A 72,089-nucleotide genomic window follows, 5' to 3' on the forward strand; every position below is an offset into this window, starting at 1 on the left:
CAATAGACTCTAGTTCAATAAATGGCAGGGGTTATCTTTTAATTACGTTGTTTTCATTCTGTCATCTAAAATATTGCTGCACAAGTTATAGGTGTCTTACAAATGCTTATTGATCTAATTAAAAGTTAATAGATGTGTTTTCTAGCAGAATGTTAGCTTAGGTTTCTTAATTTTTAGCAATCATTTCTTACTGCCAAATGGATCTTTGAACGATTAATTGCTGAAATAGGAGAAGCTAACTCCTATTGACAACATATTTCAAAATGTAATGTGTTTACCCTTTTCTTCTCAAAATATTCATATTAGTTATCTATTGCTGCAAACCAAATTACCCCCAAGACTTAACACTTAAAACAACAAACTTTTACTAATCATAGTTTCTGCAGGTTCAGAATCCAGAATGACTCAGCTAGTCCTTTGGCTCAGGCTTTCATAAAGCTGTGGTCATCTTGAAACTTAACTTGGAAGATCTTTGAAGTTCACTCATCAGCCATTGCCAGGCTTTAGTTCTTCCCTGGCTATTGGCTAGAGGCATCAGTTCCTTGCCATTGGGCTGTTCCATAGGACAGCTCACAGCATGGTGGCTGGCTTTTCCCAAACGGAGGGCAGAGAGAAAAAAGAAAGAAAGAGAATGAGAGAGAAAAACAAGAGATGGTGAGTCAAAAGCCAGAGTCTTTGTGTTATTTAATCTGAGAAGCAACTTTCCATCATTTTTGCCTGAATCCTTCATTAGAAGTGAGTCACTAGGGGCAGCCCACACTCATGGAAGGTGAGATTACACAAAGGTGTGAATGTTAGAAGGTAGGGATCTTTGGGGCTATCTCAGGGGTTGCCTAGCACGGTATTTCCCTTATTACTTAATACCTAAAATCTTGTCATACTTTCTTATGGGAAATTGTAAGCATAGCACCTAACTTTATCAATTGTTAATATTTTGCCTTATTTGCTTCCTTAATTTTCTTATTTCTATTTAAGTATTTTTATGTTAGTGATGGGCATCACAACATTTCACCTATAAAAACTTCAACTGACATCTATAAAAAAGATTCATGTTCCTACATAATCATAAAACCATTATTGCATCTGAAAAAATTAACAATAACTCCCTAAAATCATGTAATAGCCTAAAATTTTTAATTTTCCAAATTACCCCTCAAATGTCTTTTACAACAGGTTTATCCAAACTGAGTTTTTGGGACTCTCAGGTGTCTTAACTGAAGACCCTTATTCTGTAGCTCTGTATTAAATTGTCTTTCTGTGCAAAATTATTGTCACTTGTCTGTGGCTCAGAAGAAATATAGTTTGAAAGAATTCAAATAGAAAGTAATTCAGTAATTCTTAAGTATATCACTCAAATTCTAAATTTTGATAAAATTCTTTCTACTTTTACATATGATAAGATTTAAATATTTCTAATACCAAACATTTTCAGATTAGCAGGGGACAGCTTTGACTCCAGGTGATGTAGACATTTAAGAATGTTCTACAAGAGAAATATGTAGAATAAATGGTGTCCATATACAGAAGTGGCATTATTGTGGGAAGCAGGGAGGTGTAGGTCAAAAGATATTTTAGTAGTTACAGAAAATCAGAGTAATTTCTTCTAACTGGGGCAAGTGGGGAAAGTGCATTTTTAAGAAAGCAGGTTTCCTAAGAATACAATCTCTAAAGTTTCATTGTTTAACAAATATCTAACTTGTAAGTTTAATACCTTAGCTCCTTTTCTGAAAGATAAAAAGGACCTTAGAACACTTTACAGTTATTCCTCAAATTACATGCTGTTGTTTTGGTTCTTTCTATGTTTAGTCACATGAATTAGAATTATTATAATCATTATTACTTTACAAACTTTAAAATATTAGACATTTAAAAACTATTATGAGAATTCACATTAATATATTAAAGTAGAAAATAGGTGATAATCTCAATGAAAGGAGAAAAAACTATGACACTAACAAAATTCAATAATTTTTTATTATTAAAATTTAATATTATCAAAATTCAAGAACCTTATTATTAAAAACCCAAACAACCAGGGAAGAAATCTATGAAGAAAACCTATCTCAAATTTTAGCTGACATCATTCTTTATTGGAAAACTTTAAAAGAGGTCCCTTTATATTAGGAAAAGACAAGGATGCCCATTATCATTCTTTCTATTTTAACTTATTTTGGAAATCTTAGTTGGTGGAAGAAGATAAGGAAAAAAATTTAAAGTCATAAAGATTTAGAAAAGAAGACATAAACTAATCACAATTTGTAAACAATAAGATTATTTCCAGAAAACCCAAAATAATCTACAAATGATTGGAAATAGTGAGAAACTCTATCAAAATAGTTGTATTTAAGGTCAATATGCAAAAATAATAAATGACATTTACAGTAAGAAAATGCAAATAAAGAAAAAAAGCCTTTTATTTGTAATAGCAAATTATAAAGAACATAAGAATAAATCTAACAAAATGTACACAAACCGGTATAGAGAAATTATAAAAGCTTTGTTAAAAAGCACTAATGAAAGCTAATAAATGATAAAGTATCATGTTCATAGGTAGGATAAAACCCATATTGTAAAGATGTTAATTCTTTCCAAATAAATTCAGTGAATTTCCATTTATACTCTTAAGAGTATTTTTCATGAAACCTGAGAAGTTGATTCTAAAATTTACATGTAAAACCATAGAGTCAAGAAGAATGAAAGTATTACAGAGGAAGAGATGGAAGGAAAAACTTGCTATACTTGGTTTCAAGGCTAATTATAAAGCTAAGTAATTAAGACAGCATAGTATTGATGGGAGAATAGAGAAGCTGATCAATGGGACAGAGAGCAAGCCCAGAAATAAACCTACATATACATGGAATTTTTATATATAACAGAGAAGTGCTTTAGCTTGTTGGGGGAAAGGAGAGATAATTCAATAAATGGGAAGAGAAACAACTGGTTCTCTGTATGGAAAACAATGAAACTTAATCCTTTCTCATACCACACACAAAACCTAATTAGTGGACTTATATATGAAAGACATAGCAGTAAAAGCTTTAGTAGAAAATATCTAACATAATCTTTTTGACTTTAGAAAGGGAAAATCTTTTTGACTTTTTTAGATGAAGCACAAAAATAGGGTCAGTATTAAAATTTTAAATTATTCATAAACATTGTAAAGAAAGTAAAAAGACAAGTCACAAATTCAGAGGTATGTAATACATTGAATTAACAGAATAATGTTATATGTGTATGTATTTCAATAAGCCATTGAGAAAAATTAAACAAAAGACGTTAAAAAACATTTTTTTCTATTTTTATTTTTGACGATGAATTTAGAAAATTATAGCTAAAATTCCTGTTGCCTGTAATCTTATACTCTGACATACCTTATTTCTTAATTTATTAGACTTTACATTAAAATGTATAACACAAGTTTAAACTCTAGATGGTTTGGAAATAACTTTTTTATTGTGGTAAAATAAACATAACATATACCATTTTAACCATTTTTAAGTGCATAATTCAGTACCATTGATTATTATAGTTATTACCACTATTTTCTAGACCTTTTTCATCATCCCTAACAGAAACTCTGTGCCCATTAAACAACAATTCCCCATTCCTCCTCTCTCTAGCCCCTCATAACCTCTATTCTACTTTCTCATCTTGATGAATTTGCCTGTTCTATATACCTTATATATGTGGAATCATGCAATATATATCCTTTTGTGCTTAGTTTATTTTACCAAGCATGTTTTCAAGGTTCATCCATCTTGTAGCATATATCAGAATTTCATTCCTTTTTATGGCTGAGTAATATGCCATTATATGTACATACCACATTGCATTTATTCATTCATCTGTTGATGGACATGTGGGTTGGTCCCACCTTTCAGCTATTTTCAATAATGTTGCTATGAGCTTTGGTATACAAGTATCTGTTTGAGTCCCTTTTTACAATTCTTTTGGGTATATACCTAGGAATGGAATTGGTGTATTATATGGAGATTTTATGCTTAATTTTTTGAGGAATTGTCAAACAATTTTCCATAGAGCTTCAGTCATATTACATTCCTACCAGCAATACACAAGGGTTCCAATTGGGGATATCTTTATGTATCACTCTATCTGACTTTGTAACAAAAAACATGTAAAGATTAGTTTTTGCCTAGAGATGTAAAGCAATAGTTAAATAGAAAGCAAAACTATAAGACATTAAAACCTAAGATTTGTGGATTTCTTCTTGTTTGGCGGACTTTTCAGTAATCTGCCTGTTGTTGGCACTAACTCCTTTGTCAGTAGGCAATGTGGAAATTGAATTTGTTGTTGGTATAAAGTTCATGTCTGCTTTCTTTGGGGGGACATTGATTTGGGAATATAGTTTACTGTAACCTGGTAATTTCAGTAATGCAAATGCAACAAAATGTTACTTAAAAACAAAACATAAATTCAATCCAGGGTGGCAAGGCAATTAAGGGGAGCTCTCTCCATTTGGTTGTCCTTCTGGGGCATTATGGCAGCTGCAGCCAATATTGAACAGGGAGCTGCAGCTGTTTACAGATGCATTAGGAAGGAGAGGCTTTGGAACTCAGTTGCAGAATTTCTCCTGTGCAAAAGAAAGGCCAAAATTGTCCAAGAGGGAGGATACCTAAGGAATATAAGTAAATTTAATTTTCAGCAAGAGCTCAAGGTGCTAATGCTGATCATTACAGTTATAATAAATCAGAATCTAGGTTTTGCCTGGTCTTGAGAAAGGTGACTTAGGTTTGGAATAGTCAAGTCACTCCTTTATCCCCCAGCATATCAGGTATACTTACACAGCCCCATCAAAGCAATGTGCACCTATCATTAATTCAGAAATGTACATAGTTCACTCATGCAAAAGAACTGTTAGTGTTTGAATCATCTGTGGGATGCAAGCCTGTCCATTTCTAGAAGTTTGTGCTATGTCAAATTCAGTGATTATCTGTAGGTACTACAATGACAAGTCTTGTGGTATTTGTCCTTCACCTAGACCTCTGGGAATAAGATTTTTGTTGAAAACAACACAGTATAACTTCAAATTGGAGTCATGAGACTGAAAAGGGAACATTTATAAACTCAGGGATCTTCTTTTTGACTTGGGACCGGTTGCTTAACAGGTGGTCTGCCACTTGCCTTATGATTCTGGTGACATCATCTCTTTGCCGAGATGTTGAAGCTGAGCACACACCCAGCAGAACAGGAGCTACCTCTGTAATTCAACAAATTGTATTTATCATCTCATCTGGTAATACCCAGTTGCCCAGGAGTATGACTTTTGGTCATTACTCTTCACCATATATGTGGTTGTCATGTAAAAGAGCCAAACAAAACAGTCACAAAATCAGTTTATTACCATGGAAGAAAGGGGGCTTTAAGGCATGGAGGAGGTCCCCAATGCTCTTGGGAAAAAAGCAGAAAGGTCAATTTGGTTTATTAAAGAGCTGATCTTTTTAGGTCAGGATATAACATACTTCCTTTAATACCATCTAATAGGAAATCAGAAACAGTCCAAAAGCTCACTATTCCCTTAGGAGGAGTCAACACAAAATTAGTACTACCAGGCCAACGCTAGCGCTTTCTGCTGCCTTAAGCACAGAATCCTGTAATGCAAATGTCATTTTAACTTCTTGGAATCAAATTTAAGGCTTGGTGTATGGGGGTGTTCTGGTAGCCACATATGTATAAAGTAAGGGCAAATAAAATGTACTTTAGAACAATCTAGTTGATTTGGGTCATAGCCTGAAAAGCACAGAGAAAGAAATATATTTTCCCAGAAACAACACATCTGAACACACACCAGTTGGGCATCTATTGCTCAGAACTCATGAAGGCAGATGACCTAAGCAGATTCCTCAAAGAACAAAGAGTGGGGGTCCCAAAGTAGGGGTCCTGGGGCCAAGGTGAGCCAGAAAGGGACTTACCTAAGGTAGGGCACCCAGTCAGGAGTATGGTCAAAGAGGGCAGGCATGTGTCAGAAAAGGTGGTGGTAAGGGTCAAATCTCAAGGGCACAGGAAGCAGGAGCAATGATCTGAACTGGGGTGATGATGTGCTCATGAGGAGTGAGGATGCTGGAGGCCTCTTGGCCTGGCACCTGCTCTGCATAAGAAATCAGATACAGTCTTTAAGGCACCATGCGGTGTGTGCTACTGGGGAAGGGCACAGACATGTGCAACCTGCAATTCTTCATCTCAAAGGATTCCCAGTGTAGCTGGGCAGACCAGATTATCACATGTGAAGCAACCAGAGAACAGGTCAAACTAGCAAGTGATGATAGACTAAATCATGGGCTCCTGACTGTGTGAGGTTCAGAAAGAGGGCTCAGAGCAATTTTCACAAAGAAGGGAGTTGGAGCAGGCCAACTGGTTAGGGGAAGGAGAGGGATTGGGGCATCCCAGGCAAAGTTATGACATGTGGGAAGACCCTGAGGTTGCTGGAACATGGCAACTACATGGATCTTGGGAGACTGACCCACAGCAAATGTGGTGCTGCACGGACCTTGGGAGAGTGGCCCAAATGGAGCAAAGGGTGCACTGTGAGAGCCAGTGGGATCTGGGTCTGGCTGGCGGAGCTTGAGGGCTGGCAAAGGACTGGATGAAGTAGGTAAGAGGGAGCCCTTAAAACAATGTGAAGGGAAGGCTGATTGTAAGGGGAACAGGGAATGTGGGGGATGTGAGAGGCAGAGTGTGAGGAAGCTGTTAACACAAGAGGCTGAAGTTGTCCAGCCACAGTGTCCACTTCTGAACCCAGGAATGGGACAGGGGAGGCAGTGATAAATGTTTGGGCATTTAAGAAGAAAAATCAACAGGTTTGGTATTTTGACTGTATGTGAAGTATATAGAAGAGAGGAGTTGAGGAAAACTCCAGAATTTCAAGTCTGCCTAAAAGGAGGTCAGAGAAAGGACACTTTCCATGTGAACCTGGTTTTGGAAAAAAATGACTATACATGAACTACTGGGCATACTGATATTAAAGTGACAGCTACACATCCAAGTGGAAATGTCCAGTGAGCAGTTAGAAAAATGGAAGTAAAGCTACCAATATAGGGCTAGAAAAATGGATTTGAGCATAGGCAAGGTAATTCTCAGTGAGTTGCATGTTCTTATATTATGACCCTGAGAGGAATTATTTTCTGTATTCCACATGGTTTGTGAATTTGTGTCCTTGAATTAGCTAAGGAGTTTTCCCTTCATCAGAAGAAGCAGTAAAATAAAGCCTAGAATCAGGAGAGAAATCAGTTCACATACAATCTAGAAATACAATAGTTGACTTGGATCAGCATTTTCTTTGAGTGTTGACACTCCTTAACCATTATTTGAAGGTTATAAGGAAATGTTCCAATTAAGATTCTACTGGAAAACTCAGCATTATATGAACCAGAAGTAATTCTTTCCCACTGAAGACCATCCTCTTGGTCTAAGTATCATTTCTGTGACTGAACACAACTTTTTAAATCGAAACAGGTTGCTTTGTTTCTGTAGTGTGGTGTTCTCATCAGATAAATCTGTTGTTTAGTATATACAGGTTGATTTGGTGGAATGATATTTGTGTGTGGTGTTATGTAAATAGTTACAGCCCATCTTTCTGATAGTAATATAGGCTGTAATTAGGATGTATGTCTGTGTAACAGTAGGGTTGTGTGTTTGCGTGCACACGTGCGTGCTGAGAGCAGGGGGTAGAGAGGTGTATAAGCAAGCCCGTGTTAAAGTTCTTGATGTAAAGGAAGTCGCCAATTCACAAAGGAATTTGATTACCTCCATCCGTTATACACACACAGTGAGTGAGCGCGCTACTCGCCATCTGTCATCTATTTCATTTGCATCACCAGCACCTGGCCTGTTTATCTGCTAACATTCGTTTCTTCACTGAATTCTTACGCTGCTTTAATAAAACACAGAAATGTTATTGTTAAAAACCAATTAATTTACAATCCTCTACAGAGATAGTATTACTTATAATTCAATTTGGCTTCTAATGATCAGCTTTCTTGCAAAATGACTTAATTCTTGTGTCAAAGATTAGTTATTAGATATTACCCTGCCATACCAGTCATGTACTGCTGAGGTAGGCAAAGCAGCTTGGAATGTCCCTGGCCATTAATCAGAAGTCTGAAACATTTTCTAGTTTAACTCCTTCAAGAACCTGGCTGTAGGCATAATGCCCTTAACTCTGTCCCTGACCAAATGCTCAGCGTGCTCCCTTTCCTTGATTAGATCTGGTAGGGGGAGATCTGGAATTTTCGGACGAAGCTTTTGGTTTCTTTCCAAGAATAAATTAATTAAATTAATCTAAGAATGTGAATAAAGATATTGAGATTCTTTCTAGTTCCACATATCCACATAAACTTGTATTTGACCATTTCATACAGAGTTTGCTTTCCTATCCAGCCATTTTGTGAATGAGGTATGAAAAGATCGCTCCCATTGCCTAAATCTAGCCTTTAGAAGTGAATGTGGTTGGATTCCCCACACAATGGCAGAGCTGGGTGTCATTTTTCTTATTATTACAGTATTACCCACACCCATCACGCAGGCCAACCTGCTCACTCACTGGCAGTCTGGCAGCCCTCAGCCACCTTGTCCACACATTTCGTGAATGGAATCACTAAACATATGGCTATAGCCAGCACATTCTAGAAACATCAGCTTGGGGCAGAAGTATCTGAGAGAAAATTTATTATTACAGATGAAAAATCCTTAAATGCCTTCAAAGTTTTTTTCAGTAGAACATTTTCAGGCCGAATATTAACCTTCTGATTTAACCCAGAATTTAATGTGGAAACTATTACTTCCCTTCTCAATTTAATTTTGATTAAAACACATGGCAAATGACACATATCCTAAAAGTGGGATATATATATCATATATATATATAGATATCATATGTATATCATATTTTAAAATATAATAAAAAAAATAAAATAAAATGAAAGTATATTTTAAAATAAAAGTATGTTTACTTTTAAAATTATGGCCATAAAGACAAGGATCTGTCCTGAGAAACCTAATTAATTGCTGTGAAAATATGAAGCCATGGAAATAACCACTGAAGATTAGTAATAACTGAACGAAGTTATTTCTCAAACCTTGAAGTGACTCAATTAGCTGACCTTAAGGAGCCAGAGAATTAACTAATCTGGACAGAAAACAGAGCACCATTTTGATGTAAAAGGGGAAAATATACTTTTTGTGGTCTCAGTGAAGAAGCTAGCATTTGACATTTATAAAATCTACTTTTTAAATGAGGTGTTCATTCTGCTTACACTTCTGAGTTTTGTAAAATGCAGTTGCTGCCAGCTCTGAAATGTGTGCCCGTGTGGAACCTAAGGGGGGTCTGCAGAGGTGGCCACAATTCAGTTTGACTTCCTTTCTGGCTTATGCCACATTCAAAGTATGAGGTGCTCATTATTTTACAAATGCAGAGAAACCAGCTTTGTGATTGGGGCAGACAAAACTTGAACAGCTGTTTTGTAAGAAGCACTTTCTTTTTTGTATATTATAATATCCAGGGGATTGTGCCTGGCTCTACATACTCTGTCTTATATAACAGGCTTTGTACAAATGATCAAACATTGGTAAACTCTAAAAGACAGTCTTATTTCAGCTCTATGGTTCATCCTGAATGCTACTCTCCAGTTACTCCATAAATTATAGGTATTATTCTAAACAGTTTGTCCTGTCTGTTCATACACATTTTATTTCACTCTTTTGCCAGGAAAACTAAACACAAAAGATCATATTCAATATGAGGTTGTCCCAAAACTTAGGAGATTAAAAAATTTAGTCTGAAGGGGCCAAAGGGAGAAAACTATAGAGATAAAGCTGGACAAATGGTCTCCAAACCCATTTTCTGGTGACTTTGGCTCAGATTGATATGATTTAAAAACTTCACTTGGAATAACAAATAATTCACACCCCTGAATCACTCACTTCTCTATATGTAAAGTAGGGAAGGGAACCAAATGCCAAACTCTGTCCCCAAAAAGAATAATCCCCAAATAACCCTATTTTCCAAAGTTTATTCTTCAGATTCAGACAATGCATCATCAACCGCAGAAACAGGAGCGGAGCCAAGCAAGCTGCAATCTAATATGGAAATTTGTCCTGGCCATGGTACTGTGTCATTCTTCAGAATGGGATCACCTGCACCCATCTCTCCTAGGAGAAAATTTCAAACAGAGTTAGCTCCTTAAACCTTCTAATTAAAATGAGAAATCCCCAGGCTTCCATGACTCAGCCTCAGAAAAAGATTATTAGGACTTTAATAGGGAGAATATAACAGCTCAGACCATCTGTGACCCAGTGCTCTGTGAGAATTTAAAGAAAACTGGAGGGAGGCAGTGCACACTCCAATGCACGCTCGAGGAGTACTTTGTCAGAGCTGCAATAAATCAACATAGTTAGAGTACAGCCTTTTTCAGATTTAATTACTGTTACATAATTATTAGCAAAGCATTCTCCTCTGAAACTGTAAAACTCATTACATCTGAAATCCCCAAGCTCCTGATGGAATTTATGAACTAGTTACTTTCTTTCTAGCTCTGGGAAAATAGTGGAATAGAGTCCAGATTTGTCTCCGGCTTTTTAGAAGCAGAGGGGGATTTTTTTTGCCCCTGTTTCGTATCATTTTAATTGGATTCTGAATTGGTTTTCTGTGGATCGTTCTCTTAGACATCTATGTTCTTGCCTAAATACCTGTTTAAAGACTCAGTTCCATTCCAGTGGTAAAGGGCACTAAGCAAGTAGATTTCAAAGGATGCCAACAAGAAACTGGCTGATTTGCAAAAGAGTCAAAGAGAAGTAAGTTTTAAGTGTCTGTGATTGTTTTAAAGGCTCATGTAGGGTCAGAAAATCACAGCAAGGCATGGGGATTGTGTTGGAAGGCTCAGTGTCAACGTGGGAGTGAGCTGCGTGCTTTAGTGTGCTGGACCGGGCTGGGCATCTCTTCCCAACACCACATGCAGCGCCTTTACACCAGTAGCTTTAAACTGGCCATGGTGGGAGTATTATAATAAAAATATTTTATTATTATAAAAATTGGCAAATGCTACAATCAAGGCTTTTCCCCACAGAGCCAGTTTGTTAAACACTTACCAGCACAGCACTGTTACTGTGTTCACTAATGACACAAGCGTAAATGTCACCTCTATCATCTACAGGGTAGCAGGCATCCTGGCATAAATTTGCCTCACTGACACACCGCAACACTATCGACTGAACTTTAACAAAAATGGGCTTATGTAAAGTCTGCTTTGGGTACAGTGCTTGCTCCTGGAAGCAGGAATACGGTGGGGTGGGATTCCTTTGGAAAACAGCTGAGTGCCTGTGCCTGCGGCCAGTGAGATTCCTATTCTAAAGCTTTTACTGAGTCCATAATGGGGACATTCCTTCCACTGTGGGTCAGGCAGCCTCTCTGGATCCTTAGCCTCTTACCTGCAGAGAACTGCAGCTGCTAGAAAACAGTTTGCTCTTGCTCCTACGCTCAGAATATACAGCCAGATGTTTTCTGTTGTATTTGTAAGCTCTCCCGGGATTAGCTCTCATCAGAGTTAGAGGAAGATAAAGGCAGCTGAGACTTAACCAGTCAGCTGCCTCGGACCTGCTCTCTCTGGTGCTGCATTTCCCGGGTACGGCTCTTCACTAGCCCTGGGACCACCTTAGCTCCTCCCTGGCAACCCCTAGTCCACACTCCCTGCAGGACCTCCCACTATCCCTGCTCCTGACTGCCATGGAGCCAAACTAAATGACACCTTGCCCTGAACATGTCCCATGCTCTTCCCTGCTAATTTTTTTTTCTAGTAAAGGAGAAGGTGACTAACACTGCTTGAACATTATTCTAGAGTTCTGTTTTGATGTTCACTGCCATACATTTTGCACTTCAAATAATCTATTGTGTTTTTTTTTTTTTTTTTAGCAATCTGTCTTTAAGGATAAGAGCTCTCAGTGCTTACTTTTTTATAGTAGCCTGTGACTTTTTAAGTTTATGAATGTGATAGCTTTATAAATCTCTTGAAGAATTATGTACTTACTTTAAGGCTTTTTTTGTTTTCAGTGTTCATTCTGTGTTCTTTGGATATAATTCTTCTGTTTGCTAAGTAGTGTATCTCCTCCTTGCTGGAGTTTTCCTTGGCTGTTTGGCAATCCTTTATGGTCTGTTCATATTAGAGCTGAAGATATAATTTAAGCAATATTGTTAGGAAGAATTATTTCCTCAGCTCAGCTGAAACTTCTTGTCTGCCCATGAATTCACATTCTGATTTAGAAAGCCCTGCCTATGAGGGAGGAAGAGGACAAGCGGCAGGGCAGGCAAGGAGTTCTTTTCACGTGACAGGTGGTTTTCCTTCTGGGTATGGAGACCGACTTCTTAGAGACCATCCATTTGTGGGAGTACTGCTTGCATCTGCTGCCCCACACCAATTGTCATTAAGTCTCTGCTGTCAGAATTCTGAAACCAGAGAGCACTCCAGTGGCCTGTGCAGTGGATTGTGCAGTGGCCTGCAAACACATGTTTAGTGAAATAATATTAATCACATAAAATACTAGAAGTCTGTACTTTAAGTAGGATAAGTAACAGTGGATCTGCCCATCCATATCACATTTCCCCACTCAACAGTGAGGAAAATATACCTCTTTTCAACTAAGCTTATTATGGAGATAAGGCACATTAAGAAAAAACTATCCAATTTTTATATCTTCTTTATTTTTGAATATGGTTCTAATTACTTCTATTAATTTCTTTTGTATTTTAATAGGAAATTGTTATTAAAAAGTCCATGAAAGCTTATGGTGCTAATAGTTTTTTAAAGAAATCTTTGTGCAATAAACATCACACATTATTCTCTAGACAGTCATCGAGTCTATGGCTGAAAAAATACTAAGCCTTTTGCTTAATGCCAGCATTTATTGTTTCTTTTTCTAAAACATCATTATCATAGGCCCAAAGCTAATTTTTCAAATGAAGGAATGTATTATAAAGGTAAAGAGGAGAAATACTAATATTTTCTTAATACAACTTTCTAATTTACAATTGAATTGCATTAGAGCAGAAAATTCTTAAATATGTATTTGTATCAGGTATAGTATTTGGAATCTTCTACTATGATCATATGACAAATCAACTGCAGTTTTATTGCCATGACAGTTAACCACTCAAAGATTTATTCTGTTTTTTTCATTCTTTTCCATATTTTGTCAGAAGAATGGAAGTTGCTCAGTGTAAATCTAGATTTCAAACATCTGACTGAGAGAATAAGTATGGTGCTCTAAGTTGCTCAGCATGGCAATGCAGAGAAATCCTAGAGGGTTACAGATGATATCAATCACTTGCTACACTCTTCACTAATTAAATCTCCTTCTTGCCATGTTCTCCCATCAGCCTAACACTCCATGACCTGTCAGAGTCTCTGCCACAGTGTGACTGGGCTAGGGATGAAATAGTTTGTTCAGCCAAACCTTATTTGGCTACCACCTGATTTAGGTTTTGTAATAATTCAGCCTGGCTTGGTGGAAGTCCATTTATTCATGTTCTATCAGGGAAGTGTCTGATCAGCAAGTTAGAGGTAACGTGAATTCAGCACTTCTCCTGGTCAGGTATTGTTTTCAGTATTTGACATGTATTATCTCACCTAATCCCCAAATCAACACCACGTGGGTAGGTGGTGCTGTTGGGCGAAATATACAATGGAGAAAACAGAGGGCCAGAGAGACTAAGTCACCTGTCCAAGGTCACACAGATGGCGAGCAAGGAGTCAGGATGTTCATCAATGTAGGACTGACTCTGGAGTCCATGCTTGTGTCCCACTTTGCTTTAAAAAACCCCCACAATTTTTGTTTAGAAATGTCAGACTATCTATTAACTATTTGCATGTAAATATAATAAATGACCCTAAAGAACAAATGAATTACACTTCATTCGATAATGAAGAATATGCATACCCAAATATTTTGCTGAATTAATTCAGCTCATTTATGGACTTGAAAGAAAATAAAGAACATTTCTATGAAAAGTATCTGTATGTCAAATATTTTCTATTGACCTTTCCAATTTTCTATTGACATTTTCCTTCTATTAGTCTGAATATATTGGCTTTTACTCCATGTTCATGTCTTCTAATCTGATCTAAATAATTCCTTCCCTGTCCTTTGAAACTCTCTGGTGTTGCTCTGCCTTTCTGAACCTTAATCCCACCTGCAAGGTCTGGGACTGCCCACCCTTGCTTAGCTATTCCAGCCCTGGACCCAGAGGCAGGCCTAGGTGTGTGGAGCCTGGAGCTTATATGATCAGGGTGAGGGGTAAGGATGGGACAGAAGATCTTGAACAAAAATAATGCAAAGTGAAAAATACAAAATTAGGTCCAAAATGAATATTTATTTGATGTAAGAAAAGAAATCAGAACACATTATAGATTTTTTAAAGGCTGGAAAATACAAACATTAAGAAATCTAAACACATGCACACGTACTTTTAATAGTTAACTGGTTGACAACTTAAAAATACCTTTTCCCCCTACATTTTTTGGCTACATAATCATTGATCATCTCTTCATATAATAACAAGTGGGTAATACAATTTTCAATAGTGTAGAAAGCTAAGCCAGTCTTTCCTTCACTATAGCTGATAACACTTTTGTTTAATGGCCCATCATTTTTATTCACATTTTCTGTGTGTTTGTTTACAAATGCATTTAATGATTAGCAAAGAAGCTATATTTCACATATATTCAAATCAAGATTTTGTAATTCCACACTTGCTATTGAAATTGTCTTTATAAACAGCAGTTGAAGTGGTATTTTTTTAGTTTTATTAAATGTGTCATTACATAAAAAAAAGGGGGGGATGTATGGCGCTTTTACTTTTGGAGATGCTGCCTTATCAGGTACATGCCTAACGGGGGGGGGTACTTCCATGTGGCTGGACCTGGATGAGACTGGAAGTTCCACTTACAAATATATATATCTTATAAGTGGAAGAATTTCCCCCTGACTAGCTTCTGGCTTGTTTTACCCCCCTTGCCATGGTGTCGAGTACTAGAAGGCACACTCTGTGGTAACACGGCCTCTCATGCTGCACCTTCACTTACCGGTTAGGGTTAGGTCAGCACGGTTGGGGAGTAGGACTATCCCAGGAAACTGCTCCTGCACCTAGAGAGCCAGAATAGTATGAAACGGCTGAGAACCACATGAATATATCCCAGTAAGCGCAAACTTAATGTATCCCCAAGTCAGCTCCCCCAGGTCCCCGAAATTTCATCTATAAGGAATGGCTATGTGTGAGAGAGGCCAAGGGGCAGAGGGCCAAAGGCAGATGCCCACCTTGAGTCTTTGCACACATTCTGGGCCAAGCTCCGTGTGCCCAGAGCTCAGAACTCCCTTTCCACGTGGCTTTGATTCTGCTTCTTGTGCTGCTGACTTGCTGGGTCCATCCTAAAGTTTGGACCATGCTTACTCAGGCTTCAGCGGTGGACAAGTGGAGTCAAGGAGTGGGGAGAAAAAGAGGAGCAGGCTAGCACCTAGGGACTGGCTTTCCCACACTGGCAGGGTGCAAGCAGACACTCCAAGGAGTCAGGTTATTCTTAATTTGAAACTAGGTGTTCCCATTGATTACGTGGGCATATTTGTCAAGAGAGGAGGTAGGACACATTTTATTTAATAGTTTGTTAGTTTTGATTTAGACCTTAGATATTCTACAATGAGTGTGCAATAATTATATTATCAGAACTAGTAATGAAAAATTTGTCAAATGCTAAAACAAGCCAACAAAACTTTAAAAGCCTTATCTGGACATCCAATTTAGGAACTCTGGTGTGTCAAGACAGCACTCTGTGGCACTGGTCTGTGCAGAATGTTCGGACTCTGTAGAATTGTTGAAGGCACTTATGTGTGGACACTCAGGATTCCCAGATCCCCAAGCCCGTGGAACAGAGAAGACATAAGCGCTGTCCCAGCCTCTGGAGAATGAATTCAGTAGAGCAAGACATGCTAGGGGGCCGGCACAACTAGAAGCTCACAATGAGAGGTACTAAGTCACTGTGGCTAAGACCAACAACTAATATGCCCCTAATGCCACTCTTGAGGAATGCACCAAACCACAGAGATCTCACAGAGTCAGGCCTCTTTCAGCCAGAGGAGTCAGGCACCCAGCTATGCTTATGTCACATAGCCAGAATCTGTAAATTAGTACAAAGAAATCATTCTTGGACAAAAGAAAATTATTCTCTTTGGGAAAAGAAGAACACTAACATTGAACAAAACTGTTTTTATTCTACAGCTATCTGCAATTCTAACCTATTTACTTGTGTTACATAACACTGAGACAATGATAGTTAGGACCCATTGTTAAGAATATAATCATGTAAACAATCAGATATCTTCTCACTATTCCTGCACTGTCGTCAAGTGATTGCTGCTGGTCCCCTCTTAATCTAACCTAACCCTGATTCTGTGCCCTGCCCAGGCTTAGACAGAAAGAGTTGGGAGTCCACAGTTTTAAATCCCAAGAAGTTGTCCTGAGCATCTGGGCTTTAGGATAATCAGACCAGCAGTTCCTGGAGATAATGGAAATGTCCCCCTTCAGTCCTCTGTCTCCTATTTGCTATTCACTACTGTGTATCCCACCACACAAACCCCTGTCTCTCTGCTACGAGAGGAACCAGGCCGGGCATTTTGTTCAGCTTTCAGATTCATGTGGCTTTCTGCCCCACATTGCGGAGGAGAAGCTGGAAGGGAGAGATGAGAGCCCCACTAGGGCTCCTCAGTGTGACTCCCTCCTAATGAGCCTTTTCCAATCAGAAGGGAGTAATTTTCCTCCACCTCATTATTTTCCTGCCTAGCTTTCTGCCCTCTGAAGCTGAGTTTTCCCTTCCATTAACAACTAGGGAAGTATATTCACTAGTACTTCCTGCTAATCTTGTAGTTTTATAGCCTGACCTCTGACCAAACTTCTGACATGAGATTTCTTAAAGGGGCAATGCCTGTTTTTTCTAAACTTATTAAAAGAGATTCTACTTCCTTCTAGGGTCCCCTGGAGAAAATAATACATACAAAATACAATTATCTTTTATTCAGGTGTTGCGGTGCCTTTTTGCACTGTCTATCTGTCAGGTTCCACGTGGTGGCCTGGATACTTGGTATTCAGAAAACAGGCAAGAAATAAGCATTGCAAACTGATACTAAACACAAATTAGACTCATTTTTATTTTCTATGACAAGGATAGCACTTGGTCAACACATAAGGTACTTTCTGGATAAATATAAATTGATTCAGTTAAACAACATTTATTGAGTACCTGCTGTGTGCCAAAAACTGTGTTGAGTGTTACGTTAGTCAACAGTATGACCAGGATTTACAATATGATAGGACATATGGCTTTACATGGACATACACAGAATTTTTAAAGTTCACCAAGTGAACTAATACAATATGAGCTGATGATGTAATAAATATCCCAGAAAGTCAAGAGAGAGATGGGTAATATATATTCAGAGTGGGAAGGACAAAGGGAATCCATGATTCAGATTTTCTTTCTCATATTTTCTTTTCTTCTAAGGTTTTCTTAACCAGTGTTCTTTCTCAGCTCCAATAGTAAGTCACCTAAGCCTGCCAGGGACTCCTGAGGTGTCCTACCATACCAGGGTAGACCACCTCCTTTGGTTTGGGTCTGTATTCAGATTGATAAAACAGATTTACAAAGTTTGCAAACATTTTATACATTTAGGTTTCTGGTAAAACTTTCAAGGAAATATAGTCAGTCCTTAAAAGTCACAAAATAATACTTTGGTGCATTATTTCTAGGAAATACACTAGTCATACTTGTTTCATCCTTAAAGCAAGATTTTTGCCATTACTTTATTAAAATAGCTCAACTTTAGACAGTACCATGAGTTCTTGAGCAATGCTGTGAAAGGACTTTGGAACTGGTTTTTGAAAGATTTGTGTCTAATTTAAATTTGGCCTTTGCTAACAGTATGAGTTTGGTTGAGTCACCTAACTTCTTTGCTTTTCCATAGTTGAGATAGTAATTACATTTATTTGCCACAATATGTCAAAAGGGTTGTTGTGATACAGATAAAATCACACTTAAAGGTACTATTCAAATGGAAGGTATCATTATTACAACAAGCTTTGGGTATAATTTGGTCCTTTTTTAACTCATCATTAACAATTATTGTTATGTATCTAATTTTTTTCACCTAACTTTATAGAATGTTTCCTTCTAATTTCTTCATGTTTCCTAGCTTAGATCAAAACACAGAAGACTCCTACAGAGTCTGTGCACCTTTATGTCAGTTTGAGAATAGAAGCTTTTTGGGTTGAGTCCCTCATCTGGCCTTGCTCCCTTTTCTAGTGAGAGCATCATTGTCTGGTTCAAATCACAAAGCAAAGGCCTTTCTGTATCCTCAGCTCCCATCTCCCTTGCCCCTCAGTCAACCACCATCCTGCATAAAACAGAAGCAAAATGGTGCAATTGCCAACTGAAAGTTGAGAGACTAATCTGTCACTATTTTTTTTCTTAATCACAGGTTTCCCTTGTCAGTTTAACTTTTGAAAGTGTCAGTTAAAAATAATCTGGCAAGATTTATCAAGCAAAATGTAATGACTTGGAAAGAGATCCTTTCCAAGACAGCTCTGGAAGAAAACCAGTTTGAGTCATCTGGTCTATTCAGCCAGTCTGCCTGGTGGGACTGGCGAAGGGAGAAAAGCAGTTGCCCACTCAAGACACACTGAGGGACTCCGTGACTCATGAGATGCAAGTTCCCAAGGAAACTAAAGAAAAACACAGGTGAAATGGACACCTGTGCCCGGACACTCAAGATTCCCAGACCCCAAGACTGTGGGGCAGAGAAGACACCTTTAGGCTTCTTGTTCTCCTTTAGGTCTTGGACAAGAAGTGCAATTATTATGTTTATTTCTCAGATGCAAGTTGTGTATCTCATTCATTAGGGAATTCCTTTCAATGGAAGCAGGGAATCTAGCTTTGAAACACAGACTGCATATCGTTCAGGCAGGATCATGAAGAAGAGGGTCTGAACTCTGAACAGATCTTTTGTCTTAACTTTCTTAAATCAAATAAAGGTGTGTGTGTGTGTGTGTGTGTGTGTGTGTGTGTGTGTGTGTGTGTCCTCCTTCTGCTTTATCTTCTAAGTAAAAGCAGTGAAAAGGAAGTTGGGAACCAGAAAAAAAATGGAGTCTAGGCTAGTATTGGAGATTGGTGTTTTTGTTTTTTCTCCATCACTAAATCTCTATGTAAGAGTAAGCCTGTGGACTTATAAAATATATTTCTGTACTATGATAAAAATAAGAAATAAACCAAACCTTTAATTCCATAGTTTGAAGGCCAATGCTTCATGCTTGATTAGGTCAAGTGCCTGACTTGACATGCTGGACGATTCTATAAATGATTCAATGGAGTGACCAGAAACCTAAAATTGAAGCCATATGGAAACTTACTGTGCATATTAAATTGTGTGTAGCAGTGTTAACAGCATCTTGATTTGTGACTGCAAGTAATAAATGAATTATATTAATTTTGTAGCTGCAAGCTAATTTCTCCAGAATTACTTTTTAATAACCAAGCATCATGTTTGCTGGTAAGATTTAAATACATTTAGGAACAAATTTGTAGACTTTTAAGTAATGCTAGATTATCATTCTGAAAGCTTAAGAGTTCATTTGCTATTTCCCCTAATACCAAATTTTTAGAGAGAAAACAATTTTGCTCAAATTGGATAACTTCATAGATAAACAGTGGGTGTGCTATTACCTAGTAGCAGTCACCATCCTAGTCCAGCCAGGTGAGAACTGAAGTGAATTTCCCCCTTATTTTATAGGTGATTTGCATTTATCATATAACTTAACATTTTCTCTCCTCTGACACATTGAAAGTAATTGTGCTTTCTTGTTAGCGCAAAACTTGGAAAATGATGGTTGATTGTCTTAAGGAAGTGTTTAGTTTGTGATGGAGAGTGTAGGTTCTTAAATCAAATAAAGGTGTGTGTGTGTGTGTGTGTGTGTGTGTGTGTGTGTGTCCTCCTTCTGCTTTATCTTCTAAGGAAAAGTAGTGAAAAGGAAGTTGGGAACCAGAAAAAAAATGGAGTCTAGGCTAGTATTGGAGACTGGGTATTTTTGTTTTTTCTCCATCACTAAATCTCTATGTAAGAGTAAGCCTGTGGACTTATAAAATATATTTCTCTTCTATGATAAAAATAAGAAATAAACCAAACCTTTAATTTATTTCTCCAAGGCAGACTCCCTTGGATCCAATTCTCATCCCATTACTTATCAACTGTGTGACCCCGGGCTAGGTTTTGTGCCTCAGTTTCCTGAAGAAGCTAGTAATAGTATGTACCGCACAGGTTGTTGAGAGGATTAATTGAAAAAGTACATGTGCAGAGCTTAGATGAGACATGCCTTGAAGAAGCCTCCTTAAATGCGAATCACAGTCATTCTCTGGGGAGAATGAGGTCCATGGGGAGACTGTGAGGTTGCTGGTCAGGCAGAGCAGGGCTGACTCCCAGATCCACCAATTATTGCTCTTGGACAAAAAATGGGCTTGAGCAAGTTGTTTCACTGCCCTGAACCTCAGTCTTTGTCTATAAAGTGGAATCCTCATGCCAAAGCCATCTCCCTGCACTGTTGGGATGAATACATGAGATGAAATGTGAAGCACAGCATAGTAGCAGTCATGTAATAGTTTCAACAAATTTCATTAATAGTCATTTCCTTTCTCTTCCATGGAAAGTAACCTTATCTCTGTTTTGTGGCGTGGGGATGGGGATTGCCCCTAAGGCTCATTTCCTCCCCGTCTGCTTAGGCTCCATGTCAAAGGGACTTCTGACAATAGAGAATAGTGGTGTGAGAAATATACATCCCCAAGTAATATAATAAGTGTTTCTATATGACTTTTAAAATGTACTGTATCTTTTTGGCTACACATATTTTTCCTCCTAATTATATTTGATTTCAAATAATATTAAAATTAGTTGGCCTTCCCTGAATAAACACAGATTGGCAGTGAAAGGAAGAGGTGGAAAAGGGAAAACTAGCTTATACTTAAAAAATATCACTATGGGTAGCCTGCATGCCAGTAATTGAGATTGTATCACCATTACTTATTGAGCCGTCACTATGTGCTAGTGATTTACATACAATATCTAATTTACTCTTCCCCTAAATGCTCTCAACTCATTGTTATGGATCTCACAATTGTAAATAAAGATACCGATAGAAAGGTCAAAAAAACCACTCCTCGCATTCTAGACTGATTCAGTGTAAGTGTTGGAATGGGGTAGAATGGTCAGCTTTGGCCTTTTCTTGTTATCATGTCTGAGTTCATGGACCTAAGGGTTTACAACAAAGAACTTTTAAAAACTTTACAACAATGTTGCTTCAACCTTGCAATTAGAGACCATGCTTTAATTTGTTTGCATGGTCCTTAATAATCCTATCAAGAAATCAAAGGCCTGGTGTTGTCAGTTATGGTATATAGCTCTTGCAAGAAAGCTCCAAATACAAATCAGTAGGACCTCCAAATATGGACAGAAAACTTGTTCTGTGGAATATCTAACACTGAAGAGGAGCTTCCTCAGGAAGACACTACCAGCACTCTGGTCTTACTCCTTTTTACTTTTCAGGCCCCACACTGAGTATGAGCCCATCCATGCCCCGAAGTCTGCAACTGCATCTCAGAGCTCTCCTTTCAACTCCAGACCCAGAGAGCTGCCCTTGAATCGCCTACTCCATAACTTGATCATGACTGTCCACAGGGCCCTTAATCTCAACAAGTTAAAACCTGTGGTCTCATTACTTCCTCATCCCAACCTGCCCAATCCAAGCTACAGTTGTGTAACTTCTTCATTCTCTCCTCTGGTCCAGGCACTACGTACGATGGTTTCTCTCCGTTCACTACCCCGTAGGCCCCTCTCCTTCTTCCCGTCCCACAGCCATCTTCCATGGAGCTATTTCCTGATCAGTCCCCGGGATCTTCAGTCATGTCTTACACACACACACAAATTCCTCATGACTAATTTCACTTCACTTATATTTTGAGAAGAAATATAATTCCTCCTCTTCCTTGCTCCAACCCATTGTCTATATCCAACTATCTCGCTGGGTTCAGGTATTGCAACTTTCATTAGCCTTTATCCGTCACTCCCAAGACTGTGTCCATTGTTCAGTGATCTGAAGTACATTTGGTGTTGGCATTCCAGTTGTACTCGAGTTATGGAGTTAGTCAAAGACTCAGTACGGGAGATGAAACCTGAGCACTTGTGTTCCAAAAACAGTTCTGGTGAGTCTGATTCCAAACGAAATCCTAACCTATGAATCCAGAACTTGGATTCTTGCAGGATTCTGAGTTTTCAGGCCCTCTTTTTTTCTTACTTTATACCCCAATAAAAAGTTTCTGGACTTACAGGACTCCCCCTCCCCCTTCTACCGTCAAAGGGATCCTGGTTCTTTACCATCTTCCTCTGAGAGTTCTCATTGCAGTTCTGCCTTTTTCAAACTGGAGAGAAATAAGGCCCCTGACTTGGCACTTTAGTGATTCTTGCTGCATTGTAAAAGTCACCACTGGAAACTGGCAGGTGAGCACGAAGGCAATTCTCCCAAGAATCTCTCCTTTTCTGGTGTGACAGGTTCTGACATAAGATAATATACAGTTTAGAAGCTTGGGTTCAGAAGGTGTCTGCAGAGCCTGGGCTCTCTTTTTCATGTTTATTCCACTTCAGGTATCTTCCCAATCAGTGGCTTTCCAACTTCTTTGACATTTGACATCATAAAATATACATTTGTCTGTGTGTGTGTGTGTGTGTGTGTTCTGCAGCAAAGTTTCAGTTGAACTAGTACTTACTACTTTATTGTGTGAAGGACTCTTTTTTATTCTATAAATACAATTTATATTACATTCTGTATTGTAATAGAATTACATTCTGTAATATACTAAAAATACATAATGACACCCACTAGACTAAATTGGTATCATAACATGCTATCTGGAGCTAACCTGCACTTTGAAAAATATTCTTGTTCATATTGTTCAGATTTAGCAGGAGTTAATATGTTTATACCACATTAATAATAGGAATAATAGCTGGCTTTATTAGCTGCTTGCTTATTTTGAATCAGGAAGTTAGCTAAGTACTTTTCATACATGACCGCATTTTATCGTCACACCCCTGTGACATATGCATTGTTATTCTCACTTTAAAGATGAAAATCTGAACCTTAGTGTCAGTTGTCATTGGATGTGAAAGGTCCATGCTGCTTTGCCTTTGAATTGGGATGATTCTGTGATAAAACCAGAGTTTATATCCCTAAATACAACCACTGGATCAAGAACTGAATGAGTGCATGTACTGTGGAGACCCAAAGAAGATTAAACATTGTCCCCGCTCTCAAGGGGTGGGCATTCTAGTCATATCTATAAGTTAAATAGCAATCCACGACCTAAGTCAGTTCTTGAATGTAACAATATTTAGGCAGTGAAGATTTAGTTTGACAGCTCTGTGATCAAAACAATACAGCTGTGACTTCAGTGCAGCCTGATGCCACCATAGACTCGAGGGATCTGGAAAGCTTCATGTAGGAGCTGGCCTGGAAGGACATGTGGATTTGAGAAGATGGAGACTAGAAATGAGGACCTTTCAAACAAGAGGAGCTATGCAAGATCCAAAGACAGATGGATGTGCAGTAAACAGGTTCAACCTAAGGAGCATTTCCCTGTAGAACAGAGGGTGTCTAACTGTGCTCCTCAGAGATATCTCAGGAGCTGGGACACAGATGGGGAAGTCTTGGTTCCCGGCTCCCCACACCTGTCTTTATCAGGGTCAGAAACACTTTCAAATGTACACTAACTCCTAGTATTATTTGAACCTTTAAAAAATAAGTGAAAACCCTTGATAATGAAAATGGGATATCAGGTTAGAAAAGTGGACTTGAGTTCCCATACCTAAGGCCTTGTGTGCCAATTTAGGGACCGTGGAATATCACTTAGGGGTGTGTCTAAGGACTGGCTTTGTCTACCCATGTCCATTAGCACTGGGTCCTTGGGCAAGTGACACAACTTTGCTGATTCTGTTTCCAAGTAAAATAAGGATCATAAAAATCATTATCTAATGATGAAGCTCCTAGGACCAAATAAGGTGAATATGTGAAAAGTGTTTCATATATTCTAAAATGCTTTGTGATGGCAGCAGTTGTTTTTAGTTTTAATATAGAGGATTTAGATGAATGAGAAATTAGAATACATTTTATCATTCATCAGATAGAAAATGAGAACCATGAAAGTTGTTACTCCAAGGGACTGGTGTATTGGAGTAGTTTGGGAAGATAAATTTGGCATTGGGAAATAGGTGGAATGGGATAATTAGCTTAGAGGCCAGTAAAATTCTCTAGGTATAAACTGATAAGGAGAACTCAGCCGAACTTGGAGACTACTTGAAAGGGTGATGGCCAGAAAGAGAAGGGAATATAAGTATTCAATATTATTTTTTACACAAGCTGCAAGGAATATTCTGGGTAGGGCTGGCAGGAGTGGGTGATGTTTTGGAGAGTGTTTTACTATATACATCTTCAATTTTAGAGGATGATGGGATAGCTGAGTGAAGATATTTGGTGAGCTGCAGAACAGATCTGGTAGTCCTCACACAGAGGTGACAGGAGAAGGAGAGGAGGGATCTGCAAGCCAAAAAAGAAAGGTGCAGAGGGCTGAGTGCTGAGGAAAGGTGAGAAGAGGAAGAAGAGCTGGTAAAGGAGACAGAAGAAGAGTAAACAAAGTTTGAGGAGACCTACAATAGCTTGGGAGAGCAGGGGCAGAAAAGAGAGAGCAAAGAGAATAGGATTGAACAATTATCACTGGACTTCAGTAACTTGTGTTACTTCTTACAATCCTTATTTTACCAAAAACTGAGAATCTGCAAGGTTGTGTCACTCACCCACAAATTTAAAGTTGCCCCTCTTAATCCCCTTCACTTATTTTACCTGTCTCCCCACTCCCTTAGGGATGCTAACCAACAGTCTGTTGTCAGTATTTATGGGTCTGTTTCTTTTTTGTTTGGTGTTTTAGATTCTACACGTAAGTGAAATCATATGTATCTGTGGTGTTGCTTTGTTTTGGTTCTCTAGTTTGGAAAGGAAGTCTTACATACCTAGCTGGGTCTTTGCCTAGGTTAGGGCACATGTTATATATGTCAGTATAAAAGGACAGGGTATAGATCCTCCCCTTCCTATGCCCCTGGTATGTAACTATCCAAAAGAAGAACTTAAACCTTGTCCTAATTTGGGTTTCCATCTGGAGCCTGATAAAGAAATAGGGCCCCTGTTGGGGAGTGAGGATACCTCATAAATAGGGAAAGTATTAGATGCAGTGAAGCCACCTCAGAGACAGGGTCTGACGGGAGACAAGCTGTGGGAGCTTTGAGTGCAGCATGAGGCTATACTTGAACATACCCTCACCCTCCTCTCTGGGGTGGCCTGAGTGCCCTGGGACCAAGAGAGCTGCTGGTCAAAGCAAGAGACCCTTATCAGGAGCTCGAGCACTCTGCCTTCTTTTCAAAATAAGAACATGTTTTTTCTTGTAGGCCAGAGCCCCACAGACAGGTGATGAGAGAAAGAGAGCCGTATCAAGGGAGAGCACAAATGACCACAGGGCATTTGATGGAAGTAAGTGCCACCAGCTGGGCTACTGGAGTAGAACACCAGGCACAAATGCTTCACTGGAGATGGTGTCAGCCCAGGCAACCTGGGCATGGGGCATGTGACCAAGAAAATGCACAGGTAGCACCAGAAGTGGTAGATGAAAGCCTTTCCTTAAATGCCCTCAAAACACAGGGAGCAAGAGGCCTGAGGTCATGCATTTTGCAGAGGGGAAGGAGGACTGGACTTAAGAAGAAACCTACTTAGAATCCATGAGCTGGGGGAGCTAAAGAGACCATTTGCTAACATAAATGTATGTAGTCAGAGGAGAATTATTGCATAGAAACAGAAAAAAAGAATACTTGGGAAAAGTATAAGATCTCAGAAAGGAGAAGGAACTGGTAGACAACAGAATTAAAGGCACTGATTTTGAATGGAAAGAGGTAAGTAAACCTGGCCACACACAGCTGGGATGGGGAAATGTACACGAGGATAGGGGCTCACTGTACCAAAAAGAAAACAAGCTAAGGTAATCTCTTGTCTGGCAATCTGAATATTCTGAGTAAGGTGGGTGATGCCATGAGTGGAATATGTGTCATATTAGTGTCATGTGACAATAAGTGTCATGTTGGAAAGATGGGGCAGTGCAGTGTGGGGAGAAAAAGATGTATGTGGGCTTAAGACACCCCCACAAGGGACCCTGAAGGAAGATGTGCTGTAGCAATAGTCCTGTTCATGTTTGGTGTACAGTGTGTCTCATTAGTGCACAGGTTGGAAGCTTGACCTGGAACATTTACCCTGAACTATCATGAGGGTTCTTAAAACAATTAAAAGTATATTATTGAGCATCTATCATGTGTCAGGCAGAGTGCTGAAGTGGTTCACATGGTGTATAATATGAGGTATAAGGACTTGAGGATTCAGAGTCTAGAAGAGGAGACATGGCAGAGATTGCTAGGTGCTTAGTCAATATCCATTTTCTCCTTCTTTCTTACTTACAAGGAACTGATTTTATCCCAGGTGGCAATATGCTCTGATATAAAGGATATATTTCCAAGCTTCTCTTAAATTTAGAGGTGGCCAGTGAGATGTTAATAGAAGTCAATGGGTGGGGTTTCCACAAATATTTTATAAAGGGGTCTGATCAGGGAGTTGGGACACCCTTTTGTCATCTCCTTCCTTCTTCTTAATTGAAATGAAGATGTAATGACTAGAACTCCAGCGGCCGTTTTGGTCCATGAGGTGAATTTGAGACTGGAAGCTTTACACTAGTGGAGTAGAAAGACAGAACGAGCCTGGGCCTCTGGTTTCCCAGACCTACATTACATGCCACTTCTTTTATATGAGAGAGAAATACATCTTTATTTTATTGAGGTCATTTACATAGAATATATTCTAATCCTGATACAGGAAAAAGGACAAACATGAGAAGTTAAATATAAGACTCACATAATTCAGCTCAAAAGATGAAACGCCTAATCAATTTGAAAGCAATAATTATTAAAGACATTCAGAGAAGAGAAAAAGACCTTTCTTCCTTTCATGCTGGGAGAGAAAGGAAGCATGAGGAGGTCAGGAAGAGAGCAAGGAGATAAGGTATCCTGACCCGGAGCCTTTGGGGCACTGTACACTGTCTCACTGAGGCTGCAGTAAGAGGTTAGTGGTGAGGCAGGCTTTTGCTCTAAATCTGACTTCAAGCCTTCCTGATTCGAAACTGCATTCTCTATACTGTACTGTGGCCCCATCCATAGGAGTGATACCTTAACAAATAAGATTCTGCAATGCATGGCATCTATGAGGTTGGTATAATGAATGAACAGGTTACATGATTTCTTAGGATCACAGATCACAGGGAACAGGGAAGGCTCTGCTGAGGAAGAGAACTGACCCTCCCCTGGGGAGCAGGGGTGAGTGTAAGGGGACCAGTTCACTGATCCCCATGCCGGAGCCATCAGAGGAAAGTGAGGGGTGACTAAGCCACAGGGATCAGTCCCACACACCCTACTCACACACAACATAGTAGCCTGGATTCCATCCACTGAAGGAGGGAGCACATATCGAATCTGTGCATCCAAATTATGGAAGACATTTCATAATCTCTGTGCGTGAAACCCCCACTGTTTTGCTTGCGTTCCTTGTGAGAAAAGCTCTGAGATGAGAAGCCGCTTCTGAACGTTTGCTTCTTCCCCAGACATTCAGCCAGCTGCTTTTCTTCTTAGCTCTCCCACACGGCCATGGGAAGACGGGAGAATGCACCTCCTGTTGCAGTCTCTAGTTCCAACATGAATTTGTGACCCTGGGAAGACTGAGTGGTTTTCAGAGGCTGTCTGGGCTAACAAGACACTGAGCAGGCAGGATGCCTTCTTGGTCGGGCAACGGGTCACCTTCTATCAAAGGTGGGGGGAGACCACACCCATTCTGCCAGTGACTAAACAGAGCTGCTTAAAAAAATTTTTTTTCTTTTTAAGCCAAGTTCTTCTAGTTCCAGCTGCTTCCTCCCTTTCTTGCTCTTTGCTCAGACGGGGTGAGCAGTCAGCAGACTCTTCTTGTCTGATGGTGCTTTACGTCCTGGACACAGTCCCAGAAATCAGGTTTGTGCGCTACGCGAAGAAGCAACCTCGAGTCACGCCTGTGTCCGAGGCAGACAGGGGACGACGGCCCTGTCTTGGGCAAACTTCTCTCCACCCCTAGAGGGCACACTTCCTCCTCTTTCCCCAACTTCTTAACCCCTGCCCTTCGGGCTTCGAATGAACAGGCGCTGGCACACCCGCCTAGAAGGGCCCGTTCATCACCCGAGGATGCCACACCAGCAACTGCTCGGCGGCACCTTTGCACCTCCGAGCGCGGCCTCCTGGCGCGCCAAAGGGCCTTGCGCTTAACGCAGGAGGAGCTGAAGGGTCGCGCTCCCCTGGAGAATGGGGGTCAGGCCTCTCGGTCTCGGCTCCAGAAATCCTGCACGCCATGGGAGGGGCAGGACATGGGCAGAGCTCTTGGCGGCATTGTGCAAACTGGAGCTGCAGCGGCGGTGCGTCCGTCACTGAGGCCAACGGGGCGGGTGAAGTGGTGACCCAGAACTCTTGCCCGCCTCTCTGTTCTGGCTCCTGACGGGTCGCCTCTTTCCCGGTTCGGGGCAGTCTCCGGGCCCGCCCGCTCCCCAAACCACGCAGCCCCTTCCCTGAGGGGTGAGGTTAGCGCGGGACCGCTGTGGGGTTCGCGGGGCGCGGCCCCTGGGCCCCAGGGCGCCCACTGCGGGCGGGACACGGGCAGTGCAGCCTGTGCCCTAGTGCCCCGGTGACAACTACGCGGAGCGGGAGGCCGCCTCCATTCTCTCCGCGCGCTGCCCGCGAGGTGCCGTCGGACCTGTGCCGGCTCGGGTGATGCCTGCCTGGCTCACAAGTGGGCAGCGTTGGCTGCGCGCGGAGGAGCGCGGACCCCCTGCCCAGGCGCGTCCAAACCTTCCCGGTCCGGCCACCACTGCACCCATTTCTGCTGCGCTCACCAACCTTCGCAGCTGTTCCTCTCCTCCCCGTGGGAGGCAAACCTGCTCAAGAAGGCATCTGGAGTGAGGTCACTGCCACCTTAGTTTTTATTCTAGAAGGGGCTCAGTTCTGTAGAGTGGGAGCTCCCCAGGCGCTATTCAAGGAGGTGTTTGGCGGCCTTTTGTCAGGAAACTTTTAATCACGCAGAGTTTAGCCTCTAATCGGCCAGACTTATTTAAACCGCGCAGAGAAAAACCTTCCATTTTTAACATCCACTCTGGTGTTTGCTGGAAATTTGCCACCGAATTTCCGCTCGAGCTGAAGGTTACCAGGATTTATCATTGTTTCCCCAGGATGTTTAACCCTCATGGGCTCCTCTTCTTTCATTTAAGATACTTAAAAAAAAAAATTCTTGTAAGCACTTTGGCCATTTTGTTTAAGAAATTTCTTTGATCTCATACGGTTTTGAAATTCAGAAATATTTCTGAAGTGGGGAGGAGGGAATGTTGGAGACAGAAAACAGCTGTGTCCCAGGAAATAATAAATATCATGCAAAAATATCACAGCTAATAGATGTCCTTTAGGAGTGTAAATATCTATGTTTAATTGCTTTAAAAATGTGGGGTGGAAAAACACAATTATACATTGTGATAACAAACCTGTACAGATAATTTCTGAATACAAAACAAGTGCTGAAAATTTTTCCTTTATGACTGAAATAATTGTTCCAAACTTACGACACCACCTACCCAAATATCATGTTGCCCCATCTGCAAATACTTGAAGAGGAATAGTTACCAATTGAATTGCATTTAGATTCGTCCTTAATAAGAAGAAAATTGCATGGCTTTTTATATTGTGACACAGCCTCAAATGCATCTTTCAATGTCATTGTCAGCTTAGTATAATTCTCGATATTTTAAATTTGCAATTTTTCAGAGATACATAATATGTAATTCTAATAATTATAAACACATGATTTCATTCATCTGATTTTAATAACATGCATTTTTATAATTACTGTACAACTGAGATAGACATTGAGTCATACGGTGTGCATGTTTTTATTCAGCATTATATTCTTAGACACCTTGTTCAAACAAAATTAAGTGTGTTTAAAAGAAAACAAGAAAAAAATTGTTCCAGTAGAAACAGAGTCACAGTGCTTTACAGACCAAAGGAAAGCAAAAGAAGTTCTCATACAAAAAGGGATTTATTATTACATAGAAAATTCTCACAATAGTTGAAACACACTTCAGAAACTAGTAAACACCTTAGATAGAGTTGTGCCAATTACTCAGCTCACAAGCATCTGCTTTGTCTTAATTAGACGGGGGAGGTGAATGACCACTGTTTATTTTCATTTTCCTCATTAATTATGAAAAACTGCACTTAATTCATCTTGCATGGTGAGAGATTGGCTGCGCAGATGTAAGTCGTAAGGGAAGTGGCTGTCGGTGGGCAACCTGAACATGGCACCCTGCCCAAGGGGACCCCTGGGTGGCACTGCACAGTAATGCATGCCATAATTGTAATTTTTGCCATAGTCCAAGGTTTCTTCTTGCTTCAGGGAAAATATCCCATTATAGTTAATTGGGGGAGGACTTAAGGGACCTTCAAACTGAGGGCTGGCACACTCAGGGGAAGTGCTTTCATAGAAGGATTCATATGCACTGCAATAATTGTAGGGTTTCATGGACTTGGAATTCTCTAGAGTTCCATGCCCTGGGGGAGTGGTGAGCTCAGGGCTGTGGTAGGGTGGGTAGAAAGTAGAGTAGGGTGACCTTGTGTGGTGCGCAGCCTCCCCACCCTGACCCATCAGGAAACTCCTGGCGTTGAGCTGCAAGCAGCCTGCCACCAAGTTTGTCGTTGGCTGGGAAAGACCTTTGCATAAGTTTTGGACAAACGTGAGCAGATCAGGTCTCTTGCCGATTCTCAGAATTTCAGAGAGTGCCCAGATGTAGTTTTTGGCCAGTCGTAAAGTTTCTATTTTGGACAGTTTTTGAGTTTTAGAATAACAGGGAACCACTTTTCTTAAATTGTCCAGAGCGTCGTTGAGGCCGTGCATCCTGTTCCTCTCACGCGCATTAGCTTCCTGTCTCCTGAACTTGACTCTCTCCAGTCGGAGCTTGGTCGTCTTTTTTTTCCTAAGACCCCTCCTTCTAGGCACCCCGTTTTCATCTTCCTCGTCCCTGTCTTCCTCTTCTTCCTCCTTCTCTGTTTCTTCTCCAGGGGCCCTTTTGATGCTCTTTCCCCGGAGGACGAGCTGTTTGGAAAAGCTTTCTGGTTTCTTTATTTGCTTCTGGTCCTCGCATTCTCTAGAAAACTTTCTGCACATCTGGGAGTCTGGCATTACAACAGACTCATCAAACGGTAGTGTTAACATGGTTCTCTAATCTTAAATTACCTGAAAAAATGCCAGCACAATATTTAAAGGGTTTTCATTTTTGAAGTTGACACACAACATATTTAATCACTTAATCATAAGACTACAAAAACATGTGAAAAGGACTGATTCTGGTACTGATTTTTTTTTACATAAATATAATTTTTTGAGTGTTGCAGACTAGTAATTAGAAAAGCATTGATATATGCAATTGGATTAATTTATACAGGCAAATTATCAGAACAAAATAAAACATGATGCATCTGTTGTAATACCACCACCATCTCCATTTCTCTTTGATTTTAAACTGGTTTTTAATACACGAAAAGGACCGTGGGATTCAAGCAAATGAAAAACATGCTATAGCAAAGCAGAATTTCATTAATTGCAATTCCCCCGAGTATAAAATGAGAAGAGACACCAGTTTTTAAAATAAAAAGTGCTCTCTCTCCATTAGCTGTCAAATTTGTAGGGGATTTTTTAGGAAAAAAAAGATAATAAGCCTTAACTTTATTTGCTGTCTTATCTGACTGTGAATTTAGAGAAGTGGCTGTTGGAATATATAAATTTAAAGACAAGATTAATCAGAACCCATTTTAAAACTGATTTCTTTCTGAACAGCAGAGAAATATGTGAAAGAGCATTATTTTCCCAGCCTTCACAAAAAAGGTGGTGGGGGTGTGGGGGGGAGATTAGGCTAATTTGAGATAAACTTCATAAATAAATTTAAAAAATAAAAATCACCAGCATTTTATTTAATCAAAGAAAATGTTGACACTGCTTTTACATTTGAAATTTTTCCAAATGTAATTGTCTGTTTACTGCTGTTCAAATTATCCTGGACAAAAAAACAGTCTCCTAGTGTTTTTGTTCTACGAGCCACAGAAGTCTCCCTCTAGCTAATATCTGACAGGAACGGTCCAAGGATTCCGACTGCAATTGTGCACGTGTGTTCAGAATCCCAAATGAAAGGGGAAAATAATTTGTTTCAAATAACAATTTTGGCTTTTGTTTGATGAAGCAGCAAGTATTTTAATCCAAAGTCTTCAAACAAATAGACACATTAAAACAGAGACTTTTCAATTTAACAATCTCCAGCCCCCTCAAAACACACACATACACACACGCAAACTCTTAGTAATGTCCACATACTTGCAGTGTTACATAATAGCAGTGAAAGTATGTGATAATTACATCATAAGAATGAAATATGATAAGAAGTTATAGATGGCAAAGAGCATAAAATACTATAAGACAGTGACACTGTATCTTTAAATACTTGCATGCAAAGCCAGCATCAATTGAAGTATATCTTTATTTATATTACCTTAGGTTTTAATTTCATTCAATAATCAGTTTTCATTTTGGATCTTCCAAATCTTTTCAGGCTGAGTGTCGCATCGTCTCCTGGAGTCTCTAGATCTGTGTATATCTGCACTATCTCATTGATCTCTAAAAAGTGACATTGATGCCAACTGCCAGAGCTGGTACCCATGCCATCTGCTAGTGACGTCACAGGGCAGAGAGAACCATGTGATCCTCTCTCTTGGGACCTTCATTCTGCACTGATCATCTGGCATCCCTGTAAGTGGGTACCAGCATTCATGCATCAACACAGAAGGTTAGACTGATAGGAAAAAAATCTGCACCAGCATTTCACATACAGTAGGTGCGTTTCTCCTCGAGCTGCTTCGGCTTCACTGGCAACCTGCAGAAAGAGCTGTGTTAGTGTTCAGTTTCACCCGCCAACGGTGCAACTATTAGGTAGTCGTTAATATTCCATTCAGTTACAAGGTGGGCTTTTGTGGGAGTGAGAGATTTTTGTTGTTGATGTTGATGTTTTGTAAAGATCACCATCCCATTTGTGCACCTGGATACCTTGGGAAAGGAGGCTGTGGAAAGGAGCGGAAATCAGGAAAATGGTCTTGAGATGCTTAACCAAACTAAGATTTGTGTAAGCGAACAGGGATCAACAAAGGTCTCCTTATTTCCTTGTTTTGTTTCATGGCATGTAACTTATGGGTGTGTGTCTGTGTGTTCTCTTATTAACATGTAAGACTTCTGCGCTTCGAAGGAATTTGGAATAAAAGAACAGTTTCTCCATCTGGGGTCTGTGAAAGACATCCTCAGCTGCTCCCCTTTCTACACTTGCTGGTACCTTTCAACAACTTTTCGGAGCGATACACATATATATTGCAGAGACAACAGCAAGTCCACTGTGAAAGATTTCAAACTATGTGCTTGTGTCCTCTACCAAAAGTCACAACTTCACTCTTTTATTGTCCCCCTTTCTTTCTAGTGTTAACTTGCTTGTTCCTTCTCATTTGGTTTCATACACAATAAACATAAAAATTATCATTTAGGTTTTGTCTTTCTCTCCCTGGCATTTTGCTGAGTATTTTAATCAAAAATCAGCTTTTCTGTTTCCTGGAGCTTTCAGATTATTTTCTTTCTCCTAAAAACCTTCTTTTCACATTCTCCCCCTCCACACCCAAACCACCATCAACTTAAATAACATTCTTATATCAATGTCCAATTGTTTTTCTGTCAGATTACTTCCATCCCCCCCTGCTCCCCTCACCCTTTTTGGTTTCTTAACAAAAGCAGGAGAGGAAGAGTTAAGCAAAGCTGGCAAAGCCTTGTAGATAAAAGGAAGCGAGACGCCAGGGACAAACTCTACCTTCTCCTTTACTCCCCTAATGCCCCACCCCCAAATAAAAGGACTTTTTATTTCAGGACTGCCTGTCAGTAAAGTAAAAAGTGCACTTAAAAAAAATAAAAGTTTAAAAATAGACAAACACAACCTTTGTTGTTTGACAACTGAGTAATCTCTTCCTATAAAGTGAGGCAGTACGCTTTTGGTATTAAAGCAATCCCTGGCAGGGTTGTAACTGTTGAATCTGTGTTAGCATACCCCTTATAAATCCCAGTTTTGAAAGGTTTAGAATTCTGCTGCTTTAATGCACTTTGGTTCCAACTGGCATCAGGGACCTCAAACTAAATTCAATTTTGCTCCTGTCTTAGCCCACTCATTCCCCGCCCCCCTCCCCTTAAAGTTATTTGACTTTTCCTGGATGGTTCTAGAAAAGATGGGAAAGTTGTCAGAAAGGAGAATCATGCAAGATAAAGGAGCATAAGTTTTTCCTCTCAATGGTCTGATGAAACAAAAATGTGTATTTAAGATAAAAATAAGGATATAAATTCAAAACTTAAAATAGGTAGGTTGGCCTAACTCATGTTTTTAAAAATCAGACATATCAAAAGCATTTCAAAATGGGTTGCTTATTGGAATAATACTGGTAAAGTGTGCACTGAGTGTATTTCACACAGCTTTTGGTTCAAAAACTATACACACCTTTTATATCGGCACAGAGAAGTTCTATAGGAAGGCCAGATGCAGAGTTTTGTTTGTTCTCACATACAGTTTAATTTTTAATTATAAAGGAGCATAAGTATCAGAGTCATGAGCCCCAAAGCAGCCAGCCCTGTCATGAATTTGGGGTATTGCACCATACCCTAAACTTGCAAAGTCTGCAGACTTTTGTATTGTATTACAGGCATCACAAACATGAAAATCAAAATCTAAGGAATGAATAACATGACATGTTAATAGAAAATGATCACCATCGTGGTTCATCACAAGGATAGATTTCATATTTTATTTTGCAATGTGCAGACAAATGAGAAACAATTTTCGATGAAAATATTTAGGGCTGTTCTATTTCTGCCTTTGAACATGAAATAAAAACCTTTGGTAGTGCTGGTGATGTGGTGGGTGGGGGGAGAAATTGAATGTGTGTGAGGGTTTTCTGAGTATTAATCTATTGTTTGAATGTCCTAGATCTTTTTTTTTCAAAACAAGGGGGAAAACAAAAAGTTGTTATGTCAAGATTTAGTGGGATTCTGTGTGTTTGTACAATAATCTTTCAAAAGAAATTTTGTTCTGCATTTTCTACTATAGTTCCAGATATGCAAATGCCTGTGCTGTTAATATGCATTCAGAACATATACCATGACGGCTGTTGTCTCTGTTAAGAAAGCATGTTAACATCAATACTCCAAACAGAAATACATTCTGAATTACAGACGAATACTCAGTATGGGGAGTGTATGATCACCATTTCTATAATATATTTCCTCATTTCACAGCAATCACTGAACATCAAAGTTTATATCCATAACTCAATTCTATATTAACTGACAGGATCTTCACTTCTGGGGCCATGACATTGTATAGAGATTTTTTTTTTATGTGCCCAATGTCTGTCTGTCTGCTTTTGTCTTGCTTTCACTGGGTAAATATTCATATTTACCTAATCAAAATGACCCACAGAAAATGTAGATGTAATTTGACTCAGTAGCCAGGCAATAGAAGCTAAAGGTCCAAATTAAGGCTCAAGTGTTATTATTAGCTTACCAGGTTGGTAGCGGCATCTTAGCCAGTGGGATTTCTATTGACTCCCTTTTTACAATCCCCTTATAACTTAAGAGATCAGTCTGGAGTATGACAGACACTTTCCGCAGCTCTCCAGCAGTTGAAGGCAATGGAATGCAGACCCAGGTAGGACCAGGCAGCAAAACCTCAGCACCTGTTTGTCCTTCAGAAGTAGGGTACTTCCTGATGTAGATTTTGGACAGTTTTCTCAACTGCTTTTCCTTTTTTTAAAGCCTTTAGACAAATGCTTCAGGGCAGCCTGGCAGCCTATGAGTGAGCCCAATGATAATCCCTAGAGTTTTAACTCTGTGATCCCCATTGGCTTGAAAGAGAGTTCTATGGCTGTTGCAGAATGTCCCATTTTGGAAAACAGCCCTTGGGATTTAAATGCAGGTATTTAAATTATAAGGCAAAGCACAAAATAACCTATTCCCCTTGAAGCTTTAGTGGGCTTAAACATATAATTTGAACATAGATATCCAAATGTTTTGTGTATATATATATATATATGTGTGTACATGGAGATTACTTAGATTTAACAGATAATCTGGAAATAATTTGAGGGCAACATTTGGATGACTTTTTCAAATTTACTTCAGGGTGAAGACAACGAAATTGAACTATTATTATTAAAAAGTTACATTGTTTATGCATCTCACAAAACACTGCAACACCAATCTTCTCTTTTAGCCTTTGCACAAAACAGTAGTGCATCCCTTTCCAGAAATACCTTTTGTTATTTTTCCTCCATAGAGCATGCTTTCCGTTTTACTTACCAAACTGCATTTCTTCAATTCATCTTCTAATTGGTTATTAAGTAAAGTCTTGTAAGTCTGCCAGTTAAAACTTTTACCAGGATGAGAAAACCCAGTATTATTGGACTGTTATTGTAATTCCAGTCATTTGTAAAGAAATGGTGCTTTATTTAACTTTTGTGATCTTACTGTAAGGAAATGTGTAGTTCCCTTTGGGTTTTTACACATATTAAGAATGATTTATTGTCCCTGATTATTACTTTTTATAATACTCGACTAGAAATTGTTGTTCTATTCCAATTATATGTACTGTAATGGTTATTTTCAAATGTAGAAAACAGAAGTACAACTTGTATTTTTCCTGTTACATTAATCTATTTTGTAAGATTGGAGTGGGCACTCTGCATAAGAGATGCTTTTGCAAAAGTTTTACATGCACCGCATTTTGAAAATCAAGTTTTATTTTAGATTCTTGTATGTATGATGACATGTAGGCTTTCTTAACACAGGGGATTCCTGGATGGATTTCAAGAGGTTCTGGAGCTTCCTAAGCTTATGTGCAAATTTGGCAAGTATGCACATATATGAATTTTTCTAAAGAAAGACTGTCAGATTTTAAAAGGTTAAGAATCACAAAGAGTATTTTGATAATCTTACTAACCTTGCTGTAAGTCCTGATTCTTCTGTTTCATAGCTATGTGTCATTCATTCATTCATCTATTCAGCAAAGGCTTATTGAATACCTATTTTTGAGTAATTCTTGATTTCCCTTTTTCTCTTACACCCCAGAACCAATATGCCAGCAAATCCTCTCAGTCCTCCTAAATGATATCTAGAGTCTGACCATTTTTCAGCAATTCCACTACTCCTACCCTGATCCAAACCCTAGCTTCTCTCACCTGGTCTCACTGGCATTTGTGCTTTCACTCTTGGCCCTTTACATTTCATACATAGTCCTCAACTCAGCAGCCAGAGGTATTTAAAATATAAAATGGATGGTGTTCCTCTATGGTCTAAACCCTTCAGTGGATTCCTCTCTCCCTGAGTGGAAGCCAAGTCTTTCTGGAGGCCCAGGGCTTCCTCTGGTCTTTCTGATTGCATCTCCTACTACTGTCCCCTCCACTCTCTCAGCTCCAGTCACACTGGCCCATGGCCGATCCTTGCACTCCCAGGCATGCTTCCACCACCGATTTGTACCTGGAATCCTCCTCCTGGATAAGCCCATGGTTCAATCTCACATCCTTCAAGTCTCTGCTCAAATGTTCCCTGTCAGGGAGGTCCTCTTTGACCACCTTAATTTATATTGTACCCTTTCACTCATCCATCCCACCTTATCTACCTTCCAGTGTTACTTTTCTCCACAGTACTTATCACTTGTTAACACAAGACATCACTTATTTCCTGTGCATCTTCATCTAGTTCTAGTGCCTGCACATGAAAGGCAGTCAGTACATACTTGTTGAATGAAGAGATTTATTCCAGGCTCTGGGTTAGTGATGGCCATTTGGTAGCATGAAAAACAGCCGTGTTAAGACTGTTGGGAGTCTACAGTCCAGAAGGGGGAGACAGACAGTAAACAGGTAAAGACAGAAATGTGAAATTTACATATTGGTGGCTACAGAGAATCATGGGAAGATTTACTTGATTAAATTATCTGCGCAGCCTTTTCTGAGTCATCCTTCAAGAATGAAGCAGCAGAGGCAAGAGCATGTGTGAAATGTCCAATGTTCTGGGAAAACCAGGAAGACCAGACCACAGTGACAGTAAGGATCCAATTACATGGGATTGTGTAGGTCATGGTAATATATTTGGAATTCATTTCAAAGGAAGTCATTGGAGGGCATCAGGCAATTTAAGATTTGAAAAAATTCCTCAGTCTGAGAAGGGTTGGAGAGAGGAAAAGAAGAAATGGAGAGGGCTTAGAAGCCTATGTGAGTGAACAGTGCCAAGAAGGGGCTAACCATGGCCCGGCTTAAGGTGGTGGTGATGGAAATGGAGAGAGGAGGCCTGGAAATAGATTTTGGAGATAGAGCAGAACTTACTGATGGATCGGGGTGGATTGGGTGTGGGAAAGTTACTCAGCCTCTGGTCATGGTGATGGCGAACATTACCTTTCCTATGCAATCTGCTAAGCAGCAGGCTCAGTGCTTCACATACATTGTCTCATGGGATTCCTGCAGTGAGGTAGGTGTGACTCTCTCCATTCCAGAAGTTAGGAAATTGTGGTTCAGAAATGCTAAATAATGTGCCCATGACTGCTCAGCTCTTAAGTGGGAAAAATCGTGATTTGGACTTAGGTCTATCTGAATCCAAATTCTAGTTTCTTAACAACTACACTTTGCTGCCTTAAGAATTAAATGCTCAAAAATGTCAACAAACTGCCTGGAACTATTTCTGGTACAAAATAAACCCAAAATACATAATAAATATTAGATGCAATAGAAAAACTTAACTATGAATCCAGTCACAAAATGAAGAGTTATCTTACTTCTATATTTTGTGGCTTCAGTTTTTTAAAATATATATTTTTCTTTTAGATCAATGTGTACAGGTAGGTCACTAGATGGCCATATATTATTTAATCATATAACAGTGCTTACAATCATCATGTCGTGAGCTATTTGCCTAGAAAGTTGAGGGTTGAGCTCTTCATTTATTTCTTCATTCTTTTTCATGCATTCAATGAAACACTTCTTGAATGTTACTGCTCTAGATATTTCAAGGGGAAGTAAAGGTGAATAACACAGAGTTCCACCTCTCAAGGAAGTTAGAGTTGACTTAGCATATTATATACATCCACAAGAGTCTAATTAAAGACAGTCAGTGTGAGCTCACCGTGATAAGAGACTTTGTTGGCAAGGAATGAAGAAAACGCTTGATTGGAGTTAGCAAGTATGTGGAGGATTTTATTTTACTTTTATTTGAAGTATAATAGAGACTGAAGAGTACATGTGACAATAAGTGTGCAGCTCAATTAATTCTGACAAACTGAACAAATCTGTGCAGTAAGATCTTGATCAAGAAACAAAACATTCCTGGAAACTTCCTACCCTTTCCAGATGCCAGCCACCTTTCCCTGAGAGAAACCATTATCCTGACGTCTAACAGCATTGATTGGCTTGTGCATTTTGTACATTACATAAATAGAATCACTGAGTATGTACTTTTTGGGGTCTGACTTTTTTTCCTCAACATTTTTGGGCAGTTTATTCACGTTCTTGTACATAAGTGTAGATGGTTCACTCTCATTTTTGTATAGTACTCAGTTGTGTGATTGTCCCTTAGTTTCTTTCTCCATTCTGTTCTGTTGTTAACAGGTGTTTGGATAGTTTCCAGTTTGGGGCCATTCTAAGTAGTGCTGTTCTAGTACATATTTTTTAGTGAGCTGATATATATTAGGTGTATTCTATTTCTAGGTATATATCCAACAGAAATGCATACATTTATTCTGCATGTATGATTTTATGGGAAATTTAGAGTAGGATATTTAGAAAGAGTTAATTTTTACTGATTACCTACATAACAACCACACATTTCCTAAAACCATTATACAAGATTAATAACATTATCCCACAACTATGGGCTGATGTGTTCTAATTGAGGAGAATATTGATTACCAATCTATAAATATTTATTGAATAATTCCTGTGCATCAAGCCACTGTGATGTTGGGGAAAGAGAATAGAAGAAATAATCTTCTCCTTCAAGGAAACTGGAGTCATGTTGAGAAAATAAAATTGCAACATGCTTAAAACATTGAGATGCATGCAGGGCCAACTATGGTACGGTGCATCAAACAAATGAGTATCTGCTTTGTTTATCTAACCTCTTTTAGGAAGATAGTGAAAATTTAAGATAATGTAGTAAGTTTTTTCAAGAACATATTTCAGAATACTTGCACTTAAAGAGTACTTTAGTTGCATTTTAAGTTTTAAAACATGATGGCTAAATTATTATAACTACTATTTGATGTTAATATTGACTAATATTTTTGAATACTTAAGTTGTGTCAGCTTTTCTGCATGTATTATACAATCCTTATTATAGCTATATGAAGATTAGGTATGTAAGCAGATAAGGATAGTTAAAGCACGGTGTCTGGAGCCAAACCCTCTGGTTCTGCCATTTTCTAGCTGGTTGACTGTGAGCAAGGTCCTCTGTTTCAGTTTTTCCATCCATCATATGGGGATAATTACATTCTTTCCTCATAGGTTGTTGGAGATAAATGGCTGAAACAGTACCAGCTCCACACTAAGCATTGCATTATTATCATTTGATGGATTATTTTAAAATAAAAATGGGGGAAGGTTGACTATAAGACAATTATGTGATATAATTTCTCAACTCTGTAAGAAAAGGCTCGTGTCTATGGCAATGTCCTCTGGTCATCCAAGCATTTGGGGTGGAGATGGAGAGCACATATTACATCAATGAAACCAATTATTCTGAAAATATTGTAGACTTCTGCTTCCAATTTCAGCACATTGGGCCAGGAAATATGGCAACACCTTAAGGACAATTGCTTTCTGAGTGAAGATTAAACCAAGCTATAGAACTTTTAGGGACTTGAACTTCCTTGCTGTGCATATCCCATTTCTTCCCCAAAGAAAGCTTGGAGCCTTTGCTCTTTGCCTCTACTCACTTTGGCATCTCTTAGTGGCTTTGATGAAAGGAATGCTTTGCACAAACAGCAGGTAAGCAGAAAGCATTTTTAATCCTAATGTTTACATGCTTTGGAAACTGAAGCATTAGGTTGAAAGGCTAACCTTGCTAATGCCACAGATTCAAATGCACACAGGCATAATCCAGTCACTGCCCAGGGAACGCATGTATTTGTCCTGGGTCCTGTCATGTGCAGGTAGATCTTATAACCCCTGGGTCACATTTTTAAAAAATCATGGTTCACTCATATAGCAATAAAATAAAGAGCTAAATAATCCCACACAAAATGAAAAATGCACAAATCATTATTTATCTTTTTGTATTTTAGACTTCTTGTTGGTTTGCTCTGTTTGGCTAACAAATCTCATATATATTTTTATAAAAAATATATTTTTTCATTTGTGTTTTAAAATAGCAATCCTAAGCACTGTTACTATAACATATATGGTAAGTTGTTGTTCCTGGGGTGGTGATAAATTCATGGTGAACCACTCACATACTCGCAGGTTGGAATTAATCTTTCTCCTCTGATTTCCCACTACACTTTGTACTTCTGTTACTGTGCTTAGTATAATTTGCTTTGTAGTGTAGCTATTTGTGAACGCATCTGTCTCCCCATCTTGACTGTGAGGATGAAACTATCTCCGATTTGTGCTTGTTTCATTTTGTTTTGAAGACCTTACATCACACAACACATTGGTTTGTATGTAGTATGGACTCAATGCATATCAACAGTAGAATTGAATTGATCTATTGCAGTTACAGCACATTTGGCTGCAGAACACCTTAGGGTGATGAGGCCCACCTCTCAATCAAAGCTATGATCTTTGCCTCATTAACACCTTGGCTAAGCAATGAGGTAATAAGTGAGCAACAAAGAGCTTCATGCCCAACATACCATAAGTTTATAATTCCTTAAACAGAAAACATCCTTTGGTAAGCAAGAGGTGATGTAGTGGCACTATACAGTCTGCATGTAAAGCCTGAACTCAGCTATGTCCTTCCTGGCTTTTTATCCCAAATGGCTGCTCCAGTGCTAATTATTCCTTTCAAAAGCTGGAGTAACTTTTTCACTAAGCAGTTTGCAGTTAATTTTGGCCACCTATACTGGTACAAGATCCAGTCTAAGATTGTGGCACATGACTTTGGATCCTTTTATTGGCCAGTGTCATTTTCTGGAGGAAATATATCATTATCCTTTTGATTCAAAGATTAAGCATTTCCCAGCTGGGTTTTCTTCCATTCACAGGATGAAAGTTTGGCGTGATAGTGGCGATGATAATTTGCAGGACGCTACCTCTACTTTCTCCACTACTATGTTTTTTTTGGAGATGGTTGACATAAAAAGGATTGGGAGGGTCCCTCCTCCATCATGCTCCATCTGGCCCTGCAGGTTACTTGGCCGCTGAGGTAGCACATACGTTTGGTGGACTGATAAGGGTGGGAAATCCGCAATGTTAATAACGATCCTCTCTTCTCCCAAACAAAAACCCTTCCAGATTAGCATCTCTCTTACAAACAATCCATGTTGGGAGAGGGCTGGGAGAGAATCAGTGGAGAAAATGAAATAGAAATGAAATAAACATGTTATGCATTTGGAATTAAAGACCAGACAGGACACCTAGAGAGTAGCATGTACTTTATAGTTGCAATTATTGAATGTCTAGCAGGGTAAATGAATAGAACATGGTGCCTGTCCTTGACAGGCTCCTGGTCGTTGGAAGCATTCAGACTCATGCAGACATATCCCTAATGTAATGGGGGTAAGAGTCATTTCATAAGGCTCCATAGAAGTCTGTCTCTTTTAGGTCTGAAATGACCCTAGAGATTTTTAGTGGTGAGGGCAATAATAAAAAAAAAATAATAGCCCATTGGAAATTTTTATTAAATTAACATTCTTACCTGGGAGACTGATAATTTTTCTACTATAAGAAAGGACAGATTGAAAAGGAATTCTAAAAAGTAACTCTTAATTAAGGCTTTGAGTTCTTGGTTTTAACTAATCCTCAGGAGACTTTGTTTTTCATGGGAATTCTAGTCATGACTAAATAAAAAGTGAGAATTGTATAGATGAGGTGGTGTGGCCTTGAATTTAGAATCTCTGAGCATCATGGAATCATAATTTCCATGGGCCCCAGACACTTTGCTTTATGGGTGCTGTCCTCCATAAAAAAATAATAAAAATAACAAAAATGGTCGTTTATGCTTGTGTTGACATAAAGACAATGTAATCCCAGGTGAGTTACATTCATTTTTTCTTCTTGTGTCCTGTGCCTAACAGCTAAGTCCACCTGTCACTGGAGATAGGGCCTGGCTAATAGCATTTTTTAAACCTCCACATAGCTGAGAATCAGTATGCTTTGGGAGTTACCTACTAACCTACAAGGATCTTAAGAATAATTTTTGGAAGTGTCTGCCTCTTCTACTTCCTCCAACTTCCAGTTTTCATAAGCTACCCACTCTCCATATGCAATACACCTGGGTTAGGGACATGGCAGAATGGGTATACTACTAAGATTGCCAGATTTAGCAAGTGAAAATGCAGGATGCCCAGCTGAATTTGAATTTCAGACAAATTTATATGTGGGCCAAACTTATACTATAAAGTATTCACTATTGATCTGAAATTCAAATTTAACCAGGTGTCCTGTATTTTACCTGGCAACTTTATATGCTTCCTTTATCCTTGGAACCCAAGTTGCTCTTTCCTCATAAAATATACTCTCTGATTGATATTTCATGCACTAATAAAGCATTTCCCCAAGGATGCTGTGTAGACTATTAATAGGAATCACTTAAAAGGAAAGAATTGCATCTTCAAAGATGTTTGTATTCTTTAAAACATGTTCTCCTGGACTCCTCCATATGCCATTGCCCATTATGGTTCCTCAAGAGCAGGATAAGGCAGGAGCATGTCCCAACTTATAAGACCACCAGGTAGTTTTCTTTATTTCTGGACTTTCTTCAAAGATAGAAAATCTTGATGGAACACACCCAGTACCCCACCAAGGGCCAGTATGTCTTCATTTATGATGAGTGTGATGGGTATTTTGAACCTGCCTCACTGACTTACTTTACTTTTTTCTTCTCTTTTCCTCTTAATGACTTCTGTGGTGGGGAACACACGGCAGGAGGGAAAAATCCACCTCTCTCTTTCATCTCAAGTGTTTTACAGTCTCCCTTTTTTGACTGAGGTAGATTTAGCTAGAGATGGAGTTTAGAGTGTGGGGTCTGTGGATTCATGGATTCTACCTTATTGTTGAATGAAGGACACCTAGAGTAGGTATATAGGGCCAGTTATATAATTTGTGGGGCCCAGAACAAACTGAAGATGTGGGCCCCTTGCTGAGAAATTAGCATTTCAAGATAGTGACAACAGATCATTTAAAGCCTGGGGACCTTCTGAGAGCAGGGCCCTGTACAAGTCCAGGAGGCACACCCACACTGACGAGGTCAGCCCTGCTGGCGCACCATCCTCGGTGCCAAGGTGTTGAAAGCCCTCAGCCAGAAAACCCCAGAAGGACTTTTCAAAAGCTAATAATAATCAGGACTATCTTCAGAAACCAGGAGGTTATGAGCAGAAGCAAGTTCACTCAACTGGGCCACGAAGGATATCAACTTTTGATATTTTGTTCTTTATGGATTTTTGCATTAATTTTGAATTTTAAAAACATTATATTAAAATAATATTTATCTTGATTTTTGGCACTGCAGTTCCTTAGGCTGCTATAACAAAATATTCTACATGGGGTGCTAAAATGACAGAAATTTACTTCTCACAGTTCTGAAGGCTGGAAGTCCAGGATCAGGGTGCCACTGGATTTGGTTCCTGGTGAGGGAGGGCTGTCTTCCTGGCTTGCAGACAGCCACCTTCTCGCTGCGTCCTCACATGGCCTTTCCTCTGAGCACACACCGGAAGTGGGAGGTGGGGAGAAGAGAGAAAAGGAGAGGAAAGGAGAGGGACATCTTTTCTTCTTAAAAGGCCACTAATCCCACCATGAAAGCCACAATTTCATGACCTCATCTAACCCTAATTACTTCCCAAAGAGCCTTGTCTCCAAATATCATCCTATTGGCAGTTAGGGTTCAACATTTGAACTTCGGGAATTACAAAAATTCAGTCTGTAACAACCCCCTTCCCCTAAATTTTATGCTGTGGTGAATACTTCACTCACCTCACACTAGTCCTAGCCTAGCAAAAGATAATGAAAAAATTGTACTCTCTCATTATTTACCTTAAAAAATATGCTTTAAAATGAAACATAGTCTTCATGCATTTCTGTTTTATAACGCACATGGAGATACATGCATATACACATAGAAACCCCAACACATACCCTAATGAGTAAATATAATTTCTTGGAAATAGCTGGTATAAAATCTAAAATCATTAAGAGGATGTCAGATAGAAATAAAAAATGTAAGATTAATCTATCTATTATTCTGTTATTAGAATTATACTCATTTCATATGAGTATTTGTTTCAAAGAAGGCAAATTCCTAAAAAAAAAAAAAATGTGTGGCCAAACATACTATATTTGCTAAAAATATCTCTATATTAAAACAGTTACCCAGTACTTCATAACTTCTGAATAATACAAAAGAGGCTGTTCTTATATAACAATTCACAGCTTTAGTTATTCTCTTAAGTTTTCTGACTACTGTTGGCTTATTGTATGTATTTTTGCTTACTTGTAATGGCCATCTGTTTCTGAGTGCCAAGAGTCATTTCTTCACATTTTGGCAAAAATTCTCCTTGGCAGAGAAGCCCTTTTGCACTTTCAGGCCCCATGCTTCCTGTGGGGCTAATTCTACCCCTGGTAGGCTACACCCTGGGCCCAGTGAATTCTAACCCTTGGAGGGAGCAACTGCTTGGGGATTAACCTGTGACCCATGTGAGCCCCATGAGCGTCAGCCCCAGGCTTTTGAAGGAATTATTAGAAAAAGCTACTTCCTTTCCACCAAGGCTGCTGAGCTGGAACAATGTTGGGCTGGAGCTGCTGGGGCCATCTTGGCCACTCCTGAGGGGAGGCTGACTGGGAAAGGCGCACACACAGAGCCAGAGGATCCAAGACAGGACACAGGACAGATTTCTGATAGCATTTTGAGCACTTAGATCAAGCCCTGTCTACCCCAGACTTGTAGTTATGGGAATAAATTCACTTTAAAATATTCTGGTTTGAGTTTCTGTGCCTTACCACTCAAAATGAGGACAAACATTAGGCGCCGAAATTCCAGAACTGGAGATGAGTGATGATCGTGCTGCAAGGCGACCTCTCAGTGATGCCCGAGTCAGTCCGAAGGCCCATTCATTGATACCTTGCCCCGGACTATTTTAGGTACCTCCTTGAAAGTACCTGGGTCACTACCACTACCATGTGGAATAGTGACTGCCGGCTTCCCTGTCTGTCTCCTCTTTTGGATGGTGATCAGCCCCTTAGAAGGCTGTTTTTGCAGGGAAAGACATTTGCTTGGTACTTACTAAGCATTAGGCTCTGCTGGGCACTTTACTCCACTAGCTAATTGTCACAACAATCATATAAACTACCTGTGCCCTTTCTTGTTGTATCCATGTGCCTGGTTTATAGCTCTGTCTCTGTGTGTTAGGGGCCAACTATGTAACTAGGAGTTTTCAGAATTTACTTCCCTTTAGAACATAGATTAAAATTCAATAGCCACTGAATCTTTAAAATGGAAGTAGATAAACTTTCTCTAAAAGGTTAGGTAGTAAATATTTAAAGGCTTTGTAGGTCAGAAAGTCTCTTTTGCTATTGTGATGTGAAAGCAGTCATAGAGGATATTTAAACAAGTGAGTGTGGCTGTGTTCTGATAAAACTTTATTGATAAACACAAATTTGAATTTCATACTTCTTACATGTCATGAAATATTGGTTCTTCTTTTGGTATTTTTCAACTGTTTAAAAAGGCAAAAGAACATTCTTCGCTCCTGGTACAAAAACAGATGGTGGACTGAATTTTGTCTATAGGCAGTAATTTGCATACCCTGATTTAGATTTTAGACCAGTACTTTCCAATAGAAATATAATGTTAGCCACATATGTAATTTAAAATTTTCTGGTATCCATAGTAAGAAAAAGGCAAAAGCAACAGTGAAATTAATTTTAGCACATATTTGGCCTCTCACCATATAACCAAAATATTACCATCTTAACAGGCATTCAATATAAAAATTCATTAACGAAGTATTTTACATTATTTTTGCTTAAGTTTTGAAATCTGGTGCACATTTTTACATTACAGCACATCTCCATTTGTATGCTAAATTTTCATCAGACACACTTGATCTGTATTTAGATTTCATAAAATTTACAGTAGAAAAATAGGTTGGCATATGCAAGTTGTTAAAAAAAAATTCTTAAAAGTTTTCCAGCAATTGAATCAAGTATGAGTTTTTAAATTCAAGCTAATTAAAATTAAAATTTTAGTCTCTCAGTTACTCCAGCCACATTTTAAGTGCTCAATAGCTACAATATTGGATAGCACAAACTTAGAACAAAAGACTTTTTTTTTTTTTGGCCAAGAGGGATATTTTCACTGGCATGCTTAAAATTGATGGTAAATGGTGACTATAAAAAGCAGGTAGACTCTGTCAGTGTTTTAAGCATTTTTCAACTCTCTGCAGACAATGTACCCACTGTGGACTGTACTTGGGGCAGAACACCTACCGTAGTTCACCTCTGAAGCTGTCACGCCTGGAATGTAGTGACAAAGGAAAAGAAAACTGAGAGGTTGCGTAAGAGGTACCTGTTGCAGATCCTATAGGGTCTGGTGAGCAGGGTGAAGACTTCAAACTTTCTCCTAAGTGTGAGGAGCCATCATTGGAGGGCTTTGAGCTGCTGGTTGGAGAATAGGCTTTAAGGCGCAAAATAAAGCAGGTCCTATCGTGAGGCTATTGCAGGTGTCAAGGTGAAGGATGATGGTAGGTACAGGGCTGTGACGGGGAAGCAAGCCAAGCACCTGGGGTTCTAAACTGCAGGAGTTGCACCCCCTGGGGGCATGCCTGCTCAGGAGTGAGCACCTCCTTAATTTGGGGGAGGAGAGAAGTCACCAGAATTGGGATCAATTTTGAAGGAAGAACTCTCAGAATCAACTGATGGATTAGATATGGAATGTGAGAACAAGAGGGGACTCTGACACCATACTTTTGATTTTCACTGTAAATCCGGCCAGCCCATAGTGGAGCTTGCACGCTCTTCTGGTTCCATTGTGAAGCTTACCAGAGCACAGGGTTGTCTTGAAAATAGGAGATTTCAATTAAACACATTTTGGAATTGCCGAGATTTAGTCGCACAGCCCCATTTCCTTCATTGTAACAAAGGTCACACTGTATATAAAGTCCAACGGTTTACGGTTCCACTTCAGTGTGAATCAACCCAGGGCTGGCTGGCTTAATACCACGTATGAGAAGTCTCAGCAGGCTGGCCGTAAGGTAGCATCGCTGTGTGAGCCTGTTTTTGCCCTTCTTGAATGCAAAGGTTGCTGTGACCCTTCACCCCATCAAGCAAGGCACCAGCCGGGTGCCCCTGCCCTCCATCTCTTGGCTGCTTTTCTGTGTCTGGAATGGAAATCCAGGCTTGTTCTTACTCCCACCTCCCTACCATCGCTACCCCTCTTAAATTCCATTTTACAACACACAAAGCAAGATAGCCTTTGTTAAAAAGTTTAATGTTCTTAATTAGTTGAATCGGTTGGGCTAATTAGAATACCAATTAGAACTGGCAGGGCTATCGTTAATTGGAAAGTGCTGCGGTCTAGTGTTAATCGCTATTAAACCTTATAGTTGGTGAAAGAGAGAGAGGGGATGAATTCACAAAATACTCTTTCAAATGTTAAAGGTCTGTGGTCCGAGGCTCCTGCCTGTCAGTGAGTGTTCAGTGGGGCAGGAACCACCGAGAAGGGTCCTGGCGGAAGACTCGGGCGCTGCAAGGGACTGAAGTGCCCCCCTTTTCAAACAATGCTACAAGTCTGCAACGGGTTTCACTAAAATGGTCAAAGTGTTTAATTTGCCTAATGGACTAATGATTTTGAGTGATTCTTTAAAAAAATCAGTGCTCAAGTTACCGGGGTGCAAAGAAGTTTCTGCCAGCACCAGAGGTGCAGGTCATTTTGGGGTTGTAACTTCCTCAATATGAGGAGCAACCCTTATAACTAAACCTCTCTTATTTCTGGTCACTGTTTGAACAGAAGATTAAAAACACAAAAACAAAGTCTTAGCGCACAAGAAGTGCGATGTTTGGACTGTCATCGTGTGTGAGATCACATTTTCATGTCTCATTTGGAGATGACTAAATGGATAAGCAAGTCCTAATTTATGTTTCCAGACAAGCAAAAAAATCACTCCTCATTTTCTCAACAAGCAAATATGGAATGGACAATTATAGCTATTCTTACCATACATTTTCGGAGATAGGACTTTCTTTTCCCTCTATTCCAGTGATAGAGACAGAAGGCATTGCCATCCATCGTTGCTGGTGTCCTCTCAATATATCTGTGATACAATTTCAGAAAATAAACCATGCAGTTTATAGAAAACAAATATAAAGCTGTATTTCATCATATGTATTATGGCACTGTTAGGAAACAAGGAATCTTGTTAAATGGTGAATTGCTTTACAAAGGATGTAAAAATGTTCAACTCAATTGCTACCTCAAATCTTCTTGGTGGTAGGTGGAGAATAAATTTAAAACAAACTGACAAACTAACAAATAAATAAATGACTGAACGACTACCACTGTATTATTTATGTACAAAAATTTGTAGGGGAAAAAGGGTTATAACCCAGAATTTGTTCCAACTGTTTCGTAGATTATCTGGAACATTAATAATCTGGAATATGAGATTGAAGTAAAGTCTAGATAAAGCTCTAGGTGGTCTTATTCCTTGTCTCCTTGATCAAGTGCCACCCACAGCTTAGGCATTGTGCTAGATGCCTGGCCTGGGGATCGGAGAATGCACATTTGCAAAAGACCTAGTTGAGGTCTATGAAGGAAGACTTGTATAAGTGCATCAAAACAAGCAAATAAAATAATACTCTATGACATCAGAATAGACCTGTTTCCTATCAGTGTGGATTCAAATATCACATTAAGTCTGTTGCCTTGATGCTGAATTTTTTGACATGTTTTTAATCCTACTCACCAGCTCCAATTCTTTCAGTACTACTAATTATATGTTAGGTTTAGGTTTCTTTTATTTTTAACCCATGTGTGAGGGATAAGTAATTGTTTTTTGTAAAATGCCAAAGAATTAAATTTTCAGTATTTGTTGAACATCTATTAAGTGTTACCAGAGACAATCCTTAGTCTCTTTGTAAGAAATAATTAAAAAATGGACACAGAAAAGCCATTGAGCATTAAGAGTTTATTCAGAGATTGAGAATTTAAAGATAGGAGAGAGATGCCAGAGGGAGAGTTGAGGTATAGGCAGACCCAGAGGGGATCGCGCACCAAGGTAAGAATAGGGAGCCTTTTTTATATGAAGGGAGATGAATATACACTGAGATTAGGTTTCAAAGGGAACAGGTGGAGTCTTCCTGGAGTTCACACTTGCTCCACCCTCACATCAGGTGGAGAGATTTTTGACTCTCTTTGGTCCCTATTGGCACTGTCAGAGCATGGGGAGGTGTCATTTTTATATGCAATTGATGGAGGTGCATATTAAAGGATTTGGGGGTGAAGTTTGGGTCAATTTCTTCTCCATGTGTGAAGTAGCCAGCTTTGGCCAGTCTGTTACCTATATTTTTACTCCCCATCCCAAGGGAGCAGCTTACATGGAATGTATAGAATATAAGCAAGCATCTAATCAATATAAACACCAGTCGATGTCCCCCTCCCCCTTCCCTGCTCACATCTGGCTATTTACTTACTGTGACATTAAGGACAGAGAATCTTCTGTAAGCCCTGAGAGGGGAAAAGCAAGACAAATGAAGTGCAGACTCCAAGTAAAAGTTGAAATTGGGAACTATACTGATCCACTGGTCATTTTTATTTTCTTTCATTGTACTGGACTGCATTTCAAGTTACTCATTTCCTTGCATGTTTTATAGCTGCTTTTTTACCTTGCAGGCAAATTCCTAGATTAATTTATTCTAGTCAGACCATAAATGCCTTCATTAATTCATCCATGAAGTGATTTAATATTTATTTATTTATTATTTACTATGTACCAGGTAGTGTGCTAGGCTCTGGGATACAAAATGCATATGTAAGATAGTTATGTCAAAAAGTTCTCAGTCTAAGAAGTGAGGTTAAGGTAAAAAGAACTGGTTATAGTACTGTCTGGCAAGCAATGTGTTAGGGTCAATAAAAGAGTGCTTTGGAAGAACTTGCTCTGTGGGCAGAGCTAGGGAAGTAAGGTTGGAGAGAGGTTTGAAGGGCAGGTAGGACCACTATGGGATTGCAATGGATCCTCGGAATGTGCAATGCAGAGTGTAACTCTGGGGGGAAAATAAGTTCTCAACCCAGGGCAAATTACCTCTGAAGCCAAAATCAGTCAAAGAGAGAAATAAAGTGGGAAAAACCCATTTATTGCTTATAAGCAGTCATCCACTTCTGCTTACCCGTGTGTCTGGAGACCTGGCTGCAAAAAAAGGTCCCACCTAACCTCTCCAGTCCAGATATGCCCTCACTCCCCCTTGTAATCACCTATTGAAATGGAGATGTACTACTTCTCTCCACTCCAGTGGAAACACCTATTGATATGGAGGTGCACTAAGGCCAGGTGAGAGATTCTGGAAATATTGCTGTTTTATCCACACAGAGGACCTGGCTTAGGGTTTGGTGGTGGTGGGAGGCATTTGGTGTTATTTGAATCCAAAATATACAATGCAAAAACAAGGTATAGGCTGAGTAAAAGTGCAATGCTGATGTTAGATGCATGTATATTTTCTTTAAAGAATCTCTCCAGCTACTGAGGACAAGAGTTGACCCATGACATAACTAATAAACCTCAGGGGTAATCTTTCAACTATGAAGAATCTATAGCATTAAGCCAATATGACATATTTTCAGAAATCTCTTTTGGCATCTATAAACATTAAGTGAACCTTAAGAAAAGCATACACAGTTCATTTCATTTTTAGAAATAATGTGGAGAAAACAAATGGGATAATTTTATTTTCCTTTTGACTTGTCTTGAGACTGAAAGTATTCCATATTACTGAAGAAAGCATTCAGATCAGGTCAGGCTCTCTCCTGTTGTGATGTGCATCCTTACCCTGAAAATAGATCTAGTGAAGTCAAATCAAGATACTATTTCTCATTCACCCTGGTTCCCCAACCTCCCTGGAGATTTTTGAGCAAATTCCCCATTTTACTATGGTGGTTTAATGTCTGTTTTTTATGTCTGTTCGTCTGTGCATCTGTGTTGTGTGTTCATAGTTTATCTGTTCCATGTCATTCTGCAGAAATGGATTCACTCAGTCAACTAGATGGGAGAGCTTTGAGCTCAGCTATCAGCTAGAGGAACAAAAGAGACTACAAATCAGGAGAAGCCCCGAAGGGAAGGTAGTCTACTCCCCCAGTCCCCTGAGGGTCCTCATCAACACTAGAGAACTGTTTTGACAGAACCACTGAATTGGGTGCAGGAGTCAAATTCCTGGGACATCAAACCAAGACAGATTTCCTGCTTGCCCACAAACAACAGAAACCCCTCTGCCTTTGGGGAATAGGAGGAGCCCTGTCTGAGGGGCACATGGCTTCCAGCGTTGGTTGGAATAACTTGCTGTAGGCAAAAGGGCAAGGAACATTGAGTAGCAGAAATAGCAAATCATTTATTTATTTTTTTTAAAATTGCGAACCCTGATGTCTGGCTCCCAGATATCTGAGCATATTCTCCATTCTTCTAACAAAAGAAACACACATGCTTATTCCACCCTTTTCCGCCTCATCTGGCAGCTGCTTTCTGGTCCAGCAGACACTAACATCTAATGAGTCAAACTTCTCATTTTCAGACTAATCAGTCGGCTGCACTAATTGCAAATGCAAATATGCAAATTTATATTAATTAATTACTCTGCTAATTAGTTCTGCGGTCTTTTTTGGGTAATAAATCATTGTGCAGTGGAAGGGAAACAAGTCCTGTTCCATTTCACTCCACATAAAAATTTAATGTACCCATGGAAGAAAATATATTAAAAAAAGACACCCTGAGTTGATCACTGTGCTTCCACTGACAAGTCCCCTCCAGAAAGGTGCAATTGTGAGAGGGCTTTCACATCTTCAGCAAATGCCATCACTAAGGTGCCTGTTAGCAATTTAATTATCACATTATGAGCTTCAGAAAAAGCCAGTTTGCTGTGCTGCAGGCTGTGACATGGAGCTCGGCAGTTCACCCACTTTGCAGCAAAACACTTATAAATAAAATGAGAATATAGAGAGGAAATCACATTTCTTTGCTGAAACACTATAGTTTGGGATGCAACATTTTCAGGGTTTTTGCTTTTGTTATTTTAAGCCAAAATTCTCATCTTGCTTTCCATGCCCTTGAATGAAAAGTTACATCGTTCAGGTATAGAGATGCTCAGAAGGGCAGTATCCTGCTGGAGGCAGTTGGGGAAGTGGGAGGTGAGGAGTTGCTGGTAGATGAGGAACCTGTCTTCTAAAATACCTAGGAGCGATGCACACTCAGATTTATTTCAGAAATTCTTACTGGGGACTTAATATGTTTCCAGCTACCCTCTGTTGGGGAGACAGTGACATATAAGTGATGTATGAGACGTGGTCTTGACCAACTTGATGATGGATTTTTTGAGAATGAGAGGCAATGTCTGATTTACCTCTGTTTTCCCAGTTCTTTACTGGTATAGAACATGCAGTAAATATTTGCTGATTGAAGGAATGAATTAATGAATGAATGGCTGCAGCCTTCAAGGACCTCAAGTCTAGTTAAGGTGACAATAACTGTTAGTTATGTACGGTGTTGCCTTTATTATTGGGTAGGTTTCAGGGACACTCAGGGAGTGAGCAGGAGATGAGAGGATGGAGCCATCATGGTTAAGATTTAAACCCCTTCATGTCCTTCTTCCCAACCAGAAATTTCTACCTTAATTCCCCATGCTCTTTTATTCTCTATTGTGCCTTCCCCATGTGGGATTTGATGTTTGAGCAATAAAGAGGAAACTGCTATCATTACAGCTGAGCAACTGGCATTCAAGCCCTGGCTCACTCATTACTGGTTTTGCAATCTCGGGGAAGCCATTTAACCTCATGGAGTCAGTTTCTTCATCTGTGAAAACAGAGGGATGGGTTTATCAAGAATATCATGGTGGATGCCAGGACTTTGTAGCCAGGCACCTCAGCACCTGGTCCTCAGACCAGCCCCCCAGCCCCCACCACCAACAGCTTTCTATGTGACATTAGATCTCTATTTTTTATTATTTATAAAGATTCTTCACTTTTGATTTTTTTTTGAAAAATTGGATTGTAGGTCACATCTACATGGTACAAAAGTTTTAAAAGACACAAGATATTCAATAAAAAGGGAATATTCTTCTTTGTTCCCTAGCCTCTCTGTCCCCTCCCCAGGGGCAACAACTAATTCTTATGCATCCTTCCTATAGACATTTACTATATTTGTGTGTGTGTGTTTCCCCACACACACATGATAGTGTACCATAGTACTCTGTCTTAACATATGGGTACTTATAAGCTTAGTCTTAACATATTTTTTAAGCCTGCTTGGTTTCCACTGTGTGAGAGCACAGTAATTTATTTTTATTAGCCACCAATTGGTGGACATTTCAGTTTTTTCCAATTTTCTGCTACTACAAGTAATGTTGCAGTTAATATCCTTGCACACACAAGATTTTGCCCATATGGAGGTACATCAGTGGGATAGATGGCTGGATTAAAGGATACATACTTTTAAATTTTGAAATATTACTAAACTCATCCTCTTTTGGAAAGGCTGTTTCCTTCTTATTATATGTCAATGTACATTATAAATAACTTACCTCTTTGTATGCACCCTGTGAGCAAAGACACTGGTGCCCAATAATATGTGTACAAGAGATGCTTGCTAATGGACGGGTGGATCAAAAGGCGTTTCCCACGCTTGTGAGAGCCTCCCCATCTTCCTGATGCACTCACTTCTCTCTGATTTTCTGTCTTGATATGAAAACAATTTGGAGATTATTTTCTCAAAGATAAAATAAACATCTTTTGAATGTTCCATGGCTTGTGCTGGATGATTAACAATTCTTGAGCAGAATCCTCCGACCTGCTGGTGTTGGAACAGCCTTGGGAAAGATCTGTGAGGCACGGCTATGGGTTTCTGTGCAGAGGAGAGTTCCTACCCTTCCACCCTGCAGGGCATATGGCTGTGGTCTACCGGGCCGGAGGGGAGAGCTGGGCTGATTATGTATGTAATGTGAGAGCCTGAGAGCCTTGACTATCTTCGATCATGATTAGACTGATAAAAGTGAATAGTTCTGCAGATTTTAAGAATACAAAAGGGTATGGCTCAAAATCTGGAATCTGAACCTTCAAAATTCCATCTGAAAGAAAAAAGTCAATGTTATTAATAAGTGCTTTCTGAGAGTGAAATGGAAAAGAAATAAATGTGTTCCTTCAAATAATTACATTAAAAACCCTGTGCCATATACTAGATGGTAGTGTATTTGAGTCATACCTTTCTAGAAAAAAGGATTTTTTTTCAATAGATTAGTTTTCCTAACCTGTGTTTTTGATAAGAAATTCATGAGTTTTGTTTTTGTTTTTGGTCTCACATTTCTTGGCAATTAAAGGATGATGCTAATGAGTTGAGGCTGCTTTATGTCCTAAAACAACCAATTGGCTTATCCTAAGAAACTCTGTGCTCCTTACACCAGAGCTGTAGCTGCCTCTTCTGAAAACATGTGTTCCTGCCTGTAAGAAAAAAATGCATTAAGTTCCCTGGAAAAGCAACTTAAAATCCATGCCCTTTTAAAAAGTATTACTTTATATTCTCATTTTAGTGTCAAGAAAAATAAAAATCATCCTTAATCTTCCAACCCAAAGATGACTACCATAAGCATACAAGGTTAAACCCTTTCAGACTTTATAGTTACATCTAGAGCTGTGTCTACATACAGTCAGACTTTTCTACAGATATGTCTCTGATGTTCCTGGGGTTCACACTGTTGCCATAGCTTGACCAGTTGCTTAAGGCTCATTATGATTGGTTGGAGTCAGTGCGACACAAGATAATAAATAATTCAAGAGTCACCTGGTTTCTGATTAACAAAAATGGAGTCAATTTTTCCACACTGTTTTGGTGTGTGGGTGCGTGTGTGTGTGTTTGCTACTTATTAGCATCATTTTTTCATAATACACATCATTTTTATTGCTGTAGAGAATTTATTTGTCAGGATGGATATTTAGTTGTGGGAATAATTTATTCAACTAGTCCTGTGTTATGGGACATTTTGAATTGTTTTCAATTCATTCTATTTTTATATTTATATGTCATCTTATTTCATGTAGCTGATCTCTCCATTTCCTGTGTTATCTTTGTTTCTTACATTTCTTTCCACTAGTGGTTTGAGAGTTCTCCACTTATTGTTCTCTAGCAGTCATTATCTTTTCATTGGGAATATTTGAATCAGTCTTTATCAGCATTAGAATTTAATCAGTTTCTGCAAATTTCCCCACCTCTACTTTCCTGTGAGAGTAGATATTTCTGCATTTATTATCTCCTTCAATCTCTAATTCTCAGCTGATGTTATAATTTGGGGTTTTTAGATTCATTCTTGAAATACAATTTATATCTCTTCTTTCAAGAATTATGTTTTGTACTTGCATTGTTTATATTCATATTAGCAATTGTTGAACTATTCACTCTGAACTTTACTGCTTTTATTTCTCTCTGCCATTTATTTTAAACAACTCTTTACATATATTTAAATTCTTTATTTTGATACCCTTTTCAATGAACTGAAATACTCTTGGTGACTCTTTTGAGAAAGGGTGTGCAACTGATATTTTTAGCTCTTCTATATCAGAAAAAAATATTTCTTTAATCTTCAAACATAAATGGCGTAGGACTTGTTTTTAAGTTTTTCTTGAACTTTCTTTACATGTTCTTCCCAGTTAGTTTCTGGCTTCGATTTTTACTCTGATCTTTTTTCTTAGTGGGTTACCTTTTTTTCATAAAAAATACTCATGCCTGAATATATGGAGACTTTTCTTTGTCTTTCAAATAGAAAACCATGACTGGAATGTGTGTGTGTGTGTTTGTGTATGTCTTTCTTCATTTCCTTGTGTAATGGACCCAAAAAATCCAGATTCACCTAGAATCTTTTTTCATCACAGGTATCTTTCTATTGTTATTTCATTCCTAGATAATTAGGTCTCCTGCGTATTTCCATTTTTGTGTATTCTTTTATATGGGTCCATCATCCATGTCATCCTTCTGCTTATCATTTGTCCTATATTTAACCTCTCACACTGAGTCCCAGCAAGAGTTTTGAAACTGGCCTTCTAAGTCATGGATTTCTAAGTCATGTCACTTGCACTTTTACATTTGAGAGTCCTTATTTTCATCTAAAAGCATCCTCTTGTGAAAGCAAGTTTTTCCTTTGCAGAGACTCAGTTCTGAAATAGACTGAATTTACATTATGTATTGTCATATATACTGAATGTGCAAATCCAAATAGATGATATTTAAAAGTTTCTTGTTATAAAGCTATATTGTTTGGGGAACATGACTGCTGCTTATTTTTGTCAAGTGTATCTTTTCATATGCCTGGTGAATTTTGGCCTTTGGGGATAAGAGTAGAGATAGACTTTTATTTATTTTAAAGTGTTCTGATGGCTTTGCTGGCAATTTTATAGATCCTTGTTCACATGTATTTTAATTCCAGACAAAAAGAAATGAAAACAGCTTATATTTTCTGTAGTTTTATTGTGGCAGATAAAGTTTCCAGATGCTTAAGAAGGGAGAGTAGGAAATAGAGCCAGAACCAATGTTACCTTTTGGAGCCCATAACTTTCTTCTGTCACTTAGTAGCTGGCCCCGTGCAGTCCAGGCATCAGGATGACACCCATTATCAGACCTATTCACACTTTCTGAAGCTGCTGACAGGGTTTGTCTTTTTACCCTGTTGATTCTGTCTCTCACTCTTGCTTAGAGTCCCTGGCTACTCCAGATTAGAGGCAGGAACAGCCCGCTAGGCCATCACAGTCTCTATTGGTGTCATTTATAGTTTCTCCAGATTGGCTTTGCACTCCAAGTGGCCACGTATAAGTTTTGAGAGAGGCACACGACCAATAGGCTGCACTATTTCAAAGGTTGTCATTCATAGAATCGAGATTTGCTCCCATGACCCACCTTTTATTTCTAGCCCCTACTCTTGTTAGTCTAGGGGTGTTTGTGAGGCTCTGCTGGTGACTCACTGTGTTTGTAGAAAAGTACAGGTAGAAATTTCAGCCAGGGGATTCCATTCCTCAATCTGGGCTCAGTTGGTAAATCATCTGGCAAATCATCTGTGGCATTCCTGGCCTGCAGCTGACAGACCTTCACCTATTTTTATTTTCAGGGAATGTGCCATAGTTGGGGCAGTTAATCAAAATTATTGAGCCACTGTAAAGGACATCAAGAACTATGATAAATTCTACCCAACAGCCTTGTTGATCTATAGAACATAGAAATATATGAATGAACAACTCTGTAGTTACCATGATCCGTTGACTCATTCACTTCTATGTAGATGTTCAGGCTTCCGATTGTCTTCTTGATGTTTCCATCATTAAAATACAGATACCACTCATGCATCCTGAAGGCAAAACACACCTTTCCCCAGGTCCTACGATCTTTCAAGCAGAGGTACATTTTAATGTCATTGAATTGATCTGACCCCTGGGACAATCTCTGATGTTTGTAGGAGTGAAAAAACTTTACAACTTCCATTTAAGTTGCTTTGCTCTCACTCCCACCTTCCATCTTAAGGCACAAGATGAACTTTACAGTTCAGAAGTTAAGCACATTAGAGTATTTATTTAAAGGGAATTGCATCCTTCTCTTTCTGGGGAGATGGGCTCACTGTCACTAGACCCCCCAAATGTTTATTCACACTACAGTGGTGGCCCAGCCTGCCAGGACACTGTCCCCCTGTTGTTTGCAAATGGTTTCCCCCACAAACCTTTTAACTCCACACAAGTTTGCAATCATTAATTCTTAAGGGTTTTGACAAATCTCCCCAGTTAAATATTAAATAATAAATATGGACCTGATGGTAACAGGGCTTTGTGAAGTCTGTTTGAAGTGTCCTTTAAAATATTAAATTCAAATAAATGATTGAATCAGAACAAAGGATATATCTTAAGACAAATTCAGCCAAGTCTCTTTAACCTTTGAGTTTTCAACATAGATTAGAAGGCCAGGGCAGCACATGCTTTCATAGCAAATTGAAATGGGATTTTTGAAGCTGGTCTTGCAAATACAGGTAACTCATACCTAGGTCTGATCTGCCTTTGCCATTTTGGGGGAGAGATTTTGCTGCCTATTGTTTGATAAGAATGTGATTTTTTTAAAAACACATTCAAAGAAGCAAATCCTTGAAAACACTAGCTTTGGGTGCTATGTTTATTCCTTGTCAATGTCTTCCATATGAAATCTGTTCTGCTTATAATATCTGCCACAGTTGGAGCCCTGAAAAAAATCTGTTTCATATCTGCCCTTTGCACTTAGCTTATTTTGTTTTATGCTTCTCCCAAGTTATCTGTCTATAAGCATCTTGCTTATAAGCAGGCAGTCCCAGGGGAGGAGGGTGTGGGGAATGGTCCTGCATTTAGGGAGATCCTCCTATACTCCTGACCCTGGGCCCCATCCCTGGTGGGGAGCAGGTACAGGAGAAAAAGGGTGGCTTCACCAGCTGGGATAGAAAGACTGATGGAGCCAAATTCTGCTCCTTCCTCATCCCTCACTCTGTGCCAGGCTGGTGCAGCACCCACTACTCTACGCTTTGGTTTGTGCTCTGCCACTGTGGCTCCATCTGCTCCATCTGCTTCCTTGCCACGGAGCATCCTCCCATAGCTCTTGCTTGAGTCTACCCAGAGCAGTGACTCCATACACCCAGCTTCCCAGTAGAGCGTGACATAGTTGGCCATGAGGCATGCACAATAAAAACTTTTTTATCCCAGGATGTGGGTCGCACATTAGGAGCAGTATGGCTGACTTTATGGGGGTTGAAGGGTGTGAGTATGTCAAGACAGACACATGCCCACCAAACATGCCTGGAATGAACGCTTGTGAGCTGCAAGGGCTTCTGAAAGAAAACAGGAGACACGTGTTTCTCAAATTCACTGCAGTCTGGGAGGCCTGTGGGAGTCAGTGCCCAGCCTGGTGAGAGGATGTTCCAGCAGAGGGAGGGAGGGTGGTCGGCTAATGCCCTATAATCTGACCCCTGCTTTGATGCAGACACTGTCCTCTGCCCCTCACCTCCTCACTGATGCCCCACTGGGGGGACATCATTTCAGGAATGGATGAATAAAGCAATTAGTCAATACAGGAAATGTTTGAAATTATCCAATCCAGTAAAGGGAGACGTAAGATCAAGAGAGAGAAACTGCCCTTGGAAACCTAGGAATAAGATGCTCATGGTTCCTCTACATGAAAGAGAAATATCATCTTTGGGTACAGCTCCCATGGTTTTGGAACCACTCTTATGAATGAAACCTTGTTTGAAGACTGGTGGTAACTTGCGAGGCAAAAGGAATCAGGGTGCAGACTTGGACCTCACACCTCTTTCTTGAAAGGCGTCAGACTGCTCAAAGGCACTGCCTTCAGTTCCTGTATGTCCATCCTGTTCATACCACTAGGGGTCCTCATTGATTTGCTCAGGACAGAGCAAAAGCCAGTTTTTGAGCTAGAAACCACTAGAAAGAAGTTTGATTTGAATTTTGTCAGTTTTAGGCTGTGTGGTCTCGGGCAATTTGCTCAGTGTCCCTGAGCCTCAGACCTCTCAGGTTTACAATGGGAAGATGAAGGGGTCAAGGGTTTTACATTTGTTGAGGGCCTACTATGCGCCAGACAAAGCTTTTGTTTTAGCTGGAATTCTTCCAAAGCCTGAGACAAGGACTTAGTAGGCTGCTTTTCAGGGAAGTGTGTATCTCAGGCAGCAGGAGTGAGGGTGGGGGGAGTGTGACAGGAATGAGGAAAGCCAGCATAAGCAGATGTTATGGAGGGTTGATGAGAACCACAGGGCTCTGTTCCAGGAGGCCTCCTCCGCGGGGTACAGAGTGCTTCCCAGAAGTGTCTGGAAGTGGCCCGAAGGACAGGAGGCTGGGTCATTTTTCCATTAGCTCCATCTCACGTGGGCTGAGGGCTGCTTCTGAGGATGATGCACTTACCCACACAGTAGAGGAGGCCGTGGGACAGAGGGTGGACATGCATGGTGTCACTTAAGGTGGGGGAGTCTGAAATCAGATAAGCTGCCAATGAAATTGAAATGAACTGAAGAGGCAGTGCAGTTCTTTGAGCTCCGGTGCTAAGGACCCAGAGATTGTATGTCCCTCCACCAGGGACCCCTGTGTTGTTTGGGGGAGGAGGGAGTGTGAGGAAGAAAGGGGCCATCCAACAATTAATTCTTTGGGGGCAATTCAACAGCTCCTCTGGCTACTAAGCCCGTCCTCAGTGGACACTTCTTAAATGACTCAGTGTGGTCACAGGATTTTTCTTTGCTTACATGTGTAGGTACAGGATCCTAGATATTATTGAAATGATTAATTGAAACACGAATAGGCTAAAAACCTTCACCATAATGTAAAACACTCACAGAATATTATGGGCACTACATTTTTGCTTGTGTAAAAGCTGTTTAATGTAATTATTACTACATCCACAATATAATACTTTCCCAAACCTAAATATATAAATTTGTATTAAATAGACAGGAACTTGTGAACATATCTGTCAAAAAAGATTTTTTATTTTTTCACCCAGTGGACTATGTTGTGGGCCCAAGAAAAAGCAATGTTTTGAGCTGGAAGCTGGAGCGTGGATTATAACCTCGCTATAGTGAATCATTACCGTCCTGCTTATTCAACTGGGCCTGACTTTACCTAGAAAGGACCCATCTACACTCCCACTATTTCCATATCTCAATTTATCTGAAATGAATTGCTTCAAATCCTTAATGAAATTTTCCAGAGAGTTTACTGAAGACCCATCATTTGCCATTGCCTGTTTAGTTTACTTCCTTTGGAGTCTGCAACCAGAAAAAGGTATTTTTAGTAAATGCATTTAAATACTTGAAGCCAAAATGTGCTCTGTGCCCTCCTTTCTGTCCCCACAGCCTCCATTCAGTTCAGACCACTCTCAGCTGCCACCAAACGATCATAACCTCCATGTTACCAATGTCTGCTCTCTGCTTCATCTTGCCCCCAACCCCACTCCAAGCCCAAACTCCTCCTCCTGCTCCAAGAGGGTCCTTCCAAATTGCAAATTGAAGGTATATATCACCCTCTTATCTTTCAATGGCTCCATATTTTTCAGAATAAAATGAAAACCTAGAGCCTCACATGATCTTGCCTGCCTGCTTTTCAGCCTACTCCAATCCACACGCATTTCTGTGATCCCAACTAGACTGAATGTTCTAGCTGTGCTCCCCACATCCACGTCTTGGCTGGAAATGCTTTTCCTACCGTAACCTGCCTCAGCACCTCCACCTGCCTATCCCTCTACATTCATCTCTGTCCCCCTACATCCAACTATATTGCCCAATAAATTTGAATGTGCTCGATTGAACCACAGATAAAATAAAAGAAGCCTACTCCATTCTAAGTGATTTGATCAGACTTTAGCATGACACAGAGAGGTGGATGAAAGTTCTAGAAAGAAGTCAGCTTTTCCTGAACCACGTCTTCATTGTGTGTTAGGTATTTTCTTCAAACTAAATTCCAAGAGCACCAGACTGCTGTACATTTAAACATATGAACCTTGGAAGTTTAAGCAACTGCTATGTTAGTGATTCTTGGGTTTTCTACCATTTTCAATTGTCTGATACCCTTTGTTATCTCTCTAATATCCCTATGGGACTTGACTGGCTGTCTATAATACATTTCTGGGCTCTCACTAGTGGGCTAATAACTAATACAGGCATTGCCGCCTTAATGCCATACAACAAGATTGACATATTTTTCAAGGCATCTAGAAAATGGATTGGATTTTGTTTGAATAAGACATCCTGCAGCTAAGCTATTGCAATTCCATTGGTATAAAGATCTGTAGGTCTACAATTTAATTTGCGATCAAACAAGTGTCTTTTCCTTCCAAGAAGTAAAACTATCCTAGTTCATCCCAAGACTAAATAACAATATAGTTACTAAAAATAACATCTTTATTACATTTACTTTATATAAGAAATTGAAGACCATTTTTTATTGTATTTATGCTATCAGTAGCAGATCCAACCTATATTATGGTGGTTTAAAGAAAAGATTTTTGTACTAAAGTTTACTGTTACTGAAGTTGCTTTCCGGAGGTATTAGCAGACCCACTTGGAAGCAGTATTCATTAGGGAAAGCACTAAAACGGTCTCTTCTGCATCAGGGCACTAAGAATACCAAATATATATTTATTCATTAATTCATGAATTAATTCATTCAGTCCTATTTTAAAATATTTATTGAGCTTTTTTTTTTGGTCAGTCATGCTGTGAAAATGGACACTTTTCTCAGAGACCGTATGATGAACTTATTATCTGCCTTCCGTGAGGGGAGGCTGGCTCAGGCTATTCCTGATGCCAGAGGCACTAAGCAGGTAGTAGGTAGAAGTAGTTTCTAAACCAATGTTTAGAATAGGACCACCAGGCAGGGCCAGGACAAGGGGACGGTGTTCACCTCAGGCTCAGTTTTAAGGAGTACGTCATTATCTGGGATGAGCAAAATACCAAAATTTATTTTTTAAGTCTGGGACTAAAACATTATCTTGGTTACTAAGTTTTTTCCATGCCTGCTTACATTTTACACCCAAAACAAGTACCTCACTCTCCTCTCCCTAGTCCTGAGTCGGCTTCCAGGCAGACCTCAGGGCTGCCTAGATGTTGTGGAAACTCTGGAATGGTTTTCACTCCCTGCTCTCATGGGCTCTTGCTTAAATATATTTATTTAGGGATTAGACACAAAAAGAGATTCTAGACTTAATATGTTAAGGAAAAAATAGAAGAGTGATTTTAATTCACGCTATTGAGTAAATGACTAATACCAATTCTTTCCAAGTATTAGATTTAGGATAAAGAGGAGCAGCAAAGAACTTTGAGTAAACCCATGTGTCTTGTAGGGGAGAAGATGCAGAGAAAGAAAGGCTTGGGGTATATATAAGACAGACACCTCTGGGTTATAGTCCAGGTTGATCCCAGGTGGTAGTAGGTCCAGAGCTTTTAAGGCCATGGCTATCCCTGCCATATTTTCCACATCACTACATGGGGTTTTTTTCTTGGAGGAGGAGCTGTGGACACAGCTTTGTGTTTCTTTCAAAATATAGCTCATTTTAATGGACAAGCACAAAGAAATTTAGAGTTAATGGTGAACATCTGTCCATGATTAACCCTGGTTGCACTTAGAAATTAGAGACAATCACACCATTTTGAAATCATATTACCTTCAAGTGAAGCTGGATAGCCTCAGTTCTTTGTCACCAAAAAAAAGACAAAAACAAAAAAAATGCTAGTATTCAATTTTAAATTTCCAGGTTTTTGAAAGACATTTCTTTCTAATGTTTATACTTTACAAAAAACTGTATTTGTGATATTGCCCCCTAAATAATGAAAAATTATTTCATTTCATTGTCCCCATTTTCTAATCAAGAGAATATTTAAGGCAATCAAATACACATTATTTATCCAGTCTATGTAGAGAGTGTGTTATAGACAAGAAGAAAATATTTTGGTAATAGAAACTCTATATCCTGCAGCCCCTAACACATACATCAACACATAACATGGGATAAGTCAGAAAACTTTAACACAGAAATCCAAGTTTAACCCCAACCTCAAGATTGAAACCCATTGAAATTCCAAGAAGAAGTAGCTGACAAAGATAATTTTCATAGATTAACATTTTTCACCTGGGTTTTATATTTCTGGAAGAAATATACACTGCATTGGTTATGCATTGATCAAACTTTTATTGTGCCAACTGTACTTCATAGACCTGAAAAAGTGATTCAAGCAAAACAGAAGAGAACATAAAAGCACAACCATAATGGTTTTAAATCCCAAAGAGGCAATTACAAGTTTGATTCCAGTGATGCAGCTGGACTCATTGGAAAACTGAACACCTTAACCATATTAAGTAGTTATGAAGGCTAGGGCTCGGGGTGTACATAATAAATTTGCACTGCAGTCATATTTGTAAAGTACATCCCTTTTAATAAGTGGAAAGAATATGGTAATAAATTTCACACTAATTCATGTGCAAAGGAGAATTTTACAGAGTTCAAATGTGTTAAGGCAGGTAAAAAAAAATGTGAGGTATGAAATAACTAATCATTGAGATAAAACAAATGAAAAAAGATTAGGATCATGTGCAGGGGTTTGGATTATAACTCTTTAACCACTTGGAGCTGGGTTGAGCCTAATGCAGCTTTTTGTATGCATGATGTTTCTCTGCCTGTCTTTTAAAGAAAAATGAAAGTAAATGGGGCATTGTGCTGCTTCCCAAATTAATTCACAAAAGCCTAGGACAAGGCACTTCTAGAACTAATTATTGCAGAGTTTAGAGTATCTTTCTCTTCCCCTGTTTTTAGACATAGGAATGAGAAGAGCAAAGTGTTTATAGAGGATTCCATCCAGCATTAAGCAAGCTGGATGGGGCTCTTCTAAATTCCCCTCCGAGTGCTCCAAATATGCTAATTAATTCATTAATCTGCCAAACATTTAGTGTCTATTACATGTCAGTCACCAAGGATGCAAAGATCAAAAGACACTGCCCAAAACTCAAAATGCTACAGTTTAGTGGTAGAACTAGGTGGGCACAAAGATATCTCAGTAAAAAGAAATAATCACTAAAGTAGAAAAATTCAGTGTTGAGTTGCAGAGAGAAGGGCCACTTAACTCTGTCTTGGGGAAAGATTTCAGACAAAGGCTCAATAGAAGAGCAAAACTTGAGTAGTTTAAAAATCATCTTTAATAATATTTTGCCCCAGATCTTGCTGTTTGTAACAAATAACTGGAAGTTGCTTAATGTCAGCCCATTTTTTTCTCAATGGGCCATTCATAAAATTAATCCCAGTTCTTATCAAGACAAAGAGCCTGATGATTATCCATATAGTAAAATATAAAATTAGATTCCTTCCTCATGCCAAATATAAAGATATATTTTAAAACTGAAATTCAAAAAGCAAAAAGCATTTACAAGAAAATATAGGGTGTTTTTATAAAGTTGGAGTAAGCAAAAAAAATTCTTAATCAATTCTCAAAAAAATGAGAGACCTGAAGGAAAAGATAGATAATTTTAACAGCATTAAAATTAAAATTTTCTTTACATCCAAAGGCAAAAAAAAAAAATCTTGAGAAGACAACCCACACACTGGAGGAGATATTTCTAACTTGTATAACTAATACAGTAGTAGCTTCCAGAATATATGACATTTACAAATCAACAAGAAGGAAATTTAAAAATAGAAAAATGAGTAAAGAAATGAAAGAGTGAAAAAACACATGAAAAGATGCTCAACCTATTTGGTAATCAGGATAAGTGCAAGTAAGACCATAGACTTCACACCTGTCAGACTGGCAAAAAGACACAAAGACAGGATACAAACTTGATTGGTGAGAATGGGGGACCGCAGAAACTCCGGTACCGCTGGTGGGATTGTCAGTTAGTACATCCACTTTGAAAACCAAGAGACAAGATCTAGCAAAGGTGAAGATGTGCACACTTTAGTATGCAGCAATTTTACTTCTCAGTAGATATGCTAGAAAACAGATGGACACAGAGGACATGGCCCAGAAGGACATACTTTGGCTGTGAAAGAGCCAAAATGTCCATTAATAGGAGAATAGGTATAAGCATACAATGAGATACTCTATAGCAGTGAATATTAATGGACATGCAAGATATTGAGTGAAAAAGGGAGGTGATAAAAAGGAAAAGACAAATAAAGCATGAGTATTAAAGAGAAGCTAATCCTGGAGCAGCCTGTGGAGTTTTCAGAATGAATGGATGTTCTTGGGATGAAAGTCTTGGGCAGGAGATGGCTGCAGCAGGCCAGCACAGAGATATAACACCAGTATTCCACATATAAAGCTTCCAGCGTCAAATTCTGTGCCTCTCCTCACAATCTAGAAAATCTCCATTCACTGGTCTGGTGAAGTAGCTAAAGTGTGCGAGAGAAGAGAGTCACCCACAAAAACGTGAAATCATATGCCTGCCCTACTGCAGTGACGGGCCTCACAGTACTGAGAACACGGTGAGGAGCCCTGTGCTGAGTAATCAACTGAAGTTCTCATCACAGCAACAAAACAAGGATAATTTAATACATGACTCAGTTTACCACTCACAGGCACTCAGCGAAAAGAATACTAAAGGTTAAGCTTTAGGTGGAAGGAAATTGGATCCAGAAAGACCTGGAAGGATGAAATCATTTTTCTTAGGAAAAAAAAAAGAGGTTAGTCAAAATTAAAAATCTGTAAAAACAAAATTATAGTAGAAATAACTCAAAGGATGATGGGGTCGTTAAAAGCAAGTTTGAACTAAGATATGAGACCAGAATAACATGGGATAACTGGGAACAGGAAATTGGATTTAAAGCTTCCCAAGCACAGACAATAAGAGGACAGACTAGTAGAGGCATAGATGAACTTTAGATTTCATTATGTGAAACAGACGTGTTAGCTCTATCCACCATTTACAAATGATCCCTTAATAAGCTCTTGTCAGGTGACTTATCTGAATGTACTGTTTTCTGTTATGACTCATTTGGATATAGACTTGAATACTTACATTAGAAATTAAGAAAGGCTGTAAACAAATGAGCTAAGATTTCAATTCAAAATGTAAATCCAAGGAAACAATAAATGAAGTAGTAAAAGGAAGAACAAAAATTATTGATATAGGAAATAAATATATAATAGAGAAGATACAAAATCAAACCTGGTTCTTCAGAGACAATGAAAGGTGCTAATTATACTGCCCAAGGTAAAGAGAAAAGAAATAAACGATATTAGAAATGTAGAAGGGTCATGACTACAGGATAAATTAAATAAATCATAAGAGAATACCTTGAAAACCTTTACGCCAATAAATTTTAAAATTTAGATGAGATGGACAAATTGCCAGAGTTTGGCTTAAAAATTATTAGAAAGCTGTAATATCCTCAAAGAATATAAAACAGTGAAACTCTATGCCCCCAAAGCACCACACTCAGTTTTACCAGAGTGCCAATGAAGAGTAGGAAAGTACCTATTTTATCCAACTGTTCCAGAAAATAAAACAAGAGGAAATTGCCTTTACGGGTCTGCTAAAGACACTTGATGTGGAAAACAGACAAGGATAATATACAAAAGGAAAATTATAGGCCAATCTCACATATGAACATAGATTCAAAAAAATCCTGAATAAGTTGTCAAACCAGATAAAATACGCAGAAAAGATACCTCACAACCAAGAAGGGTTCTTCCCAGGAATGCAAAACTGCTAATAGGCCTAAGGCTAGACGGGGTAACAGTCTAGTGTTTCCCTTACTACATCTGAAAGGAGAAATCTCAAAGGATGTTACTGAAGTCTCTGAAAGGAAATTCTAAGAAACACTAATGAAGTTGTAAAATGCACGGTTGGCAAATTATTTTTAGTTTTACTAGTCAGGGACTTAAGAATCTCAATTGTATTACAGTTTGTTATTATAGTTAGTTCTGTGAATGAGTGGAAAAGAATTATAGTGTGACATGGCTGGAGCTGGTTTGAGAGATTATGTAGTTGAATCTCATTTTATACCTAAAATACATAGAGGCTAAATGGTATGACCAAGGTTAACAGTTCATTGGAGGTCAATTTATGACCTAGGTAAACTTCTGGCTCCGGTACACCAATGCCAAGGAGCCCTCAAAATGCTGACCAGTAGCTATAGATAATTCCATCTCTGATTATTTGATGGATTAACTTGAATTAGACAAATCTTCTCACCAAGAACAACTAGAAAGGCTGGACATTATATATGTATACATCCATATATACATATACATAGACACACACATATATATGTATGCATGTATATGCATCAGGATATATGTAAATATCAGGGTCCTACCAAGGTCAGCCAGAGGGACCCTGGAGAGAAAAGCAGGTTGAGGTGAGCCTGACATTGCTCTTCCCCTCAGGAACTTGCACATTTGTAAAAGCCTGAGGCTGAGAGGTTGAGAAGCTGGGCAGAATTTTGGGGAAACCAAAATTGAAATGTTCAAGCCTCTTTGTGAGTGAGGGGTCCCGGCAAACCACCCAAAGCTGTCATTTGGAGTCATTTTGGACACCTGAAGGAACTATTCCCAAGAACTTGGGTTATCAGAATTTAACCAGCAATTGTAATGATGAAACCCAGCCTCAAACCAGCTAAATTCAAGGTTGGATTGAAATACACTGTCCCTAACTGCCATCCAGAAGCAAAGCCAATTATCTCTGAAAGAAAATAATATCACTCCAAACCTCGAAATTTTTTTTTCATACACACTGTCTGGCATTTTATGAAAAGCTTGCACAAATTCAAAATATATAAAGCAAAAAAAATCATAGAAATAAAGCTAATCAGGGTAAAATTAAGTTAACCTATTCATCAAAATTTTCAAGATATTCATATGGAGCGAGTGTCCACCATGAGGAAGTGAGAGAAGGCGCTGTCCCCAGAGGGGTGCGGATTGGCTCCCTGTGGCCTCTCATAGCATCTGCAGCTTCATACATTGAGATGTGTTCCTTAAGGAATTGTTAGCTCGGGGGTTTACAGCTGAGCGTAGAACCTTGTGTGAGTGAGAGCATCATGGTGGAGGGGCTGGGAAATGAAGGGAGCTCAGGGAAGGGGACACAGTAGACTTGTTTCGTAACTCCCCATGTCCAGCCTTCCCAGCGTGCACTTTGAATCTGCATAGCCAACTGTTTTTTCCTTCTACACCTAAGACAAACGTTTGCACATGCTTTGATTGTCATTTTCTGTTTCTTACAAACTCAGGTACACTCCTACACTTGTCTGGTTGCTTCTGAACATCAGGTAGAATGGTTGTTCTTTTTGTATTATTTAGAACCATTTGGGTCACGGAATTAAAATTTACAATGTTTCCACTCCATAAGGCAGACTCAAACAATGGCATCTAATTTCCTATGACCATGTTCTTTGTAGCTAATTGTCTTGTAAAACTGAAATACTAAAAAAAAAATTTCTGACATGATTGTATGTTATTACTCCATGAAAATACATATTGCAGGTATGCATGCATTGTGCTGATGCAGACCTTTGAGATCTTTTTCAGACTTGAAAATGCCACTTCTCTTTACTTCATATAAATTACTGCTAGCCTGCAGCCTTCTCACCTCCTTCATTCAGTGTGACTGAGACTGGTCTGTAAGAATCAAAAGTTGTTAAGGGATGCTATAAGCTCTGAGGCAAAATTTATTATTTTATCATGTCCGCTTCCTTGGATGTTCTGTTTAGGAAACTTAGTGGCTTTAAACCCCAGCCAAGGGACAGCCCTGCCATCCTGTCTCCAGTGTACAAGGGTCCCTGTCTGAGCCGCTTTACTCCTGGAATGTACTCTGTCTAGCTGTTAAGTGTTTGTTCTTGAAGTACACGAGACTTGGGTGTAAATCCTGACCCAGGATATATACTAGCTGGCAGACATTGGTGAGGTTTTTAGCTTTCTGAGCCTCAGTTTTCCTCATGTGTAAAACAGGGATAATTTCCATCCCAAAAGATAGTCGGTAAACTAAGTAAGCATATGTGAAATTAAGTACTGGCAAACAGAAAGGTTGAAATCCAGTAGTCATTACTATAACAGACTTGCAGAAAGTTCTGTGCAGAGGTCCTCCCAGGAGGGAATTTACACCAAGAGAGGAGAAATGTATGGGGTCGGTTTGAGATTGTTGTCCAAGGGAATGGTTGATTCTGGCTGCAGCAGGGTGTCCATCATACAGATTATCCTGCAGCCCAACCATCATGACTTCTGCCTGCACCTTAAGAAGAGCAGCGTCATAAAGAACAAGTCCAAAATGGAACCAAGGGCTTCAAGAGGCTGCGAGCAGGAGCCAGCACTGTGTTATAGCCCATGTCTCTGGCATGGCACATGAAGACACAGGGTGCTGCCCACATGTGGGCTTAGTGATGGCATGGGTCGTGGACATGGGGACAAGCTGTGGGAGAATTGAGGGATGACACCCTTCAGGAGCTCTGGTCCTGCCTGCAGCAGACGTCCCACAGCTGGAGCAGGAGGAAACAGTTTGGATGGATGCCAGGACTAGCCAGAAGGACCCAGCCCGGAACCAGTGGGGATGTATTTGAGGTCATGCTTAAGTTTCCACTGAGAAGTGGGTGAAGGTGGAGCCAGACAAAAATGTAATCTTACTGGCTGTTCTGGCTGTGTGAATCTGTTACCTTTGCATCCTGACTGGTGCCTCACAGGCCTCAGCACTCCAGCTTTCAAGTTCTAGCTCCTCTCTAGAAGGCTTACCATCTATTTTCCCCTCTGTCTTTGTCTATCATTTATGTCATTTTTAGAATATGATTAACCATATGTTACATATGTGGATTTATTATTAG

At 39.3% G+C, this 72,089-nt stretch overlaps 1 protein-coding gene across 1 annotated transcript; it reads right to left on the bottom strand.

Annotated features, from left to right (window-relative positions):
• Positions 1–29,620: 29,620 nt before the first annotated feature.
• Positions 29,621–33,028, bottom strand: NEUROD6 (neuronal differentiation 6). The gene is made up of 2 exons (XM_036897540.2): positions 32,829–33,028; positions 29,621–31,522 (listed from the first exon to the last, which is right to left on the bottom strand). The coding sequence occupies exon 2, from the start codon at positions 31,499–31,501 to the stop codon at positions 30,488–30,490; it is 1,014 nt and encodes a 337-aa protein (XP_036753435.1). The 5' UTR covers positions 31,502–31,522; positions 32,829–33,028; the 3' UTR covers positions 29,621–30,487.
• Between the last annotated feature and the right edge of the window lie 39,061 nt (positions 33,029–72,089).

Source organism: Manis pentadactyla, chromosome 7 (assembly GCF_030020395.1).
Source record: "Manis pentadactyla isolate mManPen7 chromosome 7, mManPen7.hap1, whole genome shotgun sequence".
NCBI lineage: Eukaryota > Metazoa > Chordata > Mammalia > Pholidota > Manidae > Manis > Manis pentadactyla.

Coding starts and splice junctions, on each gene's coding strand:
- NEUROD6 (XM_036897540.2), bottom strand. CDS start 31,501: ATGTTAACACTACCGTTTGATGAGTCTGTTGTAATGCCAGACTCCCAG.